A 72,089-nucleotide genomic window follows, 5' to 3' on the forward strand; every position below is an offset into this window, starting at 1 on the left:
ACAAGGTTTTTCTATTATTTGATCTACTGACCTAGTTTTTGAAGGCATGTGACCCAGTTTCGAACCTGACCTAGATATCATCAAGGTGAACATTCTGACCAACTTTCATAAAGATCCCATTAAAAATGTGACCTCTAGAGTGGTCACAAACAAAAGTTTATGGACGGACGCAAGACGGACAACAGACACGGCGCGATCATAAAAGCTCACCTTGTCACTTTGTGACAGGCGAGCTAAAAAATCTTCACAACCACTGGGGAGATATACATAAAACTTCAGTAATTATTCTTGGATGGCTCCCTTTCAAAATTGCCCAAAGAAATGAAATCAATGCAGAACTGGTTGCCATGGCAACCGATAGGAAAATCTACTCCTCAGAAACTACCAGCCAGATTTCAAAAATATTTTGTAGAAATGATCTCTAGGACTCTCTACCAACATTTCTCAAGCTGTTCTATTTCAGTAAAAAATATGGCTGCGAGGGAATGGGGCTTATATTAGCTAGATGGCTGTATTGTACACTTCAAAAATCTTATCCAAAACCATCAGGCAGATTTAAACCAAACTTCACAAAAATGGTCCTAATGTGTGTTCCCCTTTCAAAATTACTTAAAAAATTAAAATCCATGCAGAACTGTGGTTGCCGTGGCAAGTTTAGGTCAGCTTTTCTCCTAAACTATCAAAGCTATTGCTTTGAAACTTGCAACTCTTATTACATCAAGAAACACAATGCCATTCTGCTTTTTGCAAGAATTATGGCCCCTTTTGGACTTAGAAAATATCAGATTTCTTGGTTAAGTTTTGTATTTAGGTCGACTTTTCTGCACAGCCATCGAAGTTATTGCTTTAAAACTACAAGCAGTTATTCACCATTAAAAGCCGACTGCACAACAAGTCACATAGCTCTACATTGCTTTTTGCAAAAATTATGGCCCCTTTTGGACTGTTATACAGACAGAAAAAAATGAGGTGAGGGTGCACCCGCAAGGCGGTGCTCTTGTTTTACTATGTTTTAAAACCTTACTAAACTTGATCAGATTGCTGGTATTTATAAAATCCCAGTACGGGCACTGAAAATCTTTGAGATAATCTCTAGTGTCTCTTGTCTAACTACCAGTATAAGCCAGATTGATTCTTCCCAGAAAAGACGGACTCGTGTGCATCAGTGGTACCCGCCTTGCAAAGAACTAGACTAAGTTAGACTGACGTGTCTGAATCTAAAAGATTTCTCTCTCTCCTTGTTCTGGGTGCTTTCTCTGTACTTTTGTAGGGTCTGCCTTTGTAAGTAAAGTGCCTTTGAAAAGGTTTATCATGAAAACATCTCAAAATAAATCTGGTACGATAAATAAATAATAAATCTAGATCATATGTGAAACATAGTTATCCTGGGTTATAAATTAGGTCATCAAATTATAGGAAACATCAAGTGTCTACAGGGCCAATTTTAAACTTGATCAATGATTTTTTTGAAATCTTAGTCGGTTAATTCTTAACTGGGTTATCCGAGGTAAACTGGTATTTATTTATTTATTCTGGTTTTACGGCGCACCAACACAGTATTGGTTATATGGCACCAAACAGAATTACAAATTTTGGTTTCACATCACATTTACATCAAAGTAAAGGTTATCACAGTGCCAGAAATGACAACATTCATAATGTATTTCTTTTGTTTGTTACCTTTTCAATCTTCAGTGGCCCAGGTAGGTACAAGATTATGCGGTCATCTTTAACAAGGCAGTCTGAAAGACAGCTATATAGTGAAAGGGTTGGTGGTACTGGATGGAGCCATTAAACATTCGAGTTATGACCTTGAACTTAAGCTGGCACTGGCAGGGGTGAATTTTAAAATGTGCACATTGTCTTGATAAGGAAATATTATAGCAAAGTCATATTAAAATCTTTCAAGAGGTTTAGGAGATACAGAGCACTCATAACATGGAAGGCTCAAAACTTTGACCCAGAGCTGTGACACCTTGACCTTAAGCCGACATGGCTGACTCACGAGTTCTGCACATTGTCTTGAGGTGATCATTTGATCAGTGTCACGAAAATGGTTCAAGGGGTTTAGGAGATACAGAGCAGACACAAAATTGAAGGCTCAAACCTTTGACCTAGTGTTGTGACTTGACCTTAAGCTGACTCATGAGTTGTGCACATTGTCTTGAGTTGATCATCTGACCAAAGTTTTGTGATTTTCCTTCCAGGGGTTAAGGAGATACAGTGTGGACACAAAATGGAATGCTCAAACCTTTGATCTTGAGATGTGACCTTGATCTTAAGCCAAAATGACCGACTCATTGGATTCTGCACATAAGCTTGATGAGGTGATCATTTGACTAAAGTTTCCTGAAAATCCTTCAAGGAGTTTAGGCGATACAGAGCATACACGAAATGATGGAAGGACGGATGGAGATCATTCCTACTACAACCCCCTACCACTAGTGGCGGAGTATTAAGTGTAGGAAAGTGGTTTGTTATTTTTGCAAAATAAGTAAGTATGGTTCAAGGATCACTGGTTAGGTCAACGGGCTTGTTACATAACTGAAATTCTATCATTTAGCTTAGTGACCTAGTTCTTGACTACTGGTATCTCAGTTTTAAGGCTGACCTAAATTTTACAAATACAAACTTTCTGACAAAGTTTTAAGACCATGATGAAAATGCGGCGTCTTTTAATGTAAACAAGTTTTTGTCTATAACTTGTCCTAGTGACCCAGTTCTGGATTCTATAGACACAAACGTTCTTAAAAAGTTTCATACAGATGATGTAGAAAATATGACCTCTAGTGTAAACAAGGGGTTTCATATTAATTGACCTATTGATTTAGTTTTTGACCCTAGAATACACAGTAATGATCCTACCAATTGTATCTTGGAATCTACTGCAAGAGCTTTTTATCTGCCACAGTAATTCTAATCCAGTTCCACAGCAGTCTTCAAGTACATGTAGATACTTGCATGCAGTATTTAACACTAAATATAACCAGAAACATTAGAATGGGGACAGGGTGTATTCTGTGTAAAACTATGTTATACAGAATAGGAAAAAGGTGTACTTTGTTTTGCTGGGTTAAACATCACATCAACACAATTATAATTAAGATGGTGACTTTTCAGATTTCGATCCTCTCTGAGCATCCTGTCTGGCACCAGGGTAAAACCTTCCTAAATCATGCTGGATTGCTTCCTAACCTGAAAGACTTCTTCACCTCAAGCAAGGTTTCAAACATACAGCAGTGAGGGACAAGTGATAAAAAGGCTGTGACCCTAACCACTTGGCCAAAGAGGTCCCTGTATTTTGTGCAAGATGTGTCAAATAAAATAGGAAGAAAGTGTATTATTGTGTAAAACTTGTGATAAAAAACAACAGGAACAAGAATATCATGTAGGTGTTTAAAAAGCTGTATTTTGTTGTACTTTTTGATTTTTTTTTTTTGTACATGTACTAATAAACATTTTTTTGAACTGCAACTCCACAGAAAGCTTGTGTATACCAGCATACCAAAAAGTACAAAGCACCAATATCTGTATTACTGTTCTATTTTTCTGCAATATCTTTGATCATCTTAGTTCTACAGAAGTAAAGTTAACATTACAACCTGTATCACAGTCTAATTATTCTATAATACAGTTCTCTATACACAAACTCAGATTCACATTTGAAACACATTTCTCAATGACTCTGCTACAGATCAGTCTAACACTGCATTGCACTTTTGTCTACTAACTCAAAATCCAAATTATTCTATAATACAGTTATCTATGTGTGAATTCAAATCCATATTTGAAATACCCTTTTCAAATACTTTGTTACAGATGGGGCAAGTTGCTAATTTATTTTCTTCCTCTTCCTTTTTTGTCGCCATTTTCTTCAATGCTGAAAACAGTGTGGCCTGTTTTGGCCTTTTGTTAGGCTGAGAACTTGTTTTATCATCTAAACGTCTTTTCTTTGAAGAAATATTGTTAAAGTATGGAGAAACTTTATCACTTGAATCAGACTTGGAGCTTGTACTTGAACTACTGTCTTCAAAGTCTATTAATGTAACAGAACCTTTGTCAGCAATGTCTTTTTCATCAACTTGTTTTTCATCAATCTTGTCCTTCTGATCACAAGTACCACTCCCTTCTCCTGATTCTGAACTTTTCAGAAATCGTGGGCTGAGCGCGAAACTATTGTAACTGTATATAGATAAAGAACAAGATACAATAGTTTCGCGCTCAGCCCTCGAAATGCTTCATAACTAACCTCTTTACATTTCTTTCTTTCACCTGAAGTCCCTTTTTGTGACTCCACTTCATTATTAGCAGACTTTTGGTCAACTAGGTCTTTGGACTTAACAGATGGCTTGAAAAAGTTTTTTATAGTTACTGGAGGTGTCAGAGCTTTTGTTAAAAATTTAGACTTAACTGGTGCAACTTCCTGCACTACGGTCTTCAGAGTATCTGAGTTTGATCCATTTTGCACAGTAGTTTGTTCTGAAGAAGTTGATTGGTTCAAATTTTCAGAAGGGTTTGAATACTGCTTAAGCCAGTGCTAGGGGGCGTGGGCAGTGTTGCATTTTCCATTACTGCTCATGAACAGACTCAATCAAACCGAGTCTGCAATTTTCACTGTTTGCATTGTTCTCGGTGCTTCCTAGGGATCTACTTTCCAGATTTTATTGAGTAACTGAGTCACTCCTGAAGACTGTGATAGTCCATTTTGTGATGAAGGGGTACTATTTAGTTGCTGAGATAACTGTCTTCCTTGGAAGAGTCCACTTGCATTGGGAGATTGTCCATTCATAATCTGTGACATCAGGAATGTTTGGGAGAGTCCATTATAAGCTCCTTGACTTGAAGATAAGTACTGGGACATTTGTGGTTGCTGAAAATGTGAAAAAAATACTCAAATTTCTTTTTTTCAGGTATAAAAGTCGATGGCAATCTATACGTCAGTATCATGGAAAGAACCACTTAAACTACTGTGGAATTATTTATTTCACTGGCATATATAAGTGGTCGTTTGGCTGGGAAATGCATCTGAGATTTTCATAATTTAAAAGATAAAACAAAGAATTTTTTTTACTGGGATTTCATTTACTAAAGTGGGATGGCATAATAACAAAATCTATAAAAACAAGTGAATGAAGTATTGCCATGCAATACAAAGTCCCCTTCTGGAAGGCACCTTATTGTTTCTACTGCAGTATAACAATGAATTGATATATGTCAATGATGTATAAACAATATTGTACTGTATATACAATATGTTATAACAAAACACTTGGATTAAAATTTGCATACATGATAAACCTATAGTTGCTTTCATATGTATTTATTTTGGCTAATTATGAAGAAGTCCACACAAAACTCTTTACCAGGTAGAAACAGGTCAAAATACATCTAAAAATTCAATGTAACATGCATGTTGTACCACAGGAAAGTGGTCTTGACTTTTCCCTACAGCCAGTACTAAAAAAGTAACAATATAATCTATTTAAAGTAACAACAAAGGGAGGTAATTCTTAAAAAATGGTGCCTCGTGGCAATGAACATCTGTGCCAAGTTACATCAAAATCTCCATGCATGGAGAAGAAATGCTCTGGACAAAGTCATTCCTAAATTTAACCTTTGACCTCTAAGTATGACCTTGACCTTAAACCTAGAGACCTGGTCCTTGCGCACAACAATGCGTCTCATAGTGGTGAACATTTGTGCCAAGTTTCATCAAAATCCCTCCATGCATAACAAGAGGGCCAAGTGGCCCTGGGTCGCTCACCTGACAAGCCAATGAGGCACTATGGTTGTAGGAGAACAAGTTAATGACTGAAAATGTTATTTGAACAATTTTGGTAGAGGACCACCCAAGGATCATTCCTGTAAAGTTTCCTTAAATTTGGCTCAACAGTTTCACAGGAGATAATGTTGCAATATAGGCTCGGCCAACCCAGTTGGGCCCACACCCTCAACATCTCGACCAAAGCAGTCCTTGATGAAAATCATAATACGTATTTTTTTTCTCCAGGTTCAAATATCATGTCTTCTATTTTTTATGAATTTTTTAAATCAAGAGTTTTTCCTGTATAAGTCTATGTAAAAACAAGTATCCCCTGGGGCGGGGACAATCTTGACCCCAGGGCCATGATTTGAACAATCTTGGTAGGGGTCAACTAGATAATGATATACACCAAATATCTAAACTCTAGCCATTGTAGTTTCAGACAAAAAGATTTTTCAAGATTTCCCTCTATAATTCTATGTAAAACAAGTAGCCCCTGGGGCTAGGCCAATTTTGACTCCAGGGCCATGATTTGAACAATCTTTGTAGAGGTCCACTAGACAATGCTACATACCAAATATCTAAGCTCTAGTCGTTGTGGTTTCTGACAAAAAGATTTTTTAAAGATTTTCCTATATAAGTCTAGGTAAAAACAAGTAGTCCCCAGGGTGGGGCCAATTTTGACTGCAGGGCCACGATTTGTATACTCTTGGTAGAGGTCCACTAGACAATACTACACACCAAATATCTAAACTCTAGCCATTGTAGTTTCAGACAAAAAGATTTTTAAAGATTTTCCTATACAAGTCTATGTAAAAAACAAGTAATCCCTGGGGCGGGGCCAATTTTGACCCTGGGGCCATAATTTGAACAAATTTTCTAGAAATTCGGTGAGGTGAGTTAAACAAGTTTGGTGAACATGCAAAAATAAATAAAAGCGCTATCGTGAACACAAGGCTAAAATCTGCAATTTTAGCCATTTCAGGAGGCGTAACTCCAAGACCCATCGTGCAATATGGCTGGTTTTCAAAAGGAACCGAGATCTAATAGAGATACAAGTTATGTGCAAGTTTGGTTCAAATCAAATAAGAAATGAAAGCGCTATCGTGAACACAAGCTCAATTGTGCAGATTTTAGCCATTTCAGGGGGCATAACTCCAAGACCTATCATGCAATATGGCTGGATTTCGAAAGGAACCGAGACCTAATAGAGATACAAGTTATGTGCAAGTTTGGTTCAAATCAAATAAGAAATGAAAGGGCTATCGTGAACACAAGCTCAATTGTGCAACATTTAGCCATTTCAGGGGGCATAACTCCAAGACCCATCGTGCAATATGGCTGGTTTTCGAAAGGAACTGAGATCTAATAGAGATACAAGTTATGTGCAAGTTTAGTTCAAATCAAATAAGAAATGAAAGCGCTATCGTGAACACAAGCTCAATTGTGCAGATTTTAGCCATTTCACGTGGCATAACTCCAAGACCCACTGTGCAATTTGGCTGGTTTTCGAAAGGAACCGAGATCTAATAGAGATACAAGTTATGTGCAAGTTTGGTTCAAATCAAATAAGAAATGAAAGTGCTATCGTGAACACAAGCTCAATTGTGGACGGACGACGGACGATGGACAAAAGATCATACTAAAAGCTTCACCTGACTTTCAGTCAGGTGAGCTAAAAAAGAAATGCTCGAGACATAGACCTTTGGCCTCTAAGTGTGACCTTGACCTTAGACTTAGAGCTCAGGTTTTGCACATGACATGTTGTCTCATCCTGGGAAATATTTGTACCAACTGATATTTAAATCATGCCTTGCATGACAAAGTTATAGACCAGACAGGAAAAAATCCTATTGACCTTTGATCTCAAAGTGCGATCTTGACCTTTAAGCCAGGGTTCTTGGTGTTGGGCATGACATGTCATCTCATCATGGGGAACATTTGTGCCAAGTAATATTAAAATCACTTAATGAATGGGAGAGTTATGGACCAGACAGGAGAAAAGCCCCGTTGAACTTTGACCTTCAATTGTGACCTTGACCTTTGAGGTAGGGGTCCGGGTCTTGCGCATGACATGTTGTCTCATCATGGGGAACATTTGTGCCAAGTGAAATTAAATTCCCTTAATGAATGACAGAGTTATGGACTGGACACAAAGCAGACCCTGTTCATGCCATGCTAACAGTTGACTGTCAAGAAAACTGAAAAGTAGTAACACAGACCGACTTCCTTTCTATGGAATGATATGATTCATTTTGTCTGCCATACATACATGAATATGCAGGACATAAACAACTCTAATTAATCCCAGTCATAACTTAATTGTCATTGTTATGTAAAAGGAAGCTTAAGTACTCTCATGAGACTTTTTAACTGCAAAAGTAGTTTCCATTTTTTGTTACAAGTTGCTCACACTCGGCCCAGTAACCCAGTTCCAACATAGGGAACTTAACTTAACAAGAGCTGTCATAGGAGACAGCGTGCTCGACTATTTCGATGCTGGATAGTGAAACTGGGCACATCTGAGGAAACTAGGACTGTCACTGGAGTGTTTAATGACTCCAATTGTGGATGAAGATATTGCACAATAGCCTGAGTCTATATCAAAAATATCAACTTAAAGTAATAAGAGAGGTAAAGATAAAATGTATTAAAACACTATATAAGTATATCCTAAGCAAAAAGGGGCATAATTCATTAAATATTGGTGCCAGAGTTATGCAGGTTGTGTCATATAGTGTGGGTGATGATGCTGAACAACTACTGAAGTTTGAATCAAACTCATTCAGTAATAACAGAGGTAGAGTGAAAGTGCACCAAAACTTTAACCTGAAATTCTAAGTAAAAAGGTAAAAAAGTTCATGAAAAAATGGTGCCAGAGTTATGCATCTTGTCTTATATGATGTGGGTGATGATGCTGAACAACTATTTTAAGCTTGAATCAAATCTATTCAGAAATTATAGAGGTAGAGTGAAAGTGCATCAAAACTTTAACCTAAAATTCTAAGTAAAAGGGGAAATAATTCATGAAAAATTGGTCCCAGAGTTATGCACCTTGCATCAAATGATAAGGGTAATGATGTTGAACAATTGTTTAAGTTTGAATCAGATCCATTCAGTAATAATATAGAGTGAAAGTGCATAAAACTTTAACCTGAAATTCTACGTAAAAAGGGGAATAATTCATGAAAAAATGGTGCCAGAGTTATGCATCTTGTGTTATATGATGTGGGTGATGATGCTGAATAACTATTTTAAGTTTAATTCAAATCCATTCAATAATAACAGAGATAGAGTGAAAGTGCATAAAACTTTAACCTGAAATTCTAAGTAAAAAGGGGAATAATTAATGAAACATGGTGCCAGAGTTATGCATCTTGTCTCATATGATGTGAGCAATGATGCTGAACAACTATTTTAAGTTTGAATCAAATCCATTCAGTAATAACAGTGGTAGTGAAAGTGCACCAAAACTTTAACCTGAAATTCTAAGTAAAAAGGGGAAATAATTCATGAAAAAATGGTGCCTGAATTACGCACCTTGTGTCATATAATGTGGGTGATGATGTTGAACAACTATTTCAAGTTTGAATCAAATCCATTCAGTGATAACAGAGATAGAGTGAAAGTGCATCAAAACTTTAACCTGAAAATCTAAGTGAAAAGGGGGGATAATTCATGAAATATTGGTACCAGAGTTATTGCCCTTATGTCAGATGATGTGGATGATGATGAGGAATAAGTATTTCAAGTTTGAATTAAATCCATCAAGTAATTACAGAGATAAGTTGAAACAAGAGGGCCATGATGGCCCTATATCGCTCACCTGTTATCATTGCACTTGAGGACAAGAAGGTCCTCAGAAAAAATATCTAAATCCAAAGGACAGGAACAACAAAGGGAAGAAATTTAACCAAAAAGAAAAAATAATTCTTACAAGGTACAGATATGTCAAAATACACCTAAAAATTGGAGGTACCATCCATGTTGTACCACAGAAAAGTGGTCTCGGTTTTTCCCTATGGCCAATAATAAAAAAGTTACTAAAATAAGCTATTTATAGTAATGTAAAAGGGAAGTAATTAAAAAAAAAATATTGTAAGTGAGCAAAAGAAGGATCTGCCAAATAAATCTGTTGGCATAAATGAAATTTCAGATCAGTATCTTCATTAGTTACGGAGATATACCCATTTTAATTTGAAATAAAGGGAGGTAATTTGACATAAAATCAGTCCATAGTTATCTACCCTGATTGTCTCAGTCCAACTAATAACAATAATGAAATTTAAAATAAGTCCTATAAGTACTTACTGATATAAATCCATTTTGATTACAATCAGGGGAGGTAATCAGATATAAAATAACTCTGGAACCTACGACTGGATCTGATTTGTCATGGAATCCAAGATTTATTGTTGTTGAAGATATTTTGGAAGTTTGTATCAAATAAAACCATAAATGAAGTCTCTATATGGCTGTAAAAGCCAAAATAGCCGATTTTGGACCTTAAAGGGGCCATAACTCTGGAACCCATGATGGAATCTCGCCAGTTGAAGAAAGGAAGCAAGATCTTGTGGTGGTACAAGTTGTGTGCAAGTTTGGTTAAAATCAAATCATAAATGAAGCTGCTATTGTGCAGACAAGGTCAAAATAGCTAATTTTGGCCCTTTCAGGGGCCATAACTCTGGAACCCATTATGGGATCTGGCCGGTTCAAGAAAGGAACCGAGATCTTATGGTGACACAAGTTTTGTGCAAGTTTGATTAAATTCAAATCATAAATGAAGCTGCTATTGTGCAGACAAGGTCAAAATAGCTAATTCTGGCCCTTTCAGGGGCCATCACTCTGGAACCCATAATGGATTCTCACCAGTTCAAGAAAGGAACCGAGATCTTATGGTGATACAAGTTGTGTGCAAGTCTGGTTAAAATAAAATCATAAATGAAGCTGCTATAGTGCAGACAAGGTCAAAATAGCTAATTTTGGCCCTTTCAGGGGCCATAACTCTGGAACCCATAATGGAATCTGGCCAGTTCAAGAAAGGAACTAAGATCTTATGGTGATACAAGTTGTGTGCCAGTTTGGTAAAAATCAAATCATAAATAAAGCTGCTATTGTGCAGACAAGGTCAAAATAGATAATTTTGGCCCTTTCAGGGGCCATAACTCTGGAACCCATAATGGGATCTGGCCAGTTCAAGAAAGGAACCGTGATCTTATGGTGATACAAGTTGTGTGCAAGTTTGGTTAAAATAAAATCATAAATGAAACCACTATCGTGCAGACAAGAAATTGTTGACGGACGGACGGACGCACGCACGACGGACGAAGAGTGATCACAAAAGCTCACCTTGTCACTATGTGACAGGTGAGCTAAAAAGAGAAAGTGCACCAAAACTTTAACCAACGTGGGGACGTGGAAAGACGCCGACGCCGGGGCGAGTAGGATAGCTCTCCTTATACTTCGTATAGTCAAGCTAAAAACAGATTTTTTCTTTTAACTGCTGTGTACAAAATATTTAGATAAGGATTTTGCTTCTTTTTTATTGTAAAAGACAATTTCTAACCTTTTAGTGTCTTTATCATTAATATCATTCTTTTGTCTATTTTTTACTTGGTGGGGAGGGTGTGGTTATTGCTTAAGAAGTGACAGAAGGACTTCTGAATATTAACAAACTAAAAATGCTATGTAAAACTTACAGATTGCTGAACTTTCTCAATAAATCTCTGTTCCTTTAATGCTGTCTCCACCTCTGGAATGAGGAGCTGTGGGAATCGTATTCCTACAACACGTTCACCATCGTTCAACTTCACACGTACAACTCTTAGTGATGATTCAGATTTACTGAAAATGATGAAACAGATGGTAAAAAATCTTACTGAATGAAGACAGTAATATATCTCATAGTCAATTTACAGATCAAAGTCCTGTAATTGACCTACTACCAAGAGCTGTCACTAATGGTGACAAATGCCCCCACCCCCCCCCCCCACCCCCTGCCTCGCCACGCGCAGCTCCTTGACCTTTGACCTGGTGACCTTGACCTGGTGACCCCAAAGTCAGAAGGGGTCGTGTACTCAATAAGTACTATCAGCATGTAAAGTTTGAAGGTCCTGGGTGCAGTGGTTCGCGAGTAAAGTGCCTTCATGCAAAAAGTTAACTAACTAATGAACGGACGGATAGTTGAAAACTAATATGCCTCCCTTCGGGGGCATAAAAATACAAGAGGGTCATTATGACCATATATAGCTCACCTGTTAAATTTGGCCTTTGAATCATCTAGATAAACAGTCTGATTAAGTTTCATGAAGATAGGGTAATAAATGTGGTCTCTACAATGTTAACAAGCATTTCCTTTGATTTAAGTGGTGACCTATTTTTTGACCCCACATGACTCGGTTTCAAACTATGGAACCTGTGATGGGATCTGGCTAGTTTTTGAAAGCAGCCAAGATATTATGTCAATACAAGTTGTGTGCAAGTTTGATTGAAACTGATTGCAAAATGTAGCCTCTATCTATCTATCTATAAAATTTCTGACAATCTGGAGTACATTTCTGCTTTTATGAATTTTTGAGAACTGTTATCAGCCCAAATTTATACTTACTACGTTTTTCACATTCAGGCTAGTGCTTATTCTGATCAATGTGGAATCAAATTTTGACAAAAGACATAAATTTTAAGTTTGTTCCTGAAAATATTTCATTCCTTACCTGAGATTTAACTTTGTAGCATTCCTATTCAGGGTAGTTTCAAGAATATTCATAAAAGTTACAATACTTCCACACAGCAGATGTAGACTGTAACATCGGCTTCCAACTGAAAATAAAGGCATAAAGTTAAAAATACATCCAGAGAGCAGACAAACTGTTACATCTCCTTCTGACTGAAAATTAAATCACAAAGTTAACAAGACTTCCACATAGCGGGTGTGAACAGTAACATCTGCTTCCGACTGGAAATAAAATCACAAAGTTAACAAGACTTCCACACAGCGGGTGTGAACAGTAACATCTGCTTCCGACTGGAAATAAAATCACAAAGTTAACAATGATGTAGGCTTAACATCTGCTTCTGACTGAAATAAATCATAAACTTAACAATACTTCCACACAGCAGATGTAGACTGTAATTTACTTCAACTGAAAATAAAATCACAAAGAAAACTATCTTTCATATAGCAAACATAGACTCAACATTTGCTTCTGACTTTAAAACAAGTTCAAATACTCTGTGATATACCTGGTGTGTATGTTCATTTATTGACATGGCCAGGGGCTTGACTTCAAACCATTTGCCCCTCATCGATGTGGGTTCGAAACCTCATTTGGGGCATAGAATTCTTCACGTGAGGAAGCCATCCAGCTGGCTTACGAAAGGTCGGTGGTTCTACCCAGGTGCCCGCTTGTGATGAAATTGTGCACGGAGGGGCAGCTGGGGTCTTCCTCCACCATTAAAAAGCTGGAAAGTCGCCATATGACCTAAAATTGTGTAGGTGCGATGTTAAACCCAACAGAATAAAATAAATAGACATGGCCAGATACACTGGCAGAGTCCTCAATCTTCTTCATGCTGGTCAACAGTAAAGTCTGATGCAAGGTAAAATACCCTATTAAACAGGACCTCTAAGTTAGCTTAAAGTTTTAGTCATTTTACTGTGAAAAGTAATAGATCCTTGGTATCCAGTTTGGTGTCTTGTTAGTTGGCCAAGTTGGGTTTAAAAAAAGTTTAGGTAAATTAGTTTAATTGTATTGTGACCTCCAAGTTTTAATGATGGGAAAAGCCCAAGGTATCCCATCAAGTATTTTTTCAGGCTCATGCATGCGTCAAGAGTAGAAGTACAGAAATTCTATAAGCTAGCTGAGTTTCTTCATTACATGAAACTATACTACATAAGATTCAAACCAACAGATGTTGTAAATAGTTTGACAGTAGGAGAAGACAACCACCAGTTCAGTGAAGTACCTGGAAACCTTACCTTTACAGATTTCTCTATTCTTACAATGAGAACCATGCACACTACTTGTCTTTGTTATTTCATACTGTTCTTTCCAGCCTTTCTCTGAAATAATAAATCTTCCAATTAGTTGTGCTTTATAAATGGTTTTGAACAAGCAAATTCGATGAATTGGTATCCCCCGCCGAAAGGGTTTGTGGTGAGGAATGGCAAAAAGATATATCCGGCAAAAAGTTAAGGATGTTAATAAGAAGCAAATAATTTCATTAGTCAAAATCAATTTAACAGAAAACAAATATTTAATTAAAGAGTATACAATAAATGTATGATACTTTGATCCGGACTAAAGAATTTATTTTGAATGGGATATGCTTACTGTAATAAGCTTAGCTTTTAAAATTAAATGCAGTTAATTGAAATGTGAGCTTGAAGTTTAACTGGAATGAAATATTGTCTTTGAGTGGTTTGGCACCAAGTGTTGCTGTTTTACATGTACATTTGAACTTAAAAGATCAGATGTCCTTAAGAGAACACAGATAAGATATCTTGAACATGGCTGAGGGCAAGGTTTGTGCAGTCACAACTTAACATGTTGAAGGTTTGAACATTTAAAAAAAAAAAAAGGAATGGAAATATATATATCTATATATAGATATATGTATATATTTATTTTTTTAGGGGGTGGGGGTGCTGGGGAACGGGAGAGGAAACAAAATTTCACATGCTGATTATAAATATTGATTGAAAATTAAAAATTAAAAAACAAAAAAGGTAAAAGGGTGAAGTTGGAGGGGGGGGGGGGCAGAGGATGCATGATCAGTGGTGGGCATGACTGGGTGGAGAAGTGAGGTGGGGGAATAGTACAACTTGGAAGGTTTGAAAAAAATCTAAAATAAATGAAAAAAAAATAAAAAATTTGGGAGTGGGGGGGGGAGTGGGGTTGGGAGGGGGGAGGGGGTGTGACCAAAGCAAGTGGGTGACCAGGTGTGGGCGCGCAACTTCACATGTTTATAATAAATGTTCACAGAAAAGAATGAAAGAAATTTAATGAAATTCTGCCAAATGGTAAGTTTGTTATGTACAAATATGTGGATTTTTAGACAATTAAAGGTCAATAACTCTGAAGTTACAAAAAGAAATCCGTACAAAATTGTCTGTGCACAACCACATTATAGTGCTCTAAATTCTGTTAAAGTTTCATAGTTCTAGGTCAAATATATCAAAAGTTATGATGCAGAAATTGGCATATCTATAGATCTATAGTACCCTATATAGTTAACACTAGAAACTTCTAAGGGCCATAACCCTGGTGTTACTTGGGCAATCTGTCTGAAACTTGATGGGCCCCATAACCTCATAGTGGTGAACATGTATATGAAGTTTGTTTGAAAAAAATCTAAAATAAGGAATGAATTTTTTTTTGTGTGTGTGTGTGGGGTGGGGGGGGGGTCGGGGGATAGTGGGGGAGGTGTGTGATCAAGGTAAGGGGGCGACCAGGTGTGGGTACACAACTTCACATGTTTACAATAAATGTTCATGGAAAAGAATGAAAGAAATTTAATGAAATTCTACAAAATGGTAAGTTTGTTATGTACAAATATGTGGATTTTTATACAATTGAAGGGCAATAACTCTTAATTTACAAATAAATCCAAATGAAATTGTGTGTACACAACCACATTATGGTGATCTAAATTCTGTTTAAGTTTCATAGTTCTAGGTCAAATATATCAAAAGTTATGATGCAGAAACTGTCATATTTATAGTACCCTATATAGTTAACACTAGAAACATCTAAGGGCCATAACTCTGGTGTTACTTGGGCAATCTGACTGAAACTTGACGGGCCGCAAGAACTCATTGTGGTGAACACGTATATGAAGTTTTAAATAAATATTCCCAACCATTTCCTAGATATGGCTCCGGACGGACGGACGGAAAGACGGAAGGACGGACGGACGGACGGAAAGACGGACGGAAGGACGGACGGACAACGCCAAAACTATATCCCTCCGACTTTCGTCGGGGGATAACAAAGATATGTGATATTAATGTTCCTTGAAAGTGTAGGACAAACCAAAATCTGTTCTGCAAAAAGCATTAATGACTGTCCCTGTCACAATAATGTGGGTATTTTTGTCTAGCTTTTGATCTGGCAACAGCACACGAAAATCTGTGTGAAATTACAATATCACAGCCACTTAATTTAAAACTATTTTGAACACTGTGTCAGTAACGTAATGGAAAGAAGTTCAGGCTATTTTACGTTTGTTCTACAACCTTACTGTGGAGAGCTAAACTTGTTTGCTGTACCAAGGCTTTTGCTCTATATAAGATTAAATTCAGTTGTGACGAACTGTTTTTTTTTATAAGAACATCTTCCTTTTTAATCAGGTATTTTCTCTCCAAACAATCAATTATTTTGTATTTGGTTGTGTTTTCTGACATAATGCTTGCTAATGTTTAATGTCCATACCTAATGTAAATTTGCAAGCTGCACTGTTACATAAGGTAAAAATAAATGTAAGCTTCAATCTACAGAAAGTTACAATCTAAAGAGAGCTGCAATCTACAGGGAGCTATGAGCTACAATCTACAAGAAGCTAGGAGCTACAATCTACAGTGAGTTCAAATTTGTTGTGAGCTTCCATCTACAGACAGTTGCAATCTAAAGTGAGCTGCAATCTACAGTGAGCTATGATCTACAGGGAGCTACGAGCTACAATCTACAGTGAGTTAAATCTTAAATGAGATACACTCAATAGGGAGCTACAAATTACATCTACGAGCAACAGGAAGCTACAATCTACAGAGAGCTATGAGTTACATCTACAGTAAGCTATGAGTTACATCTACAGTGAGGTACCAGCTGCAATCTACAGACAGCTAAGAGTTACATCTACATTGAGCTATGAGTAACATCTACAGTGAGCTACGAGCTACAAAAGGCTACATTCTACAGTGAGCAACAATTACATCTACAGTAAGCTATGAGCTACAGGGAGCTTAAATTTACATAGTGCTACGAGTTACATCTACAGTGAGCTACGTGTTACATCTTGTGTAACAGTGAGTTACTAGCTAAACCTACAGAGAGCAACAATCTACAGTGAACTGCAGGGAGCTACAATGTACAGTGAGCTATGAGCTACATTTACAGAGCTACAATCTACAGGGAGCTACAATCTACAGTGAGTTCTTATTTGCTATGAGGTTCAATTTACAGTGTGCTTCAATTTACAATGAGTTACAATCTACTATGATTTACAATGTACAGTGAGTTAAACAGGGTGGCCACCAAAAATCTGAAGTAAATTTCCCTGATAATTCCCTGAATTTTCCCTGACAGGATAGTCAGTTTCCCTGATACTTTGTTCGGCGTAGCAACAATTGTGAATATAAATGTAGTAATATTACAGCCTCCATCCTCCCCTTCTAGACATACTTCTCTACCAATAAACTTATTTATTATACATCTATTTTATATACATAAGAAATTATATTTACTTTTTATACCTGGAAAATATATTCATTATTTATTTTATTTTCAGAATCCTGTTTGAATAACCAATTATATAGGTAATTTAAGATCTCATTGAGCAACTTCAGTAAGAGTAGTAAGCATGGTAAGTAACAACTCAAAACAGCTCAAAAAAGAAAACTTCAATACTTCAGCAGCAATGACTTACATTTCACATACATGTACATATCATTATTTATTTTGTAACTTGTTGTGATACTAATTCCAGTCTTTTATTGCCTATAACATTGATTATTCAAATCAACAATGTGATTACAGCTTTAATCAGTTATCATGTTTTAATGTAAATGAACTGAGCCTGATTTTTAACATTCTCCTTTACAATGCCACAAAGACACTACAATCTTCATAATCATACTGCATATTAAAGCAGAAGGTTACAAACAAAATTAAGCCTTTAAGCATTACAAATATATAACTTTCTAAACATTATCAATGTTCTACATCACAAACATTCTAGCCATTTAGGTTTCTAACAAGCTATACTCACAAAACTACCAGTAACTGCAGTTTTCACTTTGATTTTAAAACACTATTAATGTAAGTACAATTATGTAAATCAAAACAGGATGTTATGTATACACATAAACAATCCAGCACTTTAGTTTCTAATATGAGGCAGTGGGAAATAACTTTTCCTGCAGTTTTAACTTTTAACTTAAAAAGAAAAATATTAAATCTAGACAAACGGTCTTCAAGATTTGACATAAAAGTTTCTTCGAAAATGAATTAGTCCATTAAATTAGCATACAACTGTCAACACCTCCTTGCATTCATAACAACAATTTCATCTTTCTGGTAAACTGAGTTTAAAACTCAAGTCATGACATGGGACACCAGCATAATGACTTTGTGGCCAGTATGGATTAAACAAGAGCTGTCAGTGGACAGCACGCTCGACTATTCTCAGTGCTTGATAGTATAATATAAGCAATGAGTAAAAACTTTAACATCACAATAAGCATATTCTAAGTCCATAATTAGTCAAAATGCTTGACAGAGTTGCCTCCTCCTTTTTACAGACTGGGGTCATGATGGTAAGCAAGTATGCAAAATACGAAAGCAATATCTCAATGGACTTTGAAAATATTTGGGGTTGTACGCAAACTTTAACATTTATTCTAAGTCGAAAAGGGGCCATAATTCAGTCAAAATGCTTGATAGAGTTGCTTCCTCCTTTTTACAGACTGGGGTCATGATGGTAAACAAGTATGCAAAATATAAAAGCAATATCTCAATTGACTTTGAAAATATTTGGGGTGGTATGCAAACTTTAACATTTATTCTAAGTCGAAAAGGGCCATAATTCAGTCAAAATGCTTGATAGAGTTACCTCCTCCTTTTTACAGACTGGGGTCATGATGGTAAACAAGTATGCAAATATGAAAGCAATATCTCAATGGACTATGAAATTATTTGGGGTGGTACGCAAACTTTAACATTTATTCTAAGTTGAAAAGGGGCCATGATTCAGTCAAAATGCTTAATAGAGTTGCCTCCTCCTTTTTACAGACTGGGGTCATGATGGTTAATAAGTATGCAAAATATGAAAGCAATATCTCAATCATCAATGGACTTTGAAAATATTTGGGGTGGTACGCAAACTTTAACATTTATTCTAAGTCAAAAAGGGGCCATAATTCAGTCAAAATGCTTGATAGAGTTGCCTCCTCCTTTTACAGACTGGGTTCATGATGGTAAACAAGTATGCAAAATATGACAGCAATATCTCAATGGACTTTGAAAATATTTGGGGTGGTACGCAAACTTTAACATTTGTGTGACGCTCACGCTCACGCCGACGCCGGGGCGAGTAGGATAGCTCCCCTATCCTTCAAATAGTCCAGCTAAAAAGCCTGTACTCTGATCAGGAACCACCCTTTTTATTTTAACTTTATAGACATGGCTGTTACAGTTAATGTGCACAAACAAACCACATGGATCCTGATCAGACTACACAGAATGTACAGGCTAGTCTTGATTCCTTTACTGGTTTCAAAGCCAAAGAGTTTTCTCATGAAGCTGCTAATTTTATGGTTTTAAAAATACATTTCATTATGCTATTCAAGACTAATATAAATGTTTGTTAATAACTAGCAAAAGTCTAACAAGCAACTACTACCAATACACAGGTACTTCTAATGCATGATTCAAATGTTGGTATACATTTTGTTAATGTCAGTAATGTACTGACACTCAATTCATTTTAGTTTTTAGTTGTGTAACAACTTATGCTTGCTTTCAAAGTACAATGTATTAGTATTTGAGCTCTGGGACAATGGCTACTCAATTCCATTTTAGCTTCTCTCCATTTTAGAAACAAAAACATATCTCTTATAGTTGATGAATAACGGTTTTAGAATCATCAAACAGTGAGTGCATTTGCTAAGTATAGTATTCTGTATTATATAAAATAAATGTAACTATTATGAAGAAGAGAAACCACCAGTAGCCAAGACATACAGTCTTTTAAATTTTTTCTTTCAATTTTTGAAAAAATCCCTGATAATTCCCTGATTTTTTCAAAATTTTCAAATTCCCTGTATTTTCCATGCAGGGAATTTTTTTTAGCCTTTTTCCCTGTTTTCCCTGTTTTCCAGAGTCGGTGGCCACCCTGTTAAAATCTATAGTTAGCCACAATCCCCAGTGAGTCTCGATCTACACTAACCTGCATCAGCTTGATCTATTCTAGAGTATCTCTGCATCAAATCTGTTTTCTCCTCTTCAAAGTATGATAACCCAGTGTTAGGTCTGAAACAAAGAGAAATGAATTTCAAAACACTTCAAATTATCTTTACAGTTTTTAGTTATTTACAAGCTGCATCAAAATTAAGATTCCCTAAAATAACTCTGGAAAAATATCACTTCTGGTACCTGGGACAACTGTATCTTAGGGGCACTTCAGAGTGATAATGATGTACAGAAGACACACTGCCAAATAAAATTGATCATAAAAACATTCAGTCATCACATGTGGGGTTAAACCTACAAATTATGACAATTTTGGGAGAGTCAAAAGGGAGATTTTATAATTTTTATACAGGTTAAAATACAATGCAATATTTAACCCAAAATGGTCTCTGTTAAAAATGGTATTCACCACAGACTTGGTAAGTATATCAAAGTCAGAATTCCTTTGAATTCCTACCGATTCATAAAACTAATTAACCCATAAGAGAGTAAGAGATTCAAGTATGCAAAACAATAATTAAAAAATTTACATCTTGCCTAAAATCATGGTTGTTAATAAAGCCCAGGCCTGGCCCAAACCACGGAAATAGCCGATTCCGATTGTACGGAAACCACCGGAAACTTACGGACATAAGGCTAATATAATTACGAATGGTGATAGCGTCATCTTAATCAAGGCAAATTTATGTATATTTTATTTCATTATTACAAAAGTAGAAGCAAAGTATTTAATATTGATGGTAAGTATTGCACTTGACACTCAATCAAAGAAGTAATACGTTCGGCAGTCGATGTGTCATTTTGTGTACCGGACAGACACGAGATAGCAGTTTGCAGGATACTTTCAACAGAACTGGACAGGCTAGTTAATGGTACGTCATTAATTCACACCTAACGATGTGACACTAGGTTGTGTAGTACGGCGAAGGGGTCTATACCGTGCACTGGAAGTATTTATAAAATTTGGTTGCCCGACCAAGATTTGCATTGATAAGTTGTTGTTGTTGTTGGGTTTAACGTCGCACCGACACATGATAGGTCATATGGCGACTTTCCAGCTTTAATGGTGGAGGAAGACCCCAGGTGCCCCTCCGTGCATTATTTCATCATGAGCGGGCACCTGGGTAGAACCACCGACCTTTCATAAGCCAGCTGGATGGCTTCCTCACATGAAGAATTCAACGCCCCGAGTGAGGCTCGAACCCACATCGATGAGGGGCAAGTGATTTGAAGTCAGCGACCTTAACCACTCGGCCATGGAGGCCCCGCATGATAAGTACACATTTGCGAAAATTAACTAGAAATGTAAGTTTATGAATTTATTATTATACTCCTTTTGCCTATCTCGGTTGCGCAACCAAGATAGATCGAAAATAGATGAACTTCGAAGCTATGTGCTGTTTTCATACTTGCCATTTGAATCAGGCCCCAGTTTCACGAAAAAACTTAAGTAATTACTTAATTAAGTCTGTTATTTTAAAATCATGTTATTTCTTAAGTACTTGTTATTTAAAGTTTATTTTTTCTATAACAATGGATTTACAGCTAAAATACACTATGGTAAGTAGTATTTTTCTTCAGAACTTACTTCTGTAACGCAAACATGACATTTCACTTTAAGTAAGATATAACGAACTTAAGTATTTGCTTAAATATATTTCTTATTTCTATACTTTGTTTTCTGTAAAATTCAGAAGTATTGTGTTTTGATCTATGAAACAGACATATACGGTTCTGTTATGAAATACAAGAAAACTGAAAAAAAAATATCATAAAATGTTGCTCAAACAATAAATCATATGATTTAGCTTTAAACAAAACCTGGTCTGTATGGAGATGATACCCGGAGTTACAGAAGTTGTAGAAATGAATGAACTGGAGTATAAAATATGAAAGATCGGTCGCAAAGTTTCGAACCCGGACCCCAACCCCATCCCCGCCCCACCACCCATCCCACCCCGAAACATGCCCGCACAGTCTGTTTAAAACAAAACAATAAAACAACGGTAAATATCTAATATGGATAAATGGGAGGGTAGTGATAGCAATGAATTTTCGTGTTTTAACAATTTACTGCTAACGTTATATATTTGTTTTTAGATTATTTAATTTTTGATTTCTCTTTCTTTTATATTTGAAAAAATACTAGCATATCTTTTTAACACAGGATTAAAAAAACCCGGTCTGGCCGGACTACGAACTATTTCAGCCTATGCTTATACAACTATTCACACAATGTTAGCTTTTTGGTTTTTAAAATGAACATTTTAAAACATGGATTACAAATGTGTGCAATTCAGAGGTTAAATTATTATACCTCACACAATGTCCAATGCAATTTTCCCATTAGTTTAACTTGAATAATATATCATATTTACAAGCGTTTTTATATCTCGTGCGCAAAATCGTTATTTTCAATTTCTGCGCATGTGATATTATACAATAATTGCCTTTTGGTGAGGTCGATATGAGCCGCGCCATGAGAAAACCAACATCCGCGCAGTCTGGTCAGGATCCATGCTGTTTGCTAACGGTTTCGCTAATCACAATAGACAATGTTGGTTTTCTCATGGCATGGCTCATATGTGGATTTATCGGCCTGATAAAAGCAATATCAACCTCGGGCGAATTTATCGACTTGATATCGCTTTAACAGGTCGATAATATCGACCACACATAAAAGGCGACAATTGTTTTATTATTAAATCTAGCCTACTCATAAGTATAAACATTAGATACAAATGTCTGCAGCCTTAGGTCATCTTTCGTGTTTAATTGTATTGTTTTAACGTAGTAATGTGTGGACGTCACAGCTGAGGTCAATATATGTATTTGGCTCCACCTTCGAGAAAATAGGACTTTTTATCGTTGAACATGTGACTACATCTAGAACAATGGAAAGGACTATAAAAATAGATTTAATGATACAAACAATAATTTCATATCACATGCGCAACAACGCTATTTTGTTTTTCTGCGCATGTGATATTACATTTTCATGTCTCCCTATGAGAGATCGATACTTTCGTACTGATTAAAAGACGATGCGCTTATTTATACATAGGATTAAATTACTTTATCTTGTGTTCATTATAACATGTGTGAACCTGGCCTATTTTTCTTTTCTGCTTTTGAATGATTTGTTCTACATGCAACATTTTGAAAATAATTTTTCATCAAATATTAAACTGAAACTATCACCATCAGATTGGAAATTAACTACAGCGATATGTAACCTCAAGAAAGTATTTTTATACAGCAAAGTCGTGACAATTTCTAAGTGCTTACTAGTAAAGCCTCCTTAATTCTGTCTTCATTATTTGGTAAGTAATAACTTTTTTAATGTTTTATATAAATCATTTCATTAATTTTTCGGTATAATAAAATAAATAATGTATTCCTGAGAGGGTGATCCCCGAAATAACTCTATCCGTGACTAATATTTTTCAATGCGACAATTGTAAGTTACTGTAGAGAAAGAGTTTAGTATTTAAAATGTAAATGTACAATAAAATGTTGACGAAAATGGGCTTAAAATCCTAAAAGGCCACAACAGGAAATAATTCTTCCCGGCTAATTCTGACTTTTAAGTTGGTCGGGACTTTGATATGCACAGTAAAAATTTTCCTAGCACAGCAGCATGAAAATGAACCTGGTAGTCATTTTATAATTTTATTTCATTCAAAAACATTTCAGGAACATTTTCAGAAAATAAAAGATACATACTGAGTGTTTTTCATTACGCCGCTTTTGTGTGTAACATGTATTCAGGTACACACGCGTAACAATAAAGATCGGAAAGAAATCGAAAATGGCTAACAAAAGAATATAATTAAAATGAAATTTATGCTGTTGTAAACTTTTTTGGTGATTAACTTATTTTTCCCTTAGATACAAGCATTTGTATGTAAAATTTGAGTGTGCAATAGCTGCGCGTGAAAATAGGGTAGGAGAAAATTAAGACAATACCGCGAAAACGAAGAAGGAGACCCCTGTTTATTTTTCGCTCATATTACAATTCATTTTTTTTTTATCATAATTTTTATTTGTGAAAAAAAAGAACACACTACTTAGTTATTCCATTTGAAAACATATATGTTTCAATGGGCCTGTTATACCAAACGAAACATAATTACTTTTTGGATATAATGGACAACCCAAAAAATAAATTAATCTCCGTAAAAACAGAAACGTCACAACTATATATATTTCGGGTTGAGCTAAAATGTGATTTCTCGACATGATTTGCGTAAGAAGTACGAATTTTACCTTTTCAATACAATGTAATACCGGGTGAAGATCAATTTTTACTATTATTTAAACAAGTTATGAAGGATGCAACTTGTTCAATTCTTTGAACAATATTTAGAGAAGACCATTTTTGAAGATTTTCATATGTAAAATAAAGCGACCCCTAGGGCGGGGTCAATTTTGACCCCAGGGGTCATGATTTGAACAACTTTAGTAGAGGTCCACTAGGCAATGCTACATGTCAAATATCTAAGCTCTAGGTCTTCTGCTTTTTGAGAAGAAGATTTTTTTAAGGTTTTCCTATGTAAAATCAAGTGACCCCTGGGGCGGGGTCAATTTTGAACCCGGGGGTCTGATTTGAACAAATTTTGTAGAGGTCCACTAGGCAATGCTACATGTAAAATATCTAAGACCTAGGCCTTCTGCTTTATTTTTAGAAAATTTTTGAAGATTTTCCTATGTAAAATCAAGTGACCCCTGGGGCGGGGTCAATTTTGATCCCGGGGTCACAATTTGAACAACATTAGTAGAGGTCCATTAGGCAATGCTACATGTCAAATACCTAAGGTCTAGGGCTTCTGGTTTTCGAGAAGAAGATTTTTTAAGATTTTTCTATGTAAAATCAAGTGACCCCTGGGGCGGGGTCAATTTTGACCCCGAGGTCATGATTTGAATAAACTTGGTAGAGGTCCACTAGGCAATGCTTCACACCAAATATCTAAGCTCTAGGGCTTCTGGTTTTTGAGAAGAAGATTTTTAAAGTTTTTCCTTTCAGTTGCCATGGCAACCAGAGTTCTGCATGGAATTCAATTCTTTGAACAATATTTAGAGAAGACCATCCAAGGAACATCCCTGTGAAGTTTCATCAAAATTGGCCTGTTGGTTTAGGAGGAGATGTTGTTTAAAGGAAAGTGTGGACGGACGGACGGACGATGGACGGACGGATGGACGCCGGACGGTGAGCGATCACAATAGCTCACCCTGAGCACTTTGTGCTCTGGTGAGCTAAAAATTGTCAGTGATATTAGAAATTATTCGTATTCATTTTTTTTTTTTTGACATAAAAATAATTTCCGTAGTCTCATTGAACAAAAAAAGTATAAAAAACCCTGCCTATTTATTACCTATTTTTAGGCATGTTACCGGACACAAAGAATTATTTAGGCTTTGGGAATGCACAGGTGAAATCAAAGGCCTGAAGGGCCTGAGTCGGCTAATGATTGATGTACTGGTAGTATAGTCTACCAGTTTCAGTTTGTTTTTAGTTTTTTTCCCCAACTAAAGAGAGATTTTGTTACAATAAATGAAATGAACATTCGGTCGATGCCTAGTAAAACTTTGATTGACATTATACAAGTATTTAAACCCAATATATTTCTCTAAAATTGAAGAGTGGTTCGCAGAAATAATAATGTTGAAAGTACAAACTACAATTTACGCGCGGATTGCCACATACAATTTGTAATGGATGGACGAAAGAACTGATATTTTACAGATATTATAATGGGCCTGGCGATAGCCTTGTCATATGTTAGGTATTGTTCAATCATATTATAAGTGATGTCAATTTAAAGTATACTTACTTTTGTGTTTAGAGATACATGTATGTAAATGTTGCTGAGTGTCAATATATAGTGTAACCAATATTAATAAATGACAAGAAAATACAATTTAATGTTTTGCCGATTTGTTTATTTCTCGAAAAATAAGAAATAAAATCATTTTTAATATCAGTAGTAATTAAACAAGCCAGTAAGAGCTTCTTCCGATAATTTATCCGTTTACTGACTGCAAAATTCAACCCACGCAAAGTCGTAGAAGCGTTGTTATAAACAGGTCACGCGTGCTCACCGACAAGTGTCCAGATGTAGTTAGGATTCATCCGCAAAGTCTCGCGGAAGAATAAACGTACTGCACATATCTTATTCGGGTCATTTAACATAAAGCTGTCATAATTTAATTTCATCAATGTGGTAAACTCTTTGATAAGATCTTGAGACATTCCAATGCTTTCAGAGGTACCCACTCAATAAAATACTAGCAGTATGTTCTGGAACTATATTTTGTCTTTCGCTGGATGTTACGCAAGCTTGGTAAACCTGCGCAAGTCATAATATACACAACGCAATAAATTTATTTGCGCAATGATTTTAAAGATTATTTTTTGAAACGGACAGGGTAAGAAATGGATACTTTGGCTAATAAGTTAATATGCAGTTTTTATTTGAATTTGTGAACATCATATTTGCTATTTTGTGACAAAAGGGCATAAAATTCGTCACCATAATCATATGCGCAAATGTATTACCAAATCCCGCAGAATCGTTATGTGTGTTTATGCTTAATGAGTTACCGCGGAAGAAAATACGTAGAGGCCGTACCATAGCTCTTCGCATTCTTTGATTTTTTAAAAAAAGTGATTTTTACAAGAGCACCGGTTACGATTAAAAATGTAAACAAGGGACTCTGTCTATTAATTATTTGAATGAATGAATGATCGTCTATCTTAGTCAAAATACTGATTGACAGTGAATGCTAATGACTCCATGTGTTGCAGAAAGGTATTTAGTTTGTAACTGTAATTTCCTATCAACTGATTTACTCTTGAAACTGGTAAAGTAACTGCTTATATTTGGACAAAGCCCACTGTCTTTGCCATTCGCCAGCTGCTAAAAAGGCAAATATATAAGATTCAGTGTAAATTATATTTCACTGGTACTACCAGTTAGTAAGTTCATACTCTAAAAAACACGTCAGAGAAATTTGGGCAGTTTTTACCGATTAAAACGTTTGCAGCATTATATTATAATTTTTCTTTACACGAAAATTGCCGTTTGGTAACAAAGCGAATACGCCGATAATCCGGTGTAGGCCGATTATGTGTTATTGTCACAAAACTGTTCCAGTTCACGTAATGTAATCGGTGCTCTTAAACTGCCTAGCTATAGCTACTGCTGTTATAGGGAAGTGGTAGAGTGTCTGCCTTAGGTGTGAGAGGTCCTGGGTTCGAGTCCCAGTTAGAGCCAAACAATTTTCATTCTGCTACAGCATCTTTTTGCTGTTAAAGGACTGTTCCAGTTGTTTTATATTTTTAGCACACAGTATCATGGATCTTTATTTTGAAATCCAGATCACAGCTGAATGTTAAATCAAATGCACCCAAGTAGAAAATATTCGCTACATTATGTCCCTTTGATGTTTCTGCCATCCAGGTCCAAGAAGAGTTACATTTCCTTGATCACAAAATTTTCTTTTACATGAACATATTAAATGCTCATAACTCTACACTTCTGGTTAAAATATTGTTAATTTATCTATTTTTGAGAAATATAATTTATCATGTACATTTGTCTTACTTTCAAAGCTTTTTAACTTCATACCTATGATTTGAAAAACTTAGGTACTATCTCTAAAATACGTGGCTTTATTCGAGTATTGCACAATTACAAGTCATAAATTTGACAGATTACATCATATACTGGTCATAGCAAATAGGATTGACATAACTGAATTTCATTCGATCAATGAACTCTTTGAAATTAGAGACAATCTAATGGAACTACATCACTTCGCTGTGTTGTGAGGCCATTTAATAAGAATGAGAAATCGGGCGATAGCAAGGACTCATCAAACGCTTGAAAGCGTCTAGCCGACTCAACAAAAACTCTTTCAGGCCCGAGAGGAATTCCTTTCTTCGAAATATAACAACTTTTTGGACAAAACGTGATTATAAAATAGTATAAAATGATAACGATACAAAATTTCGGGAATTAATTAGAAGGCTCGTCAAAACAATGCTATGTATAACGACTTCCTGTGTACAAGTTTACAAATTATATTAAGACGTTTTTGCAACTAGAAAGAACACGCAGTCTTTACCCATTCATCAAAGAAGTTCCTCGCGGGCATCATAAAGTTCAGTGCTTTTTACTAAATTCTAAATATGTAAGTTGATATCGACACGATATCATTCGTAGTTATATTAGCCTTCCGTCCGTAAGTTTCCGGTGGTTTCTGTACAATCAGAATCGGCTATTTCCGTGGTTTGGGCCGGGCCGGGCCGGGTTTTATTAATAACCTAAAATCATCACTGTATGAACCAAACTGACAACCTCTGACTGTTTCTGTCATCCAAGTCAGGTGGGAGTAAGTATAGTTACAGATTCAAACAGAAAACTTACATTTGACATTTAATTAGCTAGATGAGAAATAGATTTTAGTTTTGCGTGCTTTGTTGGCAAATAAAACATGGTTCTGACTTCAGATGCGTAGCAATCTAACACGAAGGCCGAAGTGATTAACTACGACGCATCCGAACGAAAAAACGTGTTTTATTTTCCAACAAAACTCGCAAAACAAAAATATATTTACATCCTAACACCTTCGAATTACACCAAGAATGGATACTAATCTTGGATAAAATGCGGTTTTAAATACAAGGGAGTTAACCGTAGTAACCAAAAGTATGTCATTTTGCGAAACATATTCTAATCGACAAGACAATACATTGTAAAATCCTTCTTTGTTTATATAAAAGAAAATACTAGAAATGTTAGAATAATATACATTAAAATCTGAACATTACCTAGCAATTCTGAAGAGGTGAGATGAATTCTCCTTCTGTGTTGCTAGAATAAATAGTTTCTTTCCCCATACATCTCTCTTTGAGATATAAAACCCATCTTGTTTCTGGCTGTGGTTGTCTGCCCTTGCTACAGCTTGGTCCCAGCTCATACCTCTGTCAATGTTTAACTCTACAAGTCTGAAATACCACATAAGAAGATATACTAGACATTTCACATTTAGATGGTGCACTGCTTCATGCTAGGTTTTGATTATGTCATTTCCACAACCAATCCCATTACTCTGTGGCTAAACTACTAAATTCTTACGAAGTTTTATGCTTAGAGTTTTTGAGATGATTTTAATCCAGCTGCACAGCGCATATCAAGCCACAGTTTAATTAAAATGAATAAAAGTTTCTGCCCCAGATAGCTGTGTTAATCTTCCATTCAGATGTCTCTACTGTAGTAAGGTGTATCAAACATTAACTGTCTCAAACGTAACTGCATAAATACTGCAGTATGACTTACAAAACATCTTTTATTTGTAGGTTTTACAACCCATGATACTGTGAAATCATTTTTATTCGTGTAGGACTAATTTCCGCGTATTTCGTGCTAGGACTGGTGCGCGAATTTAAGACCGCGCCATTATTTTTTTTTACTTTTATTTTTTCATTTATAAATTGAAAATGCGCAAATTAAAGCCCACGCGAAACAGTCCTTTTTCACGTTTGCGCGAAATTTCATGCCAGCGAATTTAAATGATTTCACAGTATATCTTAACAAGAAGATCACTGACCCTTAAGAGCTCAGCTGTGTACAAGGCTTCAAGTCTGTTTGTATAATAATACTTCTAACAATAATACTTTTATTTCCACCAATAATGATGAGCATAACATATATACAGACATCAGTATGATATACATTATAAGAAAACAACTATATACTGATGACATGTGAAAATTAACATTATGAATTTCACCAAATGAGACATGCATATAAATACAAACAATAATAATACGAGAAAAGCCAACATACAACATCCATTGTAATAGTGATCATTTCTTAAATGTAAAAAGTATCAAATGCAATGGTAATACCTGTTCATTTATTTATTATGCATATTATGTTAATGATATGACTTAGACGAAAAGGACGAAATACAAGTCAATCATTTGCGTAAATGTATTATGAAATATTATTATATTATATAACTTTCGCCAAAATTTTACTCGATACGAAAAAGTAAAATGATGGAATAGTTATGTCAGGTATAATTGAATAACATGATTCATAGACAGTGAGCTTCATCAAATCATTATGTCTTTAATAATGTAAGGCCAACAGTTAACAATATATTCAAAATGTGCATTTCATAATCTTGCATGCAGATTATTTTATATTAAGAATCTATTACATGATTTTTCCTTATATTCTTTACACCTAGTGCAATTTACAGAGCAAGTTACATTTTAACAAGAGCTGTCCGTAAGACAGCCAAGCTTGACTATTAGAAATATTGTCCCAGAAGCTGGAAAATATTACCCAAAATGTTAAATATCAAAAGAGTTTTAAGTTCAAAAGGGGACATAATCTGACCAAAATGCATATCAGAGTTATGAGACTTGCTATCAACTAGTTTTATAACCCTAAGAGACAATGTGGAGTTTCAATTTAATATCTGCATTAGTTTTGGAGATAGTAACTTGCATGTAAAACTTTAACCAGAATTTTCTAAGTCCAAAAGGGGGCATAATTTGCTTAAAATACATGTCAGAATTATGGGACTTGACCCAGTGAGGTTGGTAATTGACCTAGAAAAAGAATAAATAAGTTTCAAATCTATATGCCTTTTAGTAATAGCTGTATGTACTTGCACGCAAAACTTCCACCAGAATTTTCTAAGTCCAAAAGGGGGCATAATTTGGCCAAAATGATTGTCAGAGTTATGGGACTAGCTGCTATCAACTAGTTTTATAACCCCAAAGACACATGTGAAGTTTTAATTCAATATCTGCATTAGTTTTGGAGATAGTAACTTGCATGTAAAACTTTAACCAGAATTTTATAAGTTTGCTTTATCTATAATATCTTTTTTTTTAACAAAATGAAGTAGAACTGTCTTACTTATGTTAAAAATCTATAGTTGGTTGCTTTTAAAACAGTATAATGCTATTTTTCAACAGTATCTAAATAATGAAATGGCAGGAGAAATCAAACCAATTCTTCAACACTTGAGAAAATTATGTCCAAATTTTCAAATTGTTGAATTTACAACCACACAAAATAGCTATTCTGGCCAAAACCACAAAATTTTATCCTAACAAAACTAAATTATTTCCAAGCAAATGTTTGCAAAGAGTCACTGCAAGGTACAATTAACAAGTGAATGAAGTATTGCCATGCAATACAAAGTCCCCTACTGGAAGGCACCTAATTTTCTTTACTGCAGTATAACATAATGAACTGATATCTGTCATTGATGTATAAACAATATTGTACTATATATACAATATGTTATAACAACACACTCGGATTAAAATGTGCATATATAAAAACCCACAGTTGTTTTCATATTGAAATGTTTTTGCCAATAACAAAACGTTATCATATAAGTAATTTATAGTACCAACAAAGGGAAATTAATCTTAAAAAAAAAAAAAAAAAATCTATATAATATAAGTCCACAAGAAACTCTTTACCAGGTAGAGATAGATCAAAATACACTTAAAAATTGGATGTAACATGCATGTTGTACCACAGAAAAGTGGTCTCTATTTTTCTCTACGGCCAGTAATAAAAAAGTTACGATAAAATTTATTCATAGTAAAACAAAGGGACGTAATTCTAAAAACAAGGGTGCATCATAGTGGTGCACATTTGGTCCAAGTTACATCAAAATCCATTAATGCATGAAGAAGAAATGCTCCGGACAAAGTCATTCTTGAATTTGAACTTTGACCTCTAAATATGACCTTGACCTCAGACCTAGGGACCTGGTTCTTGCGCAAGATAATCCGCCTTATGTTGGTGAACATTTGTGCCAAGTAACATCAAAATCCCTCAATGCATGAAGAAGAAATGCTCCAGACAAAGTCATTCTTGTGTCTGACCTTTGGTCTCTAAGTGTGACCTTGACATTAGACCCTGGGCCTGAGTTTTGCGTATAACATGTTGTCTCATCCAGGGAAATATTTGTGCCAACTGATATCTAAATCCTGTTTTGCATGACAAAGTTATAGATTGGACAGGAAAAAAATCCTACTGACCTTTGATCTCAAAGTGTGACCTTGACCTTTAAGCTAGAGTACTGGGTGTTGCGCAAGACATGTCATCTCATCATGGGGAACATTTATGCCAAGTAATATTGTAATCCCTTGATGGATGACAGAGTTCTGGATCGGACAGGAAAAGAAACTTATTGACCTTTGACCTCCGACTGTGACCTTGACCTTTGAGCTAAGGGTCCGGGATTTGCGCATGACAGGTCATCTCATCATGGGGAACATTTGTGCCAAGTAATATTAAAATCCCTTAATGATTTTCAGAGCTATGGACCGGACACGAAACAGACCCTGTTCATGCTATGTTAACATTTGACTGCTAAGTGTGACCTTGACCTTTGAGCTAGGGGTCTGAAAGTTGTGCACGACACATCGTCTTATTATGAGGTACATTTGTGCCAAGTAATATTAAAATCCCTTCATGGATGGCAGAGTTATGGACCGGACAGGAAAAAAGCCCTGTTGACCTTTGACCTCCAATTGTGACCTTGACCTTTAAGCTAGGGGTCTAGGTTTTGCGCATGACATGTCGTCTCATCATGGGGAACATTTGTGCCAAGTAATATTAAAATCCCTTCATGGATGCGAGAGTCATGGACCGGACAGGAAAAAAGCCCTGTTGACCTTCGACCTCCAATTGTGACCTTGACCTTTGAGCTAGGGGTCCGGGTTTTGCGCATGACATGTCGTCTGATCATGGGGAACATTTGTGCCAAGTAATATTAAAATCCCTGCATGGATGGGAGAGTTATGGACCGGACAGGAAAAAAGCCCTGTTGACCTTTGACCTCCAATTGTGACCTTGACCTTTGAGCTAGGGGTCCGGGCTTTGCGCATGACACGTCGTCTCATCATGGGGAACATTTGTGCCAAGTAATATTAAAATCCCTTCATGGATGACAGAGTTATGGACCGGACACGAAATTGCGGACGGACGGACAGACGGACGGATGGAATGACGGAAAAGCGCATTCCTATAGTCCCCGAAACTGGTTTTCAACCAGTAGGGGACTAATAATGTCTTAGGAGTAAATCGTTAAAGACTCTTTTGGACTGATGAACAAAATCAACAGAGTCAATATTAAGTGTTCCTTGATTCACTAACAATATTGACTTGTTTTCCACAAGTAACTGGCAACTTCCAAAACATGAATCAGAGATAGAAAGGAACAACTTCACATATATCTGCTGAATCATCATGAGGAACATTAAGGCATGGGAACACATTCCCCACCTCTCAATGTACTGCCCTATCCTGTACTTGACCTACTGAGTAAAAAAAAGCACAACCTGTTGCGTTTTTATCTTTAACATATCAAAAAGACATTCACACAGCCAGTTAAATTCAAAATTTCCTTTCATCATGTAAATCTATATATGTAGGAATCACTTATAAAAGTTTCAACAGATTTCCATAAATAAGGGGAGGGAACTTTGATAAACAAGATGCAGTGACTATATTGTTGATTGGGCCAGCAGACACGCAGGAGAATATAAAATCTATGTCTCCTCTCTTGTTATGCAGCCATAACAGTGACTTTAAAAAGACATCTTTTTGACTAAACCCTGAGTTTCTCTCACCTTCTAGTATCAACAATAAGGTCAGCTGATATTGTGAACCAAATACTGTTCTTCCTCGAGCGAAGTTACCAAGAATTATGCCGGCAATCTGAAATATTAATAAACCATTAACTTGTAGAAAGTGAAACTGCATAATGTACCTTTATCAATAAAATACTATAAAACTTTTCATTCTCGTAAGGTAGTGGGGGGGGGGGGGGGGGGGTCTAAATCCTAAATCTGATAGATCTAATAGATTTTTTGTGTTTTTTCCAAGACATTACAGGAGCATAGAGCTGTTAGATCACAAGATCACTTTTCAGCTAGCTTTTGGAACAAAATGAGCCAAGATTTCAACCTTCATTATAGTCAGTTATTTTTTATCTCATCTTATAAACCATCAGTATATCACTTAAAGTCAAAACAATGTTTTATTTCAATTATTGGGCCCTCAATCTAATATATATTGAATCAGACTATCATTTACTCAATTACCTAACTCAGTGGTAATATATGAAGTGTGGCAACAACCTTTTCCTAGATTATTCTTTAAATATAAGACAATAACATTCATACTCTACATCATTCTTAAGAACTGTAAGGGAAATATTAAGACCTTATTAAATTTTCAAGTATCTTGTGAGATATGATTAGAATTTTTATAGAGTATTTTGCAGCATACATTTCACCTATTTTGGACATCAAAAATATTTAAAAGTTTAGGTTTGTGGCTTTGTTAGTCATTATTTAAACTTTCAGGATGTCTCATCAAGCTTTTAATTAGCTTAAAAGCAGCATTAATTTTATCAGAAAAAAAAGTAGCTGAAAGTTTTTTTTCATGCATGAAGAATTTTGAAAAATACAGTTTTTGTTATAATATTGACTTTATTAAAGCTATTTTTTAAATTAAAAGAAGGTTTTAGTACCACCTCTACTGACCTTAGAATGAAGTAGAAATAATTTATTTTATAGAGTTTGCAAAGTAAAACCAAAATTCAGGAAAAATAATCTTGTAACATATCCAGTAAATAGAATGGTAAAATGGACAAATCTGCCATAATATACATCTTTGAGAAATGTTTAACCATACAAATACTTGTAAATATTTTGTCAGATCTATTTTTTTTCTAAAGCTTTTTATTCATCTTTATGCAAGAAAATCTCTGACAACTTATATGACTGTAATTGTCCAACAAGAGGGTCATGATGACCCTGGATCCCTCACCACAGTATTTTGAGCTACATGAACAAGTGTAAGAGATCAGGTAAGAAAAGTCAAATATAAGTTAGCATTGAAATCCCAGTGTGTGAACATGTTTCAAATGTCAAACAGATGCTAAAATATTAAGAGGGTAGGCAGTAGTAGGTTATATTCATGGTCAATGAAAGTCAGTTTCAAGATTGGTGTGTAAAATTGTGTATGTCATCCAAATTTCAACTACATGCGGAAGACATAAGAAAGTATGTTGTATTACAAAATACCTGAAAATATCTATCACAGGTCAGCACTGCCTTTATGGACAATATACTTGTTGCTAAAAGTTCGGTTTTAATTCCGAATGATTTTTTAAAATCAAATTTAACTAGAACCACAACATAACACAGAAACGTTCATTTACATTTTAACTTATGTGTATAATGGTTATGATCTAATAAAACTTAGGGTAAAAACTAAATCACCTTGATGAATAATATTACCTGCCTGCCTTTGCCTACACCAGCAGCATCCCCAATGAAAAATCCAGCTCTCTGACCATTAGGCAGTATCATTTCATGCCTCTGACACTGAAATATTATAAAACTTATAAAACACCAATACTGGGTCTGACCACTGAAATATTATATAACTTACTAAACACCAATACTGGGTCTGACCACTGAAATATTATATAACTTACTAAACACCAATACTGGGTCTGACCATTGAAAAATTATATGACTTATAAAACACCAATACTGGGTCTGACCACTGAAATATACTGAAATATTATATAACTTACTAAACACCAATACTGGGTCTGACCACTGAAATATTATATAACTTATAAAACAACAATACTGGGTCTGACCACTAAAATATTATGAAATATTATATAACTTACTAAACAACAATACTGGGTCTGACCACTGAAATATTATATAACATATAAAACAACAATACTGGGTCTGACCACTGAAATATTATATAACTTATAAAACACCAATACTGGGTCTGACCACTGAAATATTATATAACTTATTAAACAACAATACTGGGTCTGACCACTGAAATATTATATAACTTATAAAACACCAATACTGGGTCTGACCACTGAAATATTATATAACTTACTAAACAACAATACTGGGTCTGACCACTGAAATATTATATAACATATAAAACAACAATACTGGGTCTGACCACTAAAATATTATGAAATATTATATAACTTATAAAACACCAATACTGGGTCTGACCACTGAAATATTATATAACTTACTAAACACCAATACTGGGTCTGACCACTGAAATATTATATAACTTACTAAACAACAATACTGTGTCTGACCACTGAAATATTATATAACTATAAAACACCAATACTGGGTCTGACCACTGAAATATTATATAACATATAAAACAACAATACTGGGTCTGACCACTGAAATATTATATAACATATAAAACAACAATACTGGGTCTGACCACTGAAATATTATATAACTTATAAAACACCAATACTTGGTCTGACCACTGAAATATTATATAACATATAAACACCAATACTGGGTCTGACAACTGAAATATTATATAACATATAAAACACCAATACTGGGTCTGACCACTGAAATATTATATAACTTATAAAACACCAATACTGGGTCTGACCACTGAAATATTATATAACTTACTAAACAACAATACTGGGTCTGACCACTGAAATATTATATAACTGATAAAACAACAATACTGGGACTGACCACTAAAATATTATGAAATATTATATAACTTATAAAACACCAATACTGGGTCTGACCACTGAAATATTATATAACTTACTAAACAACAATACTGGGTCTGACCACTGAAATATTATTTAACTTATAAAACACCAATACTGGGTCTGACCACGGAAATATTATATAACTTACTAAACAACAATACTGGGTCTGACCACTGAAATATTATATAACATATAAAACAACAATACTGGGTCTGACCACTGAAATATTATATAACTTACTAAACACCAATACTGGGTCTGACCACTGAAATATTATATAACTTACTAAACAACAATACTGGGTCTGACCACTAAAATATTATATAACTGACTAAACAGCAATACTGGGTCTGACCACTAAAATATTATGAAATATTATATAACTTATAAAACACCAATACTGGGTCTGACCACTGAAATATTATATAACTTACTAAACAACAATACTGGGTCTGACCACTAAAATATTATGAAATATTATATAACTTATAAAACACCAATACTGGGTCTGACCACTGAAATATTATATAACTTATAAAACACCAATACTGGGTCTGACCACTTAAATATTATATAACTTACTAAACACCAATACTGGGTCTGACCACTGAAATATTATATAACATATAAAACACCAATACTGGGTCTGACCACTGAAATATTATATAACTTACTAAACAACAATACTGGGTCTGACCACTGAAATATTATATAACATATAAAACAACAATACTGGGTCTGACCACTAAAATATTATGAAATATTATATAACTTATAAAACACCAATACTGGGTCTGACCACTGAAATATTATATAACTTACTAAACAACAATACTGGGTCTGACCACTGAAATATTATATAACTTACTAAACAACAATACTGGGTCTGACCACTGAAATATTATATAACATATAAAACAACAATACTGGGTCTGACCACTTATAAAACACCAAAACTTGGTCTGACCACTGAAATATTATATAACTTACTAAACACCAATACAGGGTATGACCACTGAAATATTATATAACTTATAAAACACCATTACTGGGTCTGACCACAGAAATATTATATAACTTATAAAACAACAATACTCGGTCTGACCACTGAAATATTATATAACATATAAAACAACAATACTGGGTCTGACCACTGAAATATTATATAACTTACTAAACACCAATACTGGGTCTGACCACTGAAATATTATATAACATATAAAACAACAATACTGGGTCAGACCACTGAAATATTATATAACTTACTACACACCAATACTTGCTCTGACCACTGAAATATTATATAACTTACTAAACACCAATACTGAGTCTGATCACTGAAATATTATATAACTTACTAAACACCAATACTGGGCCTGACCACTGAAATATTATATAACTTACAAAACACCAATACTGGGTCTGACAACTGAAATATTATATAACTTACAAAACACCAATACTGGGTCTGACCAATGAAATATTATATAACTTACTAAACACCAATACTGGGTCTGACCACTGAATTACTAAACTACGGTGTTCCGTTGGGGCCATCGCAGTTTCGCGTTGTCGTCCTAAGGGCGAAATCGCGAAAACGCGATATTTTTACGCGAAAACGCGATACTTTCACACGAAAACATGAAGAAAAAATATCGCGTTTTCGCGTTGTTAATATCGTGTTTTCGCGTTATCGCCCTTGATCTCACATCGTCTTTTCGTGTTTTCGCCTTCGTGGTTAGTAGGGCGAAAACGCGAAAACACGATATTGATAGCGCGAAAACGCGATATTTTTACTTCGTGTTTTCGTGTGAAAGTATCGCGTTTTCGTCCTGCTGACCGCGAAGGCGAAAATACGAAAACACGATATTTTAATATCGCACTTTAGCCTTCCGGTTTTGCAAGCGTAAACATGGAAAACGAAGTAGACTCACATGTCCGAGAGTATTTTTCAGCCGGTTTTTCATTAACTGAAACACTGACCTTGCTAGAAATTAAACAAAATGTTATTCTTAGGTAAGTTATACGTCTAGGTGATCAAGGTGTGATTGAACTACATGCATATATCACGTACTTTGTAAGTTGTTTACATGTTGTATACATTTACGGTTCATGTAAAGTCTTCTGAAACCCACCCCTCGGGTAAATTTTTGTTTTAGTTGTTTACGTCACATAGGCCTTGGTCTATCATAAAGAATACACCAAATTGTTCATAATAAGCAGAAGAAACTTTTAAGATATTCCCTTACGGACAACACATTTTGTCTTATATCACATGTGCTTTGACTGTTAGATATCAAACTTCTTTTTCAAAAGTATTTTGTCATTACTTCTATTATCATTGTGCTTCTAACATATTTGTCCAGGTACTCCAGAAGTTGAAAGTGTTACAAACCATGTACATATAAACTGCAAACATTACAAAATGAAAGTGAAAGTAGAGCTGTCAAATTGACAAAAACTGCAGTATTTCAACAAATATAAACCATGTACATATAAAATGCAAACATTGCAAAATGAAAGTGAAAGTAGAGCTGTCAAATTGACAAAAACTGAAGTATTTCAACAAATATAAGAGTAAACTATTTTTTATTTCCCGGTGTACCTTGATAATTATGTAAGACACATAACAAGAACAAACTTAGAGAAAAAATATGTTTGAAAAAGAAGTTTGATATTTTGTACAAAATATAATGCGGACAGTTGAAGTACATCCCTTACAGAAGAAAAAGGCCTGCTGCGTACTCTTGCTGTGTACATACAGCGTATATGATGCGTACATGATGTGTACTGAAATCAAGAGCTTTAAATAGTACGCAGGATATACACCGCACATACACCGATAGTACGTTTGTAGTACACTTTTGACATGCAAATGAGCTCTGCCGCGTACTACTTGCTGCGTACATGCTGTGGACTACATAGTACACAGGATGTACGCTGGAGGAATTTTAGTATGCGGGAAATAGTACGCAGCATGTACGTGGCACATACACTTTTCACATGCAATAGAGCCTGCGGTGTACTACACCCTGCAGCGTACATGCTGTGTACTCCTGTGGCGTACATGCTGTGTACTCCTGCGGCGTACATTCTGTGTACTCCTGGCCCGAGTCCTGCGGCGTACATGCTGTGTACTCCTGCGGCGTACATTCTGTGTACTCCTGGCCCGAGTCCTGCGGCGTACATGCTGTGTACTCCTGCTGCATACATGCTGTGTACTCTTGTGGCGAAACTGCTGTGATAATGTAAATTCCTTACCCCACCAACTTTCTTATGCAAATGCTGATCATTTGGACAGAAAAAAACAGAAAAAAGATAAGTGACATGCATCAATAAGTATTACCCTTACCAAAATAATGTAGATTGATGTTATCAAATAAAATTAGTATACTTTTCTTCATCCACTTTTCAATGAAATAAACCATTTTTCGTAGCATGTAATTTGGTAAACATCTGAAGAAATGGCGTAACTGCATCAAGGGGAAACAACTTAATGCAACTAAATATAAGTGTTATAAATTTCGAAGTATCTGCTGTGTACATGCAGTGTACTATTTTCTTGTACAAGTCCCTCCTGCGTACATGCAGTGTACTCCTTAAATTTTCAGAGTCTGTGCTGCGTACTTGAAGTGTACTAGTGACCTCCTGCGTACATGCTGTGTACTCGTCGAAATAGTACACGGCATGTACGCGGCATGCGGTGTATGTAAAATGTACTCCTCTGGCGTACTACTGTGTTCGCGGCATATACATAGCAAATACGCAGCATGTACGCCACAGAGGCTTGCTTCTGTAAGGGATGTTTTGTAAGACTAAATACCTATTACCAAACAAGGTGACCTCTATAGAAAGTATTTTCTACTTATTCTGAACAACTCCGTATATAAATATTATGGGTCTGTCGGGTATGAACCTTGAAGGTACAACGAAAACGGTCCGCAACAGGGAAGTCACAGACATTAGGCATATCACCATCCCAGACCCGAGACAACCGCATACACGGGTAAAACAACGCAAAGACTTGGGGGTGAGGTTTTTACACGTGATGGTGTAGCAATAACTGTAGTTGTTGCGATAAGTGCCAGTTACCCTTAGTGCTGATACCCGTTACCTTCAGTGCATGTGTGAAATATGTCATAATTGGAGTCGGAGATTGTTGCCTTTGGTGTCACTGACAAAGTTATCTTAAGTGCAGGTTGCTTTGGGTGTCAAAAATTGTCACTCTTAGTGCATGGTGTTACCTTTAGTGCAGATGTTACCGTTATGGTTGTTACATGATAACTTCATGTACAGGGATGTTTCCGTTGGCTTTGGTCTCATTTCTGTTTTCACCTAGAATAGCAAGTCAATCTGGAACATAGTGTCTCCACCAACCCCCCTCTAACACACACACACACACACACACACACACACACACACACATCATGCAGATGTTGCATTTGGTGTCATTGCTGACATTACTGTAAAATAAACGTCGGTATACCATGAAAATAACTCGACTCGTCAGTAATTGAATTAAAGATCGTGAGATCAAACCCACACTATGTATTATCATACTCTATTCACCTGTTTGTTGATGTTTTTACTAGCGCTGCGCATTGACATTCTTTTATTATTCCAGCTATCGGCAACTTAAACGGCATTGTAAAAGACTTGGTCTAAAGAGGCGGCCAAACTGGAATCGTGCTGTCGTTCAAGCAGCCATTTTGGTAAATATCTATATCAGTTTATTTTCACAAATTTTTAAATATGATTTTACGTCTTGTTGCTTGAGATGCAAGGAACTGACTGATAATTATACACGAAATATGAATATTCCTGAGATAGCTGAAAAAGACCTTCTTTAGAGTTGGTATCCCATTGGTGTTCTGATAGAGATATAGCTCCAAATGTATGTGTTACGAGACAAGCAGCTCAGTACAAAACAAAAGATAGACCCAGAGTAATATGGCTCTATTCCTGTCAATTTTACGTCTGAGATACGAAACGTTTTGTATCACAATTACTTCTGAGATACGAAACGTTGAAATGTATCACAATAGGAATATAATGTACTGGCATATATAGCAACTTCGAGATATGTGATGACCTGAGACTAGCGCAATGAACAGATGTTGTTGTTAGTTTGTTTGGTCGATAAAGATTTTTGAAAGCTACAAGGTCGTTTGTTGGGCTTGTTTATTCCTCTTAGTAAGGTTTCTAGCTAGCTAGTAGTTACCATGTAGATAACTATTTAATCTGCTGACTGCCCTGGATGTTGACTGAAGGATTGACGGTGATGATCGGGTTTATATATAACGTCTGTCTAGGTTATTTTACCCTTTTGTATAGAAGCCAAAGTGTGCCCACATCTCTGATTGGTTAAATGTTGAAGCCAAATGGGTACATGTTGCGAGAGCATATTGCCAATGATTACCAATCTGATGCCAATTAAAATATCTATTCGCTGGCCAATGAGGTCCGAGGTGAACAGATACCGTTTTGATTTTTGGCGCAAATTCGCTATCGTTATCCAAACTTGTGATAATCAGTACTAACACTGCAACTGTCCATTAAGATGGCATAGAGACTCGAGAAATTCGTTTTAAATATCATTCAGGCTGAAGTTCAGGGTACAGGTGGAAATCTCGGTTGTCGGGCCATGGCTAGTAGGTTGCGAACAAAGTATGGAATAATGTTAGGGAGGTTTGTATTGCTGCTCTGTACCATGTAACACTGAAACATTGTGACTTAGTTATTGGCATTTTCAAATTTCTGCTTAACATACTTAACATGCTATATATATATATCTTAAATGCGCCAGAAGGTTGCATCAGTTTATTGTTTCACATTTGTTGTCAGTGAAACTCGATATCTAGAACTCTAGCTACATGTATTTGTTTCCGTTAAAGTGTCTTTTGGAGTGATGTTACTAATGAGTGAAAGTACTAAGTATTTTCTTATTATTTGTCATGAAAATTGTGATTGTGTTTTCATGTTACTGTTGGTTATACAGTATGTCCCAGAATACATATCCACTTAAAAACTAGAAAATGCTTTTGTAAAAAAGCGCATGTCTCCCCCAATGCAAAGTCCTATAGGCAAGAAGTCAATAGGGGTTAGGAGCAAAAGTCAAAGAGACACTGATGGTTGGCTGCAATAGGGATCATCTACTTGGCATGTCCAATCATCCCGCTAAATTTCAACACTCCTGGCCTAGTGGTTCTCAAGTCACTGTTCAGGCTTCTGTGACCTTGACCTTTGATCAAGTGACCTCAAAATAAATAGGGGTCATCTACTCTGCAAGTCCAATCATCCTATTAAGTTTCAACATTTTAGGTCAAGTGGTTCTCAAGTTATTTCCAAAAAATGATTTTACATGAACAGGCCACTGTGGCCTTGACATTTAATAGACTGACCCCAAAATCAATAGGGGTCATCTACTCTGCATGTTCAATCATCCTATGAAGTTTCAACATTCTGGGTCAAGTGGTTCTCAAGTTATTGATCGGAACTGGTTATCAATGTTCAGGCCCCTGTGACCTTGACCTTTAACGGAGTGACCCCAAAAACGAAAGGGATTATCTACTCTGCATGTTCAATCATCCTATGAAGTTTCAACATTCTGGGTCGAGAGGTTCTCAAGCTATTGATCGGAACTGGTTGTCAATGTTCACGCCCCTGTGACCTTGACCTTTAACAGAGTGACCCCAAAATCATTAGGGGTCATTTACTCTGCATGAACAATCATCATATGAAGTTTCAACATTCTGGGTCAAGAGGTTCTCAAGTTATTGATCGGAAATGGTTTTCCATGTTCAGGCCCCTGTGGCCTTGACCTTTAACAGAGTGACCCTAAAATCATTAGGGGTCATCTACTCTGTATGACCAATCATCCTATGAAATTTCATCATTCTGGGTCAAGTGGTTCTCAAGTTACTGACCGGAAATGGTTTTCAATGTTCAGGCCCCTGTGACCTTGACCTTTCACAGAGTGACCCCAAAATCGTTAGGAGTCATTTACTCTGCATGACCAATCATCCTATTAAGTTTCAACATTCTGGGTCAAGTGGTTCTCAAGTTACTGACCGGAAATGGTTTTCAATGTTCAGGCCCCTGTGACCTTGACCTTTAATGGAGTGGCCCCAAAATCGATAGGGGTCATCTACTCTGCATGACCAATCATCTTATTAAGTTTCAACATTCTCGGTCAAGTGGTTCTCAAGTTACTGACCGGAAATGGTTTTCCATGTTCAGGCCTCTGTGACCTTGACCTTTGACAGAGTGACCCCAAAATCAATAGGGGTCATCTACTCTTCATGACCAATCATCCTATGAAATTTCAACTTTCTGGGTCAAGTGGTTCTCTAGTTATTGATCGGAAATGGTTTTCCATGTTCAGGCCCCTGTGACCTTGACCTTTGACAGAGTGACTCCAAAATCAATAGGGGTCATCTACTCTTCATGACCAATCATCCTATGAAGTTTCAACATTCTGGGTCAAGTGGTTCTCAAGTTACTGACTGGAAATGGTTTTCAATGTTCGGGCCCCTGTGACCTTGACCTTTAATGGAGTGACCCCAAAATCGATAGGGGTCATCTACTTTGCATGTACAATCATCCTATGAAGTTTCAACATTCTTGGTCAAGTGGTTCTCTAGCTATTGATCGGAAATGGTTTTCAATGTTCGGGCCCCTGTGACCTTGACCTTTGAGGGAGTGACCCCAAAAACAATAGGGGTCGTCTACTCCAGCAGCCCTACAACCCTACGAAGTTTGAAGGTTCTAGGTCAAACGGTTCTCCAGTTATTGCTCGGAAATGAAGTGTGACGTACGGACGGACGGAAGGACGGACGGACGGACGGACAGGGCAAAAACAATATGTCTCCTGGGGGAGACATAATAAATTACAGATAAGCATGACTGGTCTCAAATGAAAGGAAATGGATGTTAGTTTTACAACTATACAAACAGAATTATATCATTAAGTATCACACTATCTGATAATGACGCCATTAATGAAACTATATTTATGTTCTGTTTTTTTTTTCAACCCCATTTTTCTTTCAACTTTTTCTTTAGTGAGTTTGTTTAGAATACATTACAAACTGTTCATCAATATATACGAAAAGAAAAAAAGAAAGTTATGATACGTACTAGTACTTACTAATAGATAAACTACGTTAAACCTCATAAAAGACAATACGTGAGATAAAGAATATGAGAAAAGGACCGGAATGCGCTGTTTTAATAATGATTTCATCCATATTTATTACCATAATACTGTAAGTCTAAAAAGCCTTTCTTTTTTGACCAGTCATGCATACTAGTATTTGAAATTTATTTTAGCAAAGTTAATATCATTGTGAAGTGGAAATTTATTCTGGGACACCCACCACTAATATTTATGATATCGTTATTCAAAATTTTTAGATATACTAAGTGCAAAACTGTATAATTGTAATTACTATGCGATACATTATAGATGAATAAATATGTTTAAACCAAATATTTTAGACATAAGTTACTGCAATATCAAAACATTATAGGACGGATTACACCAAACCGGAAATGACTACTCAGTGTTACATGTGAAGTAGTCCAAAATGTAGTTCCATGCTATGGATGAAATCTGGTATAATGAGTGACATGAGGAGGTGACAGTTAAATTTTTGGCTTATGTTTATTGCTTATAGTACTGAGAATAGATCTAGACCATTTTCATTGTAAATTTCTTGGAATAAGTTTTATTCTTTGCGAAAAATGTCTACCTACGCGTAACTGCTAAACGGCTGTTTTCATGGGGGCATTTTTAGAGGGTGATGTTTCTCAGAACAGATTATTTTTCTTATATTCAACATAACATGTCAATAATTTTCTATTTTTGATAAGAAGACATGCTATACTAAATGACCATATATGGTTTTCATATCATTGAAATGCTCTAAAGTGCTGAAAATGAGGTCTGGATGTTTTGTTATTAATATGAAATAAATAAGGACTTGAATTGGTAGAGTGTAACCTTATAGATCCCGAAGGTGTTCAGGCCAGACTGTCAAACAGGCTTTCAAGAAGAGAATACTTTAACAGAGGTCCGAATTTTTTAATTCACATTGACGGTTACGACAAGATAAAGAAGTATGGGTTTGGAATCCACGGAGCCATTTGTGGGTATGAGTTTTTCAAGTCATTTCATTGTCAGTTAACTGTCATTGTTAGTCTATAACTTTGGCCGATATCTGTCTTTTAACAGCAAAATCCTTTAAGACCATCTTTGAATTAGGACCAATATGTTTTGATTAACTGAAACATTTTCAGCCCAAATAAGAAATAAATTGAACCACGGCTTACTGTTTAGGCCATGTTTTGAGAGAGCAGATGTTGTCTTAATAGCGAGGATACACTTTGATCAAATGAATGTATTAAATGCTAATTGTTATCAATTTTTACATTTTATTATTTATATAACTGATAATTTTACATAAACTCTATGAACATTTTCCCCTTTTTATTGTTCAGTTGCTATAGATTTTGATCGTATGTCCGATAAATTGATTATTGAAATGGTGATGAAAACCTTTTAAAACCACCTTTATTGTAAACTTGTTAGTACTAGTTTAAACATTTTGAAGAATAACTGAAGTAATGGTGAAAATGCACGTTTTATGCATTTGTTTTCGAAAGTTAAGCTTTTGTTTTGCAAATCTATCATTGAGCTACCTGCAATGATAATTCTAAATCTTTCAAAAACGTGCAGAAAAATATGTCGAGAAATATCCTCAATGTTTTCATGTAAACGCCAACGCAAGTAGGACTCAAACTAAATACAGACAAGTTTTCATTGATGATAATAATTAAATGTATTAGACTAGGCTAATATCGTAAATTGATTTCCTTAGAATCATAGATGCCAAACAAGTTCAAGTTTTCCATGAATAATTTTTTGTTTCCTGTTTCCTTACCTACCCTAAAATTTTGGCAATATTGTTTTTAACTTTTGAGAAAAAAAGTTGCAGAATTGCACTTTTTATGCTTTAAACATTGTCAGTGATGTTAGAAATCAACTGCGTGACCCCCTTATTTGTATTTATTTTTGGACAACAAAAAATCTGAATAAAAAAATAATAATAAATAATTTCCGTTTGAGCATGTTATCAGACACAAAGAATATTTAGGCCTTATAAAAATGGGTTCAATTTTGAAATACATGTAAATACAATAAACCGCAAGAAACTCATGTTTAGAATACACGTATGTCTGATACTTTTTTAATATAGTTCTACTCAATTAATATCCTTTTTTCAGCTTTTCGAGACGGATTCTTTGGCTGAAAGTTGCACATCCCAATAATAATCCGAATATCATTGCTGCCTATTTTCTAGAGTTCGTAAAAGAAATAAGAGGTGAGCAAGTTACTAACTGCAATAGTAATGACCAATCATTTTTACTGTGATGTGGTGTAAGGTTATTTCTGTACTGTGCGCGGTTATTGCTTACTGCACGTATGTTATACATGTAATGTATGCACTGTCACACCCTTTATAGCTCCCTTCGGATATAGCTCCGCAGGGAGTTATATTCGGAGCACCGTTTCGAGCTATAAACGGAACACCTGCAGCTTTGTTCCGTATATAGCTCTACGGTGTTTTTGTGTAATGGATGGATCCGTAAACCGATCAATAAAAACCGCCCATATATAACTTATAAAACACCAATACTGGGTCTGACCACTGAAATATTATATAACTTATAAAACACCAATACTGGGTCTGACCACGGAAATATTATATAACATATAAAACAACAATACTGGGTCTGACCACTAAAATGTTATGAAATATTACTTAACTTATAAAACACCAATACTTGGTCTGAACACTTAAATATTATATAACTTACTAAACACCAATACTGGGTCTGACCACTGAAATATTATATGACATATAAACAACAATACTGGGTCTGACCACTGAAATATTATATAACTTATAAAACACCAATACTGGGTCTGACCACTGAAATATTATATAACATATAAAACACCAATACTGGGTCTGACCACTGAAATATTATATAACTTATAAAACACCAATACTGGGTCTGACCACTGAAATATTATATAACTTACTAAACACCAATACTGGGTCTGACCACTGAAATATTATATAACTTATAAAACAACAATACTGGGTCTGACCACTAAAATGTTATGAAATATTACTTAACTTATAAAACACCAATACTGGGTCTGACCACTGAAATATTATATAACTTATAAAACAACAATACTGGGTCTGACCACTGAAATATTATATAACTTATAAAACACCAATACTGGGTCTGACCACTGAAATATTATATAACTTACTAAACAACAATACTGGGTCTGACCACTGAAATATTATATAACTTATAAAACACCAATACTTACTAAACAACAATACTGGGTCTGACCACTGAAATATTATAGAACAGAACAGAACAGAACAGAACAGACATTTTATTAAAACTAACTTGAACATTTACAGTTCATCGTTATATACAAATAAAATCGTACATGTACGCAGTAATGTAATAAATAATACCAAATAATGACAATAAACTAATGCAAGTAAAAAGAATATTATTATAATCTATTGCAATGAATTCACATGATTTGATCTTAGCTTAAAGGCTTTTTTACAAAACAGAGCCAATTTATTCAACACTTTAACATTTGTAGAATTGAACAATTGAATAAATTTTAACATACTTGGGTGTTTATAGTAATATCTAGGAATATATTGTGCTCTTAATAAGGCATACATTGGACATATTAAAACAAAATGATATTCATCTTCAAGGTCGTTACTTTGACAAAGTATGCATTTTCTATCGTTTCTATCTATATTTCTATGTCTACCAGTTTCAATAGAAAGCTGATGTGAAGATAAACGTAATTTAGCTAAAATATTTATTAAACTATGACAATTCATTTTACTAATATATTCTGACATTTCAAAATCTTGTTTTAATTCTTTATATAAAAACAAAGACGATCTTGAACATATATCTTGTCTCCAGTTATTTATATATATATCTATAAGTCTAGTGCGCAAGACGGGTACAAACATATTAATATCTATGGAAGACGGAAATATCCATACTTCATGAAAGCCTGCGCTTTGTAATAAAACCCTTACTTTTGAAGCCCAATTTACAACATTATTATTTTCAGCATCATTTCTTAAGACGTTTAAAGTGCTTGATAAAATACAGTTATTATTCTTTTCAGCATATAACTTTAAAAAATATTTGACAATTCTAACTTGTCTTGCTATATATAGTGGGTATCTTCCCAATTCCCCATACAACGCAGAATTTGATGTAGACATTTTAACATTTAGTATCCATTTCATAAATTTTCTATGTATTCGTTCAATGTTTTCAGCTCTATCAAAACCCCATACTTCACAAGAATAATTTAATATAGAGGCTACATATGAATCAAATAAATTTAACATGATCTTTACAGGAACTTCTAAATCTTTTGTAATGGAGAATAATGATCCCATAGCTTTAAGAGCTTTACCTGCTAACGTTTTAGTTGCGGTCATAAAAGATCCGCCATTGGATAACACTATACCCAAGTAATTGAAACTTGAAACGAATTCTAATTCTTCGCCATCATAGTAAATGTGTTCGTTTTCATTTATCCTTCCACCTTTTTTAAAGACTAGGACCTTTGTTTTATTAACATTTACCTTTAGCTTCCATTTATTGCAATAATCATTTAAATTGTTTAATGAATTTTGTAGTCCTGACGCCGTCTCTGAGAAAATTACGGCATCATCAGCAAAAAGCAATAGATATATCGTTAGTTGATCTAATGTTAAACAAGAATTATTGTCGCTTTGTAAAAACATCTCTATATCATTTACAAACAATGAAAATAGTATCGGAGAAATTATCTCCCCTTGTAATAATCCAACATCACAGTTGAAAAAATCTGACAAGGAACCCATATGCCGTACACATAATTTAACTTCGTCATACAAAGATCTTATAATACAAAATAAGGGTCCATTTACACCATTTTTTAATAATTTTACCCATAATGCATTCCTATAAATAGAATCAAAACATTTCATAAGATCCACAAAGCAACAATACAATTTCTTTTTCTGTTTTAATTGTCTTTCTATAAAAGCTTGAAGGAGAAAAATAGCATCTACCGTGCTGTAATTAGATTTAAAACCAAACTGAGCGTCGGTGAGAATATCGTTCGCATAGGCCCATTTTTTTAATCGTTCATTTATAATAACTGTAAATAATTTAGCAAAACAGCTTATTAATGTTATCCCTCTATAGTTTGTCGGTTCATTAGAATCACCTTTTTTAAAAACAGGTATAATCACACCTTGTGACCAAGATTTCGGAAAACAACCTTTATCTAAAATGTAATTAAATAAGATCTCTAAGGGTTTGTCTAGAATATCAATACCTTCTTTAAAGTACTCGTACATAATATGATCAAAAGAGCTTGCTTTATTTGTACCTAATTTTTTAACTGCCTTTCTTATTTCGTCAATCGTGAAAGGTAAATCAAGCTCCTCAAATGCAGAGCTTAAGTTTGCATTATTGTCAAAACTATACAAATGCTCCTCTATTTCATCATCTTGCTCTACTGACAATTCTGATGCTAAATTTTTGAAATGATTGTAAAATTCTTCCCTTTGTATATTATCACCAGAACCTGTAGATTTACTTTGACGGAACAACTTCCAAAAATCTTTAGGTTTCTTATTTCTCATTTCATTCATAGTTAAGGCTTGTTTTCTATTAAAATTACGTCTTGCTTTCCTACAGTAAAATGTTATGAAATATTACTTAACTGATAAAACACCAATAATGGGTCTGACCACTGAAATATTATATAACTTACTAAACAACAATACTGGGTCTGACCACTGAAATATTATATAACTTATAAAACACCAATACTGGGTCTGACCACTGAAATATTATATAACTTCTAAAACACCAATACTGGGTCTGACAGCTAAAATATTATATAACTTCCTAAACAACAATACTGGGTGTCACCACTAAAATATTATATAACTTATAAAACACCAATACTGAGTCTGACCACTGAAATATTATATAACTTACTAAACAACAATACCGGGTCTGACCACTGAAATATTATATAACTTATAAAACACCAATACTTACTAAACAACAATACTGGGTCTGACCACTGAAATATTATATAACTTACTAAACAACAATACTGGGTCTGACCACTAAACAGCAATACTGGGTCTGACCACTAAAATATTATGAAATATTATATAACTTATAAAACACCAATACTGGGTCTGACCACTGAAATATTATATAACATATAAAACAACAATACTGGGTCTGACCACTAAAATATTATGAAATATTATATAACTTATAAAACACCAATACTGGGTCTGACCACTGAAATATTATATAACTTATAAAACACCAATACTGGGTCTGACCACTGAAATATTATATAACTTACTAAACACCAATACTGGGTCTGACCACTGAAATATTATATAACATATAAAACACCAATACTGGGTCTGACCACTGAAATATTATATGACATATAAACAACAATACTGGGTCTGACCACTGAAATATTATATAACATATAAAACACCAATACTGGGTCTGACCACTGAAATATTATATAACTTATAAAACACCAATACTGGGTCTGACCACTGAAATATTATATAACTTACTAAACACCAATACTGGGTCTGACCACTGAAATATTATATAACTTATAAAACAACAATACTGGGTCTGACCACTAAAATGTTATGAAATATTACTTAACTTATAAAACACCAATACTGGGTCTGACCACTGAAATATTATATAACTTACTAAACAACAATACTGGGTCTGACCACTGAAATATTATATAACTTATAAAACAACAATACTGGGTCTGACCACTAAAATGTTATGAAATATTACTTAACTTATAAAACAACAATACTGGGTCTCACCACTAAAATATTATATAACTGATAAAACACCAATATTATATTAATTTCAAAAACCCAACACTTACCAGCTTTACTCGATTTATGTTTTGATTACTTCCAGGATTTAACCAAAAATCATCCCTGATTCTTTTCTCATCAATTCAGTCTTTAAATTACACCATGACTTACAGCCTGTAAAACTCCCTCAGGTTGGAGACTGCTCAGTTTGCTCTCAACAATTACCTCCCTTGGTAATGACTGGTCCAGCGGGTAGTAGGTATCAGGTGGCGTAATTGCCTGAAAAAAAAAACAACAAAACATTGTTTCTGTAATATTTTATGTCAAACCAACACAATTTATCACATATAACACTCTCTGGCTATTAAACTGTACAAGAGAATATCACAGATGAGTACAAGAAAACCCTGAGAACATTTTATCAAGCAATGCACCTTTGTAGAATCAAATATATGGTTCTACAACAACAAAACATTGTTACCGGATATAAATCATGCTTTAAACAAACAATATAGAAAGGTTTTTTTTTTCTTTTGTGTGTGTGTGGGGGGGGGGGGGGGGGGTTAATGCCGTTTTTCAACAGTATTTCAGTCATGTAACGGTGGGCAGTTAACATAACCAGTGTTCCTGGATTCTGTACCAGTACAAACCTGTTCTCCCCAAGTAACTGCCAACTTCCCCACATGAATCAGAGGTGGAGGACTAATGATTTCAGACACTATGTTGTTATCAAATAGTCACACAGAACATACGCCCCGCCCAAGGATCAAACTCACAACCCCACCATTCGTAGACCAATGCTCTCCCTACAGAGCTAAGTTTGTGGGGTGTCAAAACAGAATTTAAATGCATAAAGTATTTTAGTATTAACTACTTTTGTATAAAATTTTGATACTTCTTACAGCATTTTTGTAAGATTATCTAAAGCAGAAATCAGCTGTTAATCTGAAATATTTTCAATAACAGAAGTCCTCAATATTCCAAACAGCAAGAATACTACAGGAAAATACAGGGAACATGATGGCGGCCCCCATATCGCTCACTAGAGTTCATCTGGCCTACTGACCTTGTTTTTGACCCCACATTACCCAGTTTCAAATTTGACCAAGAGATCATCAAGACAAGCATTCTGACCAAGTTTCATAAAGCTTGGGTCATAACTGCGCCTTCTAGAGTGTTCACAAGCTTTTCCTTTGATTTGACCAGGTGACCTAGTTTTTGACCCTACATGACCCAGTTTCAAACTTGATCTGGAAATCATCAAGACAAACATTCTGATTAAGTTTCATAAAGATTGAGTCACAACTGTTGCCTTTAGAATGCTCACACACTTTTCTTGTGATTTGACCATGTGACATAGCTTTTCACCCCACATAATCAAGATTCAACCTTGACCTAGAGATCACCAAGACAAACATTCTGACAAAGTTTCAAACAGATTAAGTCACAACTGTGGCCTCTAGAGTGCTTACAAGCTTTTCCTTTGTTTTGGCCTACTGACTTAGTTTTTGCACCCACATGACCCAGATTCAAACCGGACCTAGAGATCATCAAGGAAAACATTCTGACAAAGTTTCATAAAGATTGGTTGACAACTGTTACCTCTAGATTGTTCACAAGCTTTTCCTTTGGAAGGCTCAAACCTTTGACCCTAAGTTGTGACCTTGACCTTGAGCCGGCATGACTGACTCATGGGTTCTGCACATCGTCTTGATGAGGTGATCATTTGACCCAAGTTTTATAAAATTCCTTCAAGGGGTTTAAGAGATATAGAGCGGACACAAAATGGAAGGCTCAAACCTTTGACCTTGAGTTGTGACCTTGACCTTGAGCCGGCATAGCTGACTCATGGGTTCTGCACATCGTCTTGATGAGGTGATCATTTGACCCAAGTTTTATAAAATTCCTTCAAGGGGTTTAGGCGATACAGCGCGGACACAAAATGGAAGGCTCAAACCTTTGACCTTGAGTTGTGACCTTGACCTTTAACCTACAAGGCTGACTTATGGATTCTGCACATCGTCTTGATGAGGTGATCATTTGACCCAAGTTTCATGAAAATCCTTCCAGGGGTTTAGGAGATATGGACTGGACACGATTTTGTTACGGACGGAAGGACAGATGCAGACCATTCCTATAATCCCTCCGCCACGGCGGGGGATTAATAAACAAGTGTTTAAAGTTTAACAGCCATATGTCAAATAGTCTTGACAAAACATAAACATATACAAAACAGTACCAATTTCCAAGTTCAAAAAGGACCATAATTCAGCCAAAAAAGATCACAGAGTTATGTACTCTTGCCTCATGATAGAGACTATTATACTGAACAAGTTATAAAAGGTTCAAAGCCATATCACGCCCGGTAATCTCCAGAATCATAACCTTTCGGTTATGTATGAAAATGCTTCTGCTATGATTTCCGGTTATGATGGTTTTCACGTAAAAATAGTGACACAGGTAAGGAATTCTTACGTTTTCCTTCTAATATGACTATAAATTAAAAATCAGCGAATGCTATTCGATGCACGATTGAACAATGATTACATACATACTAGATTTTCCGTGCAGTGACCAACTGTTTGCTTCCTGTCAACTTTAGAAGTTGTACACATGATGACATTTTAGCGTTTCTGTGCCACCCATACCGCTTTTTTGCTATTATTTTCAAACATATACGTATTCGTGTGGCAAATAGTCGGCGTCAGTCGATCAATGTTACACACAAACGTTTCAATTTATCCCACAAAAATGTGTGAGAGCGTTGTTTACGACGGAAATATTGTAATAAGTTAGGTGTTATGATTCGGTTGATGATGTTATGATTCTTCAAAGGGGGTTATGATTCTTCGTAAAACAATATCTGTCGAAACGGAATTTAACCACAAATGTATGGATCGACAAATAAACGCTGGTCCGATGACCCGGGAACAGTGTATTTTCGGTTGGAGAAGTGAACCCTGAAAGTTAGCTGGTCCGTTGGACCACAAAAAAATCAGCTTGTTAAGAAAAAAAACTTTGGCTTTACTCTGTCATGTCTTTGAGCTGGATTGAAAGTTAACCTGTTTGACATTGCGAATTGACCAAAGTGAAATGTAGACATTTTCAAGTGTATAAAAATGTATTTCAGGTTAAGTTTTATGGATTCTCATTGTGTAACTGTAAGTTTGTGTCTTCTTTCCTTTTTCTTATATATAAATGGAAATAAAAGACTTAGTTTAGTTTAATCATATTTTATTTTACATATTTACAATAACAGCTCATCTACACAGCATAAAGAAGTCAAGCAAAGAAGACTGGGCAACAAATCCTTACAACATTATTGAATGCCTTCCTCTAAGATTTTAAACAGCAGTGACAGACATGCTGCAAACACATTGCAGCTGAGTGTCTTTTCAATTCCACGTCCCTTAATTTTAGAACACATTTTTTAATATTTACTTTAAATGTCGTTCATTTTTTCTCTTTTCTTGTATATGGGGTACTTTAAAAAAGAAGTTATGAAAAGAATTTAAAGTATTGAAATTTCCTACGATATAATTTCTAATATGAAACTTTAAAGCGCGACTTTATCGTAAAACAACTGAGATAATGGAAATGATATTAGCAAAAACAAATAAGACATTCAATGTAGTCATGGAAATCTGCACATCCATGGCTTAATTTTGCTATTTATGTCAGAAAAGTTTTGGATTTCCTACGGCAGATATTGTTAAACGAAGAATCATAACCCCCTTTGAAGAATCATAACATCATCAACCGAATCATAACACCTTATAAACTGCAATATTGCCGTCGTAAACGACGCTCTCACGCGTTTTTTGTGGGGATAAGTTGAAACGTTTGTGTATAATTCATCGACTGACGCCGACTATTTGCCACAAGAAAACGTATGTGTTCGAAAACAATAGCAGAAAGCGGTATGGGTGGCACAGAAACGCTAAAATGTCATCATGTGTACAACTTCTAAAGATGACAGGAAGCAAACAGTTGGTCACTGCACAGAAAATCTGGTATGTATGTAATCATTGTTCAATCGTGCATCGAATAGCATTCGCTGATTTTTAATTTATTGTAATATTAGAAAGAAAACGTAAGAATTCCTTACCTGTGTCACTATTTTTACGTGAAAATCATCATAACCGGAAATCATAGCAGAAGCATTTTCATACATAACCGAAAGGTTATGATTCTGGAGATTACCGGGCGTGCATATGTCAAACACTTTACACAAAATATAAACTGGTACGAAAAACTTAACCAAGATTTCTAAGTCAAAAGGGGCCATAATTCAGTCAAAATGCTTGACAGAGTTATGTACTCTTGCCTATAACTGGACATGGTGATGGTAAACAAGTGTTGAAAGTTTCGAAGCTTTACCTCAAAAGACTTTGTCAAAATATGAACTGGTACTAAAAACTTAACCAAGATTTCTAAGTCAAAAGGGGCCATAATTCAGTCAAAATGCTTGACAGAGTTATGTACTCTTGCCTATAACTGGACATGGTGATGGTAAAGAAGTGTTGAAAGTTTCAAAGCTTTATCTCAAAAGACTTTGTCAAAATGTGGACTGGTATGAAAAACTTAACCAAGATTTCTAAGTCAAAAGGGGCCATAATTCAGTCAAAATGCTTGACAGAGTTATGTACTCTTGCCTACAACTGGACATGGTGATGGTAAAGAAGTGTTGAAAGTTTCAAAGCTTTATCTCAAAAGACTTTGTCAAAATGTGGATTGGTACGAAAAACTTAACCAAGGTGTGACGCCGACGCCGTGGTGAGTAGGATAGCTCTACTTATTCTTCGAATAGTCGAGCTAAAAATGTTCACATTACTGTTATTTTTCATATCAGAGATGCATTTTATTGGTAGAAAGACATAAAACAGAAATGAATTTCCTCTAAATCAAACATTTAAGCATATTTCAAATTTTTATTAAGATTATAAATCTTTTACCTGATGGTTTCGTTGACACCATCTTGAGCCAATCTACCCAGTTCTTCATCAACCGGAGCAACAGGGGCAGATAACTCCTTGTCACTGACTAAGACAACATCTTGAATACCTTAATTTAACAGAAAACATCTCATAAGACAAAAGGCAATTGTTTATTATGATTCTGATGTAAAACTCAATATTTTTTTTCAGCTTAACATAATATTAAAATGTAGAATTTCCTTTAACGATGTACTGATATTTATAACTTACCAGCATATTCTTCTCTTTTTAAGTGTAGTTTCAAGTGTAATAAACTTAAATTTATAAACAAAAACATATTTGATAGATATAACCTACCATATCTCAATAATACACATGATATGCAGAAAACATAAAATAAAAACTTTTTTTCATTTTACCAGCAAACTTCTTTTTAATTACCTGTACAAATTCTTCACTTTTGGATAAAAAATTAAACAAAACAAACAAGAAGCTGCATTCAATAAACGCTTAATGCCCCTGGTGGCATCTTTGTCAATACAAAGCAACCTAAGTCCAAAATGAGGTCAAGGTCAAACTGAGGTCAGGTGATGTCTGAAGATGAGGAATGGTCACAGGTTATGTCTGCATTAGTATAAAGTCATTCTAGTAAGGGGTATTGATGCTAGACGAAACGGTCCCATTTGGTTAACCAAGAAATGGCCCATATAAAGCAACCTAAGTCCAAAATGAGGTCAAGGTCAAGGTCAAACTGAGGTCAGGTGATGGCTGAAGATGAGGAATGGTCACAAGTTACATCTGCATTAGTATCAAGTCATTCTAGTAAGGGGTATTGATGCTAGACGAAACGGTCCCATTTGGTTAACCTCGTACGGACAGACGAACGGACGTTCCAACGAAACGATATTTATGTGACACCCCCATTGTTCTCTCTATTGTTCTAACAGTCACATAAAAAGAAAAAGGTGACATAAACAGAACGGAATGAATGACATCAAAGAGAAAGTACCGTTATGCAGTCACTTAACCATCATTTCGCAGGCATGGACGAACAGACGGACGGACAGGACGATCACTATATGCCTCCCACATCAGTAGATGCCGGGGGCATAAAAAAACTCTTCCTGGAGTACGAGTGACCCTATTTTTTCAGTTAAGGTGTTACCAAAGACTGCATATTCAATTCAGTATTTGCATTAGTTCATAAGATAGTAACTTACATACATAATCTTTAACCAGGCTTTTCTAAGTCCAAAAGGAAGCATAATTTGCCTAAATAGTAAATACATGACAGAGTTATGGGACTTGATCCTGTGAGGTTGATTACTGTCCAATAAAAAGATAAATTTCGATACATGTACTTGCATGCAAAACTTCAACCTGAATTTTTAAAGTCCAAAAGGGGGCATATTTTAGCCATAATGCATGTAAAGAGTTATGGGACTTGGTGCTATCACCTAGTTTTATAACTCTGAAGACACATTTGAAGTTTCAATTCAATATCAGTGTTAATTTTGCAATCAATAACTTGCATGCAAAACTTTAACCAGGATTTTCTAAGTCAAAATGGGGCATAATTTGGTCAACATACATTTCAGAGTTAAGGGACTTGACACGGTGAGGTTGGTAATTGACCTAGAAAATTAAAAAATGAGTTACAAAGCTATATGCTTTTAATTGACAGATAAAAGTACTAGCATGCAGAACTTTAACCAAGGTGCAACAACGATGCCAAGGTGAGATGAATAGCTCAGACTAACTTCGAATAGTCAAGCTAAAAATTATGACAGAGCAAACAAGTGAATGAAGTATTGCCATGCAATACAAAGTCCCCTACTGGAAGGCACCTAATTTTCTCTACTGCAGTATAACATAATGAACTGATATCTGTCAATGAAGTATAAACAATATTGTACTACATATACAATATGTTATAACAACACACTTGGATTAAAATGTGCATATATAAAAACCCACAGTTGTTTTCATATTGAATTTTTTTGGCTGATTATAAAAAATGTTATCATGTAAGTTATTTATAGTAACAACAAAGGGAAATTAATCTTTAAAAAAAAAAAAAAAAAAAAAAAAAATCTATATAATATAAGTCCACAAGAAACTCTTTACCAGGTAGAGATAGGTCAAAAAACACCTAAAAATTGGATGTAACATGCATGCTGTACCACAGAAAAGTGGTCTCGATTTTTCTCTACCGCCAGTAATAAAAAAGTTACAATAAAATCTATTTATAGTAAAACAAAGGGACGTAATTCTAAAAACAAGGGTGCCTCATGGTGGTGAACATTTGTTCCAAGTTACATCAAAATCCCTCCATGCGTGAAGAAGAAATGTTCCGTACAAAGTCATTCTTGAATTTGACCTTTGACCTCTAAATATGACCTTGACCTTAGATCTAGGGACCTGGTTCTTGCGCATGACATGTTGTCTCATCCAGGGGAATATTTGTGCCAACTGATATCTAAATCCTGCTTTGCATGACAAAGTTATAGACCGGACAGGAAAAAAATCCTCTTGACCTTTGATCTCAAAGTGTGACCTTGACCTTTAAGCTAGGGTACCGGGTGTTGCGCATGACACATCGTCTCATCATGGGAAACATTTGTGCCAAGTAATATTAAAATCCCTTCATGGATGGCACAGTTATGGACGGGACAGGAAAAAAACTCTGTTGACCTTTGACCCCCAATTGTGACCTTGACCTTTGAGCTAGGGGTCCGGGATTTGCGCACGACACGTCGTCTCATCATGGGGAACACTTGTGCTAAGTGATATTAAAATCCCTTAATGAATGTCAGAGTTATGGACCGGACACGAAACAGACCCTGTTCATGCTATGTTAACATTTGACTGCTTAGTGTGACCTTGACCTTTGAGCTAGGGGTCTGAAAGTTGTGCATGACACATCGTCTTATTATGAGGTACATTTCTGCCAAGTAATATTAAAATCCCTTCATAGATGGGAGAGTTATGGACCGGACAGGAAAAAAGCCTTGTTGACCTTTGACCTCCAATTGTGACCTTGACCTTTAAGCTAGGGGTCCAGGTTTTGCGCATGACATGTCGTCTCCTCATGGGGAACATTTGTGCCAAGTAATATTAAAATCTCTTCATGGATGGGAGAGTTATGGACCGGACAGGAAAAAAGCCCTGTTGACCTTTGACCTCCAATTGTGACCTTGACCTTTGAGCTAGGGGTCCGGGATTTGCGCACAACACATCATCTCATCATGGGGAACATTTGTGCCAAGTAATACTAAAATCCCTTCAAGGATGGGAGAGTTGTGGACCGGACAGGAAAAAAGCCCTGTTGACCTTTGACCTCCAATTGTGACCTTGACCTTTGAGCTAGGGGTTTTGCGCATGACACGTCGTCTCATCATGGGGAACATTTGCTCCAAGTAATATTAAAATCCCTTCATGGATGACAGAGTTATGGACCGGACACGAAATTGCGTACGGACGGACGGACGGTATGACGGAAAAGTGCATTCCTATAGTCCCTGAAACTGGTTTTCAACCAGTAGGGGACTAATAAGCAGCTGCGTTCAATAAGCGCTTAATGCCCCAGATGGCATTCTTGTCGATATAAAGCAACCTAAGTCCAAAACGAGGTCAAGGTGAAACTGAGGTCAGGTGATGTCTGAAGATGAGGAATGGTCACAGGTTACATTTGCATTAGTATCAAGTCATTCTAGTTAAGGGTATTGATGCTCTAGACGAAACAGTCCCATTTGGTTAACCTTGTACGGATGGACAGGACAATCACTATATGCCTCCCGCATCAGTAGATGCCTGGGGCATAAAAATGACAAACAAAACCCTACCATATTTCTGAGACGTCTTGAATCTGCTGTAAAATCAGATGTGGTCCAGGCTGACTGGCGAGAAAAGCATTATGCGCTACTTCAGCTACACTTGATGCTCCCTGTAACATATAACTTGTCGGCTTCTGTAACTCTGCAGTTAGCCTTGCTAACATTTGACTGGGTGCCTGATTCACATCTGATAAGCTTTTATGTGGCAACTTTGTTCTATTGAATATTTCACTGTTTGATACCTTCACCTGGTGTTCTATGTCGTTTGTTATCACATTTTCAACTGACATTGTGTTTTCTGATGCACCTGTCACTTTATTTTGTGACATCTCTGCCAGAGCTGTATCTGAAATGTCTATTACGTTTTGTAAAGGTTTTTCAGATGGCTGATCAACTGCTGGAATGACTTTTATAGTATCCTCCAATGCTGTTGATTCTTCTTGCATCTTGTCTGCCATCTCTTCTGACATTGTCTTTGTTTTTTGTTATTTACAGATTTTACAACATTCTACTGTCATCAAAATAGAAAGTTCTCTGAAATAGTAAAGAAACAAGGAAACTTTTAAATACATGTAACATAATATGTGATTTCAATGAAATTAGTGACAGATTATTGGAGATCTTTTTTTTCTTTTAATTTATTAGGGTCTGGCAGACCGCAAGTGCATTAGTTTAAACAATTTTAAAATTCAAAGTATGAATTTAATTACAGAATCATAGAGTAGTGTGTCAGGATTCAAGGCAGAAGACACATATGAATTAAACCTATTCCCTGCATGAAGTCATTACTGACAGATATATTTAGCAATTTAGTAAAGGCCATGATGTTAACCTCATACATAAGTCTGCAAAATGGCAGCCAAAAGAAAATACAAGGAAAGCATCAAATGACCACAACATGAAAAGAATATCAGCGTCTCCTCTTGGGAGTCCCATGAAGTTTCACTGAATTTTGGCTGTTGAGAAATACTTTGGACGAGAATTGGGGCTATAGCATACTTTCATGTTAATAATCAAAGGGTAATAACTGCCTTATATCTGACCGGTAACTGAAAGGATAGCCTAACCCAGGGTTAGAATATAACAGTTTTTTGCACTAGCAAATTTTTGCATACATGTACAAAAATTTTAAACTCGCAATTTATCATGTTAGTTGCAATTTTGTTCAACCATTTAGGGCAGAAACAAGTCTCTGTCCTCCATAACACTACCAGTAAGTGTGTGTAGTACAAAACACGTTTTGTGCAAGCGCATTCTGGTAGTTACCTTGTTGCATAATAATCAAAATCTGCAAACTGTCCACACACTATGTAAAAATGTCATCATTAAATGCATATTTACAGCAGATCGAAACCGAAAGCTAAAGAAATTAAAACCGTCATGATTTCTATTAAGAATGTTGAACAGCTCGCAAAATTTTGCAAAATGTACATGCGTTTTGCGAGTATGTGAGCTTAAATTCGAACCCTGTAACCCGAAAGATTTCTGTCAAAATCAAGCTATATTTTCTGTATTAAAAACTGGCATGCATTTAGCCAGACACTTAAATTGCCACTTTCGAACAGTATGCCTCTTTCTCGTAATTCTGAGCATTCTCATTGATCCGAGCCTTTGGAAAATTTGCACTTGCAGCTATTTACTGTTTCTGAATTTTATGCATTTTGTGGTAAATCATATGACAGTTAAACAAGAATAAAAATATGAATTGTCCGTAAGACAGCCAAGCTTGACTATTCGAAATATTGTCACAGACGCAGGAAATTATTACCCAAAATGTTAAATATCAAAAGAGTTCCAAGTTCGAAAAGGGACATAATTTGACCAAAATGCATATCAGAGTTATGGGACTTGATGCTATATCAACTAGTTTTATAACCCCAACATCAATAAAAATATATAAGATAAAATATAAATTTTACTCTGTGTTTACAAGTAGAAACTGGTGATAGCTGCACCACAGAAATGTCTATAGCTCTTTTCCTTATCACCACACTTGGTGGTGGTGCTAGCGTTTAGTAGCCGTGAACTTGGGACCCCCGGAACAGGGCCTCTTTTCACCCAAGTGGCAAAATTTTAACAATCTTAATAGAGGACCATTAGATGATGTCACATGCCAAATATTAAGGCTTTTATAATGCCTTGTGGTTTTTGACAAGAAGATTTTCAAAGTTTTCCCTATATAAGTCTATGTATTTATGTTACCCCGAGGGTGGGGCCATACTTGACCCTAGGAGAACAAGTGAATGAAGTATTGCCATGCAATACAAAGTCCCCTACTGGAAGGCAACTAATTTTCTCTACTGCAGTATAACATAATGAACTGATATTTGTCGATGATGTATAAACAATATTGTACTATACCGTATTTTCCCGTATTAACGCCCCCGGGGGCGTTACATTTTCCAAAGAGGGGGCGTTTATTTGAGGTAAAAAAATAAAAAATGAAAATTTTTACAAAACTTAAAAACATTGTTCAAACTAGCTGTAAAGTGTTTCTGTGTTGTTTAATCCCCCCAAAACGTAATTATTTGGCATCCAATTTAATGCAGTTTGTCTTTTATGCATTTAAATACGGTACCTCGTGTATTCCATGTCTGGCTTTTTGACACGCTCGCGACACTACACATTACGTCATGACCCAAACAGCTGTGTACTCCGATAACATTTTCCTTAGTACATGCAGGTAGCTAATTGCGCAATACACAATGTCAATGGTTTGACACGCTGCTGTGCCTGCTTTTAAATTAAAAGTTCTTAAAACTGCCGAAGAAAAGGGTATATCGTCAACACATTGCTGCAAGTTTGTTTAAAGTCGGCAGGAAGCGTGTGCGCGAGTGGTGTAAAAACAAATCAACAATGTATTTACCGTTTAATTTTCTGTTACGTACTGTACTTAGTACAAATGTTTTGGACTTACGGTACATGGACTGTTTAAAAGTGTGTTTAATTTTCAATACATTGGACTTTAGTACTGTAAATTACTTATTATGTGGACTTATAAAAATGAGGTAGGTGATTTTTTCCCGTTCTTGTTGACTTTTTTCCCCTCCAAAATGGGTGGGGGGCGTTAATTAGAGGGGGGGCCTTAATTCGGGAAAATACGGTATATACAATATAATATAACAAAGCACTTGGATTAAAATTTGCATATATAAAAACGTACAGTTGTTTTCATTTGGAATTTTTTTGGCCGATTATACAAAAAGTTATCATAAAAGTTATTTATAGTAACAACAAAGTGAAATTAATCCTAAAACAAGAGCTGTCTCCATAGGATGACACATGCCCCCGATGGCACTTTGAATGAATAGTTATGGCCGATGTTAGAGTTTAGGACCTTTGACCTACGGAGCTGGGTCTTGCCCACGACACGTCGTCTTACTGTGTCACACATTCATGCGTAGTTATTTTAAAATCCATGCATGAATGACAAAGATATGGACCGGACACGCCCATCAATGCACTATCATGCAAAATGACCTTTAACGTCTAAGTGTGACCTTGACCTTTGAGCTACAGACCTGGGTCTTGCGTGCAACACGTCGTCTTACTGTGGTACACATTCATGCCAAGTTATTTGAAAATCCATCCATGAATGACAAAGATATGGACCGGACACGCCAATCAATGCACTATCTTTTAACGTCTAAGTGTGACCTTGACCTTTGAGCTACGGACCTGGGTCTTGCACGCGACATGTCGTCTTACTGTGGTACACATTCATGCCAAGTTATTTGAAAATCCATCCATCGATGACAAAGATATGGACCGGACACGCCCATCAATGCACTATCCTTTAACGTCTAAGTGTGACCTTGACCTTTGAGCTACGGACCTGGGTCTCGCGTGCGACACGTCGTCTTACTGTGGTACACATTCATGCCAAGTTATTTGAAAATCCATCCATCGATGACAAAGATATGGACCGGACACGAAAATTGCGGACAGACTGACAGACCGACAGACGGTTCAAAAACTATATGCCTCCCTTCTGGGGCATAAAAAAATCTATAAAATGTAAGTCAACAAGAAAACCTTTACCAGGTAGAGATAGATCAAAATACACCTAAATATTGGATGTAACATGCATGTTGTAGCACAGAAAAGTGGTCTTGATTTTTCCCTACGGCCAGTAATAAAAAAGTTACAATGTAATCTATTTATAGTAACAACAAAGGGACATAATTCTAAAAAAGTGTGCCTCATGGTGGTGAACATTTGTGCCAAGTTACATCAAAATCTCTCCATGCATGAAGAAGAAATGCTCCGGACAAAGTCATTCTTGAATTTGACCTTTGACGTCTAAGTATGACCTTGACCTTTGAGCAAGGGCTCCGGGATTTGCGCATTACACGTTGTCTCATCATGGAGAACATCTGTGCCAAGTAATATTGAAATCCCTTAATGAATGATAGAGTTATGGACCGGACACGAAACAGACCCTGTTCATGCCATGTTAATATTTGACTACTAAGTGTGACCTTGACCTCTGAGCTAGGTGTCTGAAAGTTGTGCATGACATATTGTCTTATTATGACATACAATTCTGCCAATTGATATTAAAATCCCTTCATGGATGGGAGAGTTATGGACCGGACAGGAAAAAAGCCCTATTGACCTTTGACCTCCAATTGTGACCTTGATCTTTGAGTTAGGGGTGCAGGTTTTGAGCATGACACGCCGTCACATCATGGGGAACATTTGTGTCAAGTAATATTAAAATCCCTTCATGAATGAAAGAGTTATGGACCGGACACGAAACAGACCCTGTTCATGCCATGTTAACATTTGACTACTAAGTGTGACCTTGACCTTTAAGCTAGGGGTCTGAAAGTTGTGCAGGACACATCGTCTTATTATGAGGTACAAATTGTGCCAAGTGATATTAAAATCCCTTCATGGATGGGAGAGTTATGGACCGGACAGGAAAAAAGCCCTGTTGACCTTTGACCTCCAATTGTGACCTTGACCTTTAAGCTAGGGGTCCAGGTATTGCACACGACACGTCGACTCATCAAGGGGGACATTTGTGCCTAGTAATAATAAAATCCCTTCATGGATAAAAGAGTTATGGACCAGACATGAAATTGCGGATGGACGGAATGACAGAATGACGGAATGATGGAAAAGCACATTCCTATAGTCCCTGAAACTGGTTTTCAACCAGTAGGGGACTAATAATTTGAACAATCTTGGTAGAGGACCACTAGATGATGCTACATACCAAATATAAAAGCCCTAAGACCTGTGGTTTTGGACAAGAAGATTTTTTAAGTTTTTCCTTTTTGTTGCCATCGCAACCAGAGTTCTAAATAGAATTCACTTATTTGAACAACTTTTAAAGAAGACCATCCAAGAAACATGCCTGTGAAGTTTCATTAAAATTGATGTGATAGTTTAGGAGATGTTGTTTAAAGGAAAGTGTGGACAGACAAAGGACAGACGGACTCCAAACAATCAAAATGCTCACCCTGAGCCTTTGGCACAGGTGAGCTGCAAATTTGTTTGTTTTGGGTTTAACGCCGTTTTTCAACAGTATTTCAGTTATGTAACAGCGGGCATATTTCAGTTATGTAACGGCGGGCAGTTAACCTAACCAGTGCTCCTGGATTCTGTACCAGTATAAACCTGTTCTCTGCAAGTAACTGCCAACTTCCCCACATGAATCAGAGGTGGAGGACTAATGATTTCAGACACAATGTCGTTTACCAAATAGTCAAGGAAAACATACACCCCGCCCGAGGATCAAACTCGCAACCCTGCGATCCACAGACCAACACTCTTACCTACTGAGCTAAGCGGGTGGGCTCTGCAAATTTGTTCTATTTTCCAAAACATGAGGTGATACTCTCAATTTTATGGTGTTCCTACTTTTTCCTACATTTTCCTTTTTTTTTTAATTGCCTCCCACTTTTTCCTACTTTTTAATGAAAACCTCCTTCTCCTACATTTTTACTGGACATAAAAAGGGGAAGAAAAAAAGCCTTTTCAGTAGTTATATTTGCAGATGATGGTTTGATGTGTTGCTGGCAGTTTCTGGAGCCATTAAATTTTAGTGCCTCCTGCAATACATAGCCTCATATCAAGGTACCCTACCAAACCACACTGATTTAAGCAAAGAAACTGCCAGTCGAGACATCTGGGGGTGATAATTTGGTTGCCAGTGAACAGCCCAGGGTCAAGGGGGCTGAAAAGTGACCTATACTTACCAAAGATGCACCCTATTATTTTGCCAAAGAATATTTTTTCTCATAATTTAGACCCAGAAAAGCACCAGAGGCCTCCATTTCAAACCTGTATTTCATAACTTTCCACGGGGAGGGGAGCCCATTGAGCCAACCTCCCATCAAGAGGGGAGTAACCCATCCATTACCTCAAAATTTACACCTAAAAATGCATAAGAGGCCACCATGACTTGCCTGCATTTCAAAACAATCCAGGGAAAGAAGAGCCCCCTGACCCTGCCAAAATAAGAGGAGTACAGCCACTAGTAAATGATCCTCGTAACATGGGTAAAGGCACCCATCCAATACCTGCCCACCCTCAGTGCTCGTTTTAGACTAGTGCCCCCCAGTCAAAAATTTCTGGGTCCAGGCCTGGTTTAGGTGTAGTATTAACAGCTGTTAAGGTAAGCATTGCAAATTCCATGTTAAAAACCTCCTACTTTTCCTACTTTTTTTGTCCACAAACCTCCGTTTTTTTCTTACTTTTTTGCTTAGGGGCTTCTAACTTTTCTCCTACTTTTTTGCAAGGCCATGCTGGAAAGCCTGTGCATTACAATAAATTTATTAATTTTATTGGTTCCGCTTTAATAGAAACTAACAAATTCTGCAGCTGTCAAATTTGCTATTTTTAAGCAGCCGTAGTAGTAGAATGAATAACTTTTGCACATAAATATGTCCTGTAGTTTTCAATCAGCATTCATATACAGCTATACCCTAAATAAGAATGAGGCAAATGGCTCCAAGTGCAACTATAAAGCTTATGAGGAATGAATATTTCATCCAAAATATTACAGATTATAGACATTTAGAACATCCAGTATATAAAACTTGTACACCATGACCAATTACACTGACAAATTCTTAAATTGTGTATCACAGTTGAGCCTCCTGGAAAAAAGAGTCTCTCTATAAAAGGAGATTTATTTGTTCAACACTGCCTGTTGAATTTTTCAAACAGGCTAAATTTCTGTAAACCTTAAAAAATTCAACCTAACTACAACTGTATCTCATAATTTTTCCAGTGACTAGTGTGAATTCCAGTGAACATTAGTGCCACTGACATAGCAACTTAATTGTGCTTGACTGAAAAGCCCGCGGCTGTACGACATCTGAAAAATGACAGAAACTAGTCATAAATACTGAAACTGTATACTATGTGCAAAATGTCTAAAAACAGTCTGAGTGCACAAAAAAGTGTGAAATATTTAAAAAGTGTGAAATATTATAAGTGACACTCATAGCAACTTTTCCATGAACCTCCTTTCCCCACACTGAAAGTATCAAAATGTGATATAAAACCTCAATCAAAACCAAGTCTTAGACAAGTGAATAATGCCATAACCTACATATTAAAAAATACAAATATCACAAAGCAGTCTTTTCTGCCTCCCTGCCTAACTTGCATTGTAGATCTGAAGAAATGTGTACAGTTACCAAATAAAACTGACTATACTTTGAACTGAATGCAAAACTGACTGAAACAAGTGAATGAAGTATTGCCATGCAATGCAAAGTCCCCTACTCTTCATTGAATTTTTCGGCCACCTGGCCTTTATCAAAACATGAAAAGTCAATATAAAGCTATGTAACATCCATTACCAGTATATAATACTACAATAATACAGTATTATATAATGGATGTTACATAGCTGTACAGATGACTTTCATGTTTTGATAAAGGTCAGGCCCTGTGTTTAGAAAACATTTTCTGTCTCAGCTGAGTTCGATAATGAAACTTTGTATTTATATATAATTGGCATGATAAAACTAAATTTCTAGTAAATAATAACAATTTTCAAGCAACTATTCAGTAATGGTCAGTCTCAGTTGGAATTTAACCTTGAAGTTTTAGTAAAATTGATATTAAAATTTCAAACTCAGACTCAGCTGCAGAGACCGAAAAATGTTTTGTGAACATGGGGCCTGGCAAACTAATTGATGTTAGTACTATGTAAATTTAAGCAACCAACAGTGCTATTTCATGTAAACAATAGAAAAGTAATATAATTATTATGTCCAAATCTTTGTCAACTTTCTTCGATACACAGTTAAATTGTCTTCTATACATACAAGTTTCAAACATAACACTAAGTAAAAATATATTTCATGCACAAACACCTGCAAATTTAGTTGCTATCCAGAAATATATCAACAGAAATAAGGATATTTTCACATTTTTTAAAGCGGATGTACACATCTTACCTGGACTAAAGCAATTTCAGCAAATGTTATGACTAATCAAAATATTTACTAGAATTCTATGTTAACAAGTCATTCACCATCAAAATTGCAGCCATACAGATTGAAAAATAAAAAAAATATATTGACAAGTGACTTTTTAAGTTATCTGTCCACATATCAGGCCGAATAACAGTTTTCGGCCCCGAATTGGCTCATCAAAATTGGCTTGTCTCTGTTTCATACAGATTAATAAACATTATCGCTGACCTGAAAACAAAACAATAAGCACTTCTGTATATATACAGAAACTGCAGTTATTCCAGTTTAATGCACAAAAATAAGTTGTGCAAACTTATGCAATAAGTAATGTGTTGAAATGCCAACTTTAGCTTTAATAATTACAGATAACTGCAATTTCTGTATAGAAAATATGTGCAACTCACCGCTCAGTTGATATCTGTACTTGACTATAAATTTCTTGTACTTTCGACTGTAAAACGTATTGCTGTGCCACTTTCACACAAAAAAGCCACTTTCTTAAAAATTTTAATTCTGTTTACAGTTTTGATTTTTTTATAAAAATTTCTCATCAACTGCTACTGTTTTTGTTCTCTACTCCTTTCAATTCATCTTAAAAGTTTTAAACTCTGCTTACACTGTTTGATTTTTTAATAAAAATTTCACTGTCAACTGTTACTGTTTGTGATTCTACTCCGGTCATCAAGAAAGAAAGTGGTACAACTTCTCATATAAAAAAATATAATACCGGTACATGTATATACTTCCATTTTTTAATAATCTACTGGACTGCACTATTCATATAGTCACTCTTCTAAGTAAATGATTTCCTAATACCACAGAAATATTCTGATAATGCACACAATTGTAATTTTCTCAAAAATCCATGTATATACATGAACTATCGCCGGTTTATAACTGAACATTTGTATTTACTCAAACACAATCAGTGGTTTATAACATCCTCAAAAATCCACGTAGAATAACTGGTTTATAACTGAATTATGTTCATATCTCCTCAAAAATCCACGTAGAATAACTGGTTTATAACTGAATTATGTTCATATCTCCTCAAAAATCCATGTAGAATAACTGGTTTGTAACTGATGCTGAACTCCACTCTTCGCTAAACTGCATTTAGTTCCATATATTATTAAGTATTTGGAAAGCAGAGTTGAAAGTGGCTCATGGGGTAGGTTTGTCTTCAGTCCACTGTATAGGTAAGAAGAAATAACGCACCCTGAAAGTACACAATATTCACAATACTTACAATCATGTAATACGCATATTAACTTAAATATAGAAACTAAATATTACCAGAGATATCCACACATTCAAGGTTCTAGGCAGGATTTTGTAATGGCCAGGTTCTCAGGATCATTTTAGCAATTGATTGCAACATGTTATATGTATATTGCACATTCATTTCAGTAAACTGGGACAATTATTCATAAGAATGATTTTGTTTGTTTTGGGTTCAACGCTGTTTTCCGAAAGTATTTCAGTTATGTAACGGCAGGTAGTTAACATAACCAGTGTTCCTGGATTCTGTGCCAAGACAAACCTGTTCTCCACATTGTCAAGTAACTGCACAACTACACATGCTGACCAACATTCCTGTAAAGTTTTGTGACTCTACGTCAAATACTTTTGGAGCTAGGCGCGACACAACATTTTCGGACGGATGGACGGACAAGGGTAAATCTATATGTCCCACTCAAAGTGGGGGCATAAAAATGTCACATAAGTTTTAAGTGCCGATGAGCCCTGTGTCACATGGCTAAACTGTATTGAATGCAAAAGAATGAAACTATCTAACAGTGCAAATCTTATGTAAAGGAATGTAACCAGTGTGGAGATTCAAAGTGCTTTCAGTGTTTAAAAACATGTGTTAACATAGTATTTTATTCTAGACTTTGATTTTTATCTCAGTTTTCAATATTTGTCCCCAAGAAAAGGGCAAAAAGAGCTATCTTTAAGTTTTACAAAAAGGATATCAACAATAATGAGGAATTGACTTGTGATGAAAACACCCCTTTTTTAAATATATTTATTTCTGTTGAAGTTTTTATAATAAGTAAACAAGCAGTTTGTGCTCTTAGGCCAGCATTTTTTAATTTTCTGGTTTACGGGAGCGCCGACCCTATTTTTTGACAAAACAAAATAAAAATAAAAGTCATTTTCAGTACTTTTATTTTCATTTTACCCGCCGACCGTCCGTAATTGCTGCTGCCAAAAATAAAAGTTTAACTGTATGGTAGAGGTTTTTAATCTAGATCAGTAGACGCATGAAAAATGGCAGCCTGCATGAATGTAAATTGTGTGAAATTAAATTGGAAAAATATACAAGTTTACAGACAATAATCTTTGGAATGAGTTGGCAGAGATAACAAGTGTTGTAAAGAAATTGGATCTGAGTAGAAATTACGGCACCTAAAGCTCAACATTAGGAGTAATCACCTACGAAAAATGGCCTTCACTATCAGTATCAACAGATGTTGAAAAATCTGGCGTATCACATGTACAAGATTTGTTGTCTGTATATTATAATTGGACAACGATCGAATTCATGTGGGACTGTCAGAAAAATACCACAATTGATAAAAAGGAAAGAAACCAAAGAAATGGCAAAATGGAAGAGCAAATGTGAGTATCAGCTTGCTAAACATATTTTTTTCACTTTGAAGTCTTGAGGGTTAGAGAAGAAAAACTAACTAATACCACAATTTTCAGTAGTTCTGTTCAAAACAAAGTGCAATTTCAATGTAAAATGACATGTCCCAGCAAATACTTGACAATGATACATGTGATAAAAGATTCAAACTAGTCAAAATAATTGGACCGTCAGATTAACGGTTGTTCAATATTTGTGACGGGCAATCTAATCCAGTGGAGATATTGGCCATATATAAAAGATTATCTCAATATTTCCTAGGATCAAGTTCTAGCCAGGTATTATAACTCAAAAGATAATTACGAAACATGAAACTCCGAGCAATATATTGTCATGTTCACTTAATAAACTATACCAACAAAATCGGTAAGAAGACCCTTTGAAAGTATGTTTGAGACAAACATTCAGACACTATATGCCACATGTGCCTTTGACACTGAGGAACACATAATGACATATCCAGTAATAAATATTTTTTCGGACTCATAACTTATTATTTCCAAGTCCCATCTCAGTGAAGAGTCTTATAAATCTCCGATAATGTTGTCTGAACATCGGCCGATAAGGTTGTTATTTTGTACACATTTTAGCTGAACCAAAAT

The 72,089-nt window shown here is 35.6% G+C and overlaps 1 protein-coding gene across 2 annotated transcripts; it reads right to left on the minus strand.

The window, feature by feature from the left end:
• Window positions 1-2,936: 2,936 nt before the first annotated feature.
• LOC123541117 (uncharacterized) lies at window positions 2,937-56,698 on the minus strand. 2 transcript variants are annotated; one of them, XM_045326514.2, is made up of 10 exons: window positions 56,573-56,698; window positions 51,686-51,896; window positions 35,312-35,398; window positions 33,635-33,722; window positions 28,790-28,966; window positions 19,931-20,013; window positions 13,743-13,826; window positions 12,478-12,583; window positions 11,464-11,608; window positions 2,938-4,870 (listed from the first exon to the last, which is right to left on the minus strand). In XM_045326514.2, exons 5-10 carry the CDS (start codon window positions 28,936-28,938, stop codon window positions 4,640-4,642), a joined length of 798 nt encoding a protein of 265 aa, XP_045182449.2. In that variant the 5' UTR covers window positions 28,939-28,966; window positions 33,635-33,722; window positions 35,312-35,398; window positions 51,686-51,896; window positions 56,573-56,698; the 3' UTR covers window positions 2,938-4,639. The 2 variants fall into 2 exon arrangements, with proteins under 2 accessions (XP_045182451.2, XP_045182449.2); XM_045326516.2 differs by lacking the exon at window positions 13,743-13,826 and having other exon boundaries at window positions 2,937-4,870.
• Window positions 56,699-72,089: the final 15,391 nt, after the last annotated feature.

Source organism: Mercenaria mercenaria, chromosome 16 (assembly GCF_021730395.1).
Source record: "Mercenaria mercenaria strain notata chromosome 16, MADL_Memer_1, whole genome shotgun sequence".
Taxonomy (NCBI): Eukaryota; Metazoa; Mollusca; class Bivalvia; order Venerida; family Veneridae; genus Mercenaria; species Mercenaria mercenaria.

Excerpts from the sequence above, each read along its gene's own strand:
- LOC123541117 (XM_045326514.2), bottom strand. The coding sequence starts at position 28,938 with ATGAGCTGGGACCAAGCTGTAGCAAGGGCAGACAACCACAGCCAGAAA. Across the intron at positions 13,827-19,930 it reads AATAGATCAAGCTGATGCAG|AGAAAGGCTGGAAAGAACAG; the intron begins GTTAGTGTAGAT and ends TTATTATTTCAG. Across the intron at positions 4,871-11,463 it reads TTGAGAAAGTTCAGCAATCT|CAACCACAAATGTCCCAGTA; the intron begins GTAAGTTTTACA and ends TCACATTTTCAG.